The sequence below is a fragment of the Oratosquilla oratoria genome, chromosome 35, assembly GCF_046742065.1.
Source record: "Oratosquilla oratoria isolate Oo_2021 chromosome 35, ASM4674206v1, whole genome shotgun sequence".
Lineage (NCBI taxonomy): Eukaryota > Metazoa > Arthropoda > Malacostraca > Stomatopoda > Squillidae > Oratosquilla > Oratosquilla oratoria.
In genome coordinates this window covers 29,062,166-29,123,113 of record NC_134811.1, presented here as the reverse complement: position 1 = coordinate 29,123,113, position 60,948 = coordinate 29,062,166, and the positions used below count along the sequence as shown (strand labels likewise).

Below are 60,948 nucleotides of genomic sequence, written 5' to 3'. Positions count from 1 at the left end.
AGTTTTGGACCATCAATGGCTTAGTGGGTTAAGGCGACTGACAATGGAGCCTCTTGGCATCAGAGAAGTAGGTTCGAATCCTCTGCGCGACGGTCATAAAAATTATATGATATTAGAATAAGAATATGTTAGGTAAGGTTAGGTTATCTGAAGTTAGGTTAGATTAGCTGAGGTCAGGTTACGTTAGGTAAGGTTAGGTTATGTTAGATGAAGTTTGGTTAGGTAAGGTTAATTTAGCTGAGGTTAGGGTAGTTGAGGTTATGTTAAGTTCGCTGATGTTATGTTAGGGTAGATTAGGTTAGTTTAGGGTAGGTTAGGTTCCGTTAGGTTAGTTTAGCTGAAGTTAGGTTAGAGTAGTTGAAGCGAGGTTGTAGCAAGGTCACACCTTAAAGAATTCGTTTTCTATAATATACGCGCACCATTATTTCCTATATTAATTATTGTCACCCGTTGGAACTAGTAGTTATGGAAACATATCTTGATTAACATTTTTACGTCTCTCATATCAATGTGTAAATATATATAAATATTTGTAGTAATATTCTGTATAGTAGGACTTGTAGTTTGTGAACCGATTTATACAGTGCTAAATATGAAAAATGCCCTTCTTGTATTTCGCTGCCAAGACATCAGCCTGATTCAGCTACAGTCGGATTGTTTTTCATTAAAAAAAGTCCCAAGAGAATTGGAGTATCTTTAATCTTTCTCTCGCGGACGACCTCCGTCACCGTTATGTGGTAACATATCACTACAAATGGTGAACCCGGAGTTGGAGATCGGACATCCCAGCCATCTACACTGCGCAGGACGACGCCCCTAGGGGAGAGGCCAACCGTCGCAGCAGCCCAGGACGACGCCCCAAGTACTGTAGAGAGGCCAGCCGTCACAGCAGCCCAGGACGACACCCCTTGCAGAGAGGCCAGCCGTCGCAGCAGCCCAGGACGGCGCCCCTAGCAGCGAGGCCAGCTGTCACTGTCGCCGCCACCAGGTCTTCCCGTCGCTGGCTCTACCCCCGCCGCCACCATATGTAGTGGTACGTTACCACCACATTAGTGAAGGAGCTGAATCTTGGGACTTAATTATTGCAAATACAATGCGACTGTAGCTAAATCAGGCTGCTGTCTTGGCAGCGAAATACAAGATATATTTCCATAACTACTAGTTCCAACGGGTGACAATAATTAATACAGGAAATAATGGTGCGCTTATATTATAGAAAACGAATTCTTTAAGGCGTGACCTTGCTACAAGGTTAGGGTAGGTCAGCAAAGGTTACAATAGATTAGGTTAGTCTAGGTTAACCGAGGTTAGGTTAGGCTAGCTTAGGTTAGGTTTGTTGGAGTTAGGTTAGTTTAGATTAGCTGAAGTTAGGTTAAAATTGAGTTAAGTTAGGTTACATTAGGTAAGCTGTGGTTAGATTAGATTACGCTGGGTTATGTTATGTTAGGATAGGTCAGGTTACGCTAAGTTAGCTAAGGTTAGGATTGGTTAAGTGAGGTTTGGTTAAGTTAGCTGAGGCTATGTTACATTAGGCTAGATTAGGCTAATTGGGGTTAGGTTATTTTAGCTGAGGTTATGATAGATTAACTGAGGTTATGTTGGGTTAATTTTGATTAGGTTAACTGAGATTAGATTAAGTTATGTTAGGTTAGATTTGTCAGCTGAGGTTAGGTCAGGTTAGCTGTGCTTAGGTTAGGCTAGGTTATATTATGTTACGTGAGGTTAGGTTAGGTTAAATTAGCTGAGGTTAGGTTAGTTTGGGTTCGATTAAATTGGTTTATGTTAGGTTAGGTTATGTGAGGTTAGGTCAAGTTGGGTTAAGTTAGGTTAGTTGAGGTTAGGGTAGGATAGTACTGGGTAGGTTAGGTTGGATTAGCTAAGGTCAGGTTAGGTGAGGTTAGGTTAGGTTAGATTAGGTTAGCTAAGCTGAGGTTAGGTTAGATTAGGTTAGCTAAGCTGAGGTTAGGTTAGATTAGGTTAGCTAAGCTGAGGTTAGGTTAGATTAGGTTAGCTAAGCTGAGGTTAGGTTAGATTAGGATAGCTGATGTTAGGTTAATTTAGGTTAGTTGAGGTTATGTCAGGTTAGGTTAAGTTGGGTTACGATATGTCGGCTGAGGTTAGGTCAGTTGAGATTGGGTTAGGGTAGAGGAGGTTAGGTTAGTTTAGCTTTGATTAGGTTAGCTGAGGTTGGGTTGCTGTAGGAGGAGGTTAGGTTAGAGTAGAGTAGGTTAAGTTAGCCGAGGTTATGTTAGTTTAGCTTTGGTTACGTTAGGTTGTTAGATTACATTATATTAGTCTAGGGTATATCAAGTTAGCCAAGGTTAGGTTAGCTAAGGTTAGGGTACATTAGTTTAGGTTAGGTTGGATGCAAAGAGGGACACTACCAGCATGATATTCCCAAATATCACTCAACAAATACTTGAGGAATTGGACAAGAGAGAACCACCAGAAACAACAGTACTGGAGCTGCAGCGTCTACGTCGTGGGACCACCCCCCAACCCCAAGAGTTGGGGGCCAAACGGCAGCAACCACCCCTGGCCACCGGCTCTACGCAGGTGGCACCGATCCCCAAGAGGAGCTACGCCTACCTTGGGGAGTACCACAATCCTTTTTCCCAACATGCAATATTACGTTTTTTTCTGCACCGAGGGGTGATTTTCCGGCGATCACCCCTCTTCTTCTACTTTTAGCTGGAGATGTAGAGAGCAATCCTGGGCCCACCACAAAATACACATGCCCAACATGCTCTAAACCCATTACTTCGAGCAGACAGACAAAGGGCTCAGTTCAGTGCAATATGTGCAAAAACTGGGCCCACCTCACTTGTACAACACTTGCTGACACAAACCAATACACAAACACTTGGGCATGTTCTTCCTGCCCTCCAGTAACCCCACTCCCACCTCCCCAACCACAGCCAGCACCCTCACCCACTCCCAATTTCCCTCTGCCCTTACCCCCGATTAGTACTCCCCTTCCTTTGTCCCCGATCTCTCCTTTCCCCCCCTCTGACCCAGATCCTACACCTTCCCCAGTACCACCCCAACCTCAACCCCAAACGGCAACATACAACACATACAAAACACACAACATCAACATATTACAACACAACATTAACGGTATTAACACGAAAAAACATGAACTTGAACACTTTCTTAAACAACACAACATACACATTGCGATTTTACAAGAAACAAAACTAAGACACTCACACAAAACACCATCATTTCATAATTACACCACCATCAGACAAGACCGGACTGACGGCTATGGCGGTGGACTCATCACCCTGATCCACCACTCCATCTGTTTTGTGGACACAAGTGCCACAACCAAAATTCTCCTCCCTACCACAGATAACACAACAGAAATCCAATCCATTCGAATCCGCACAGGCAACAAATCAACACTGACAATAGTTAACATGTACATCCCCCCCCCAATCATCCCCCACAGTTCCAGACACCTTCAGGCCTCATTTTAGCCAACTAGCCTCAATCCCCAACCTGATTATGGATGGAGACTTCAACGCCAAGTCGTCTGCCTGGTATGTCGATAACCCTGACACAGACAGAGGGCTTGATATACAGACTCAGTTTGACTCATTGACTATCATGAACAACACACATAATCATACACATATCCCACACCAAGCCCTCTACACTCCCTCCTCTCCTGATATCACCTTTTGCTCCCCCTGCCTAACCCCAACAACATCATGGAGAGTGGTCGGAACCCTTGGCTCTGACCACCTTCCAATCATCATCACTACCAAAACAAGATGCACCCCAGTTGGCCACAGACACACTTACACCAATTACAAGAGAGCTAACTGGGAAGCTTTTATTGAAGAGACAGAACAACATTTTGAAACACTTAACAGTACACCAATCACAAACATAAACAATGCTGTGCACACTTTTAATACAATCATACAAAATGCAGACATCCCTAGAGGCAACAGAAAATCACAACCCCAACTTCACACCAGAAATCCAAAGCCTCATCAGACAACGTGACACACTTAAACACGGTACCCCCACACCTATCCCTCAAAACATAGCAGACCAAATACAAACACTAAACACTGTGATTGCCAATAAAATACACCAACAAAAAACACAAAATTGGCAAAACTTTATCAATACACTTGATCACAAAAACACCAGCAAATTGTACAAAACACTCAACAGGATTACACTATCCAACAGTAACACTACACGCTCTCACGCAGCAATAATCACAACAACAGATAATCTACCCTCAAACAGACAACAAGCAAACGCACTCATACGTCATTTTGCACAGACAAGCCATCTTACTTCTCACCCTGACGACCGACCCACCATTCGACGTAAGAAAGACTTTCCCACAGACTCAGACCATATACCCTTCATAGACAGTCAGACAAAACTCATAATACATAGTCTCAAGCACTCATCTGCCTGTGGCCCGGATAACATAAGCAACATCCACCTAAAACACATTGGACCACAAGGTATACACGCACTCACAAACATTGCAAACTACAGCTATTCACACAACACTATACTCGACATCTGGAAGCATGGTAAAATAATCACCATTCCAAAACCGAACAAAGACCCAACAATCCCAACATCGCACCGCCTAATACTTAAACTTGTCACACCACATATTCCCCTTGCTGACTCACAACACGGTTTTAGGCCACTACACTCCACAAACACTCTTCTGACAAACCTCACACAAAGAATTTTAGATGGCATCAATTCAGATAGGCCCCACCAAAGAACACTTCTTATAACATTAGACATTAGTAAAGCTTTTGATGCTATCCCCCGCCACAACCTAACAAATAAAATATATAACACAGACATGCACAATAACACCAAAAGATGGCTGGCCAATTATCTGGCAGGTAGGAATGCTTACGTGTCATATAATGGCCAATCATCGCACATCAGAAACATTAAGAACGGAGTACCACAGGGATCAGTTCTATCCCCCACACTATTTAATCTATACATGCATGACTTACCCACGCCAGACACCTCAAAAATACAAATCTCTTCCTACGCAGACGACATAACAATCACATGCACACATCGTAACACAGACAAAGCTGCAGAAATAATCCAGCCATACCTTGACACACTCAACACATGGTTCATCACAAACAGACTCAAAATAGCTCCAACCAAATCTACAGCAACACTTCTCACAAACTGGACAAAAGAACACAAATACATACCTCTTCTCTACATCAACAACACTCTAATACCACACACAAACACACCGAAAATTCTTGGTGTAACATACGATACATCCATGTCTTTCAAACAACACATCACAAACATAAAAAAACAAATGCACACCCAGACTTAACGCACTTAAGTCAATCACTGGAACAACATTTGGACAAAACAAAGAAACTAATATAACAATATACAAACAATGCATACGCTCAGTGTTGAATTATGCGAGTCCTGCATGGGCTCCTAATCTCAGTGAGACACACCACAACAGCCTTCAAATCATACAAAACAAAGCCCTAAAAACAATTACAGGCTGCACAAATACAACACCTACAGACCATTTACACCATGAAACAAAAGTCCTCAAAGTCAAGGACCACCTCGACATGAGAGGCGCACAAACACTTGCCGCAGCCACCACAAACACATTACACCCGCTACACTACATAGCAGAACACCCACACACACCAAGAAACATTAAAACAACACCCAAAGACCTTTATCACGCACAGATACTCTCTTCTCTTCCTCCACAACCACCAAATACCAGCCTCCGGAAACATATTCATAATCATATCACTCACCGCTCCATTAACACACTGAAAGACAACACACTGCTGCATGCCAGACCCCCTGATATCCACCCTTCTGAATCCTCTCTCCCACGAAAGGACAGAGTCCACTTGGCCAGACTGCGATGCGGTCACCACCCAGCACTTCTAAGCTACCAGAAGAGGCTGGATGACCGCATTGTGAACAGCTGCCCAGGATGTAACACTTCACCCCATACCATACAACACATAATGGAAGACTGCCTTATACACAATCATGCACGCAAACAACACAACATACGCTCTATAAAGGATTTGTGGGAAAACCCAGTTTTGGCTATGGCATTCCTTGGGGAGACGGGAATGCTCGGACAGACAGTCTAGGGAACGACAACAACAACAACAGTAATAAACATAAACAAGGCAATTAAAACAGCCTCTAGACATAAAAATAATAATAATAATTCACTCACTCCAATGTCCCGGGTCTCTCTTGGTGGTGTAGTAAAAGCTTGACGCATAAGGGGACGACAGAGGGAGGGTCGCCGCGTAAGTGAAGCGGTCCTGCTGTGAACGTACTGTGTCTCGCTGCATTGCTTCTGACCCAAAGCAGTGGGCAGGAGACGGGGATGACCCTTCATCAACGAGGACCGAAGATGAGAACAATGGGTGGTGGATGGGAGTGGGTGCATGCCTCTGACTTGGCTACCTCACCTGTAAGGGGGAAACAAGCCCTTGGCATACAGATATTAAAAGCTAAAATATCCAGATTATTTGAGGGTATAACACAGTCTGGACCAAGAAAAATCCAACCCAAACAGAAGTTTTTTGTAGTCCTTAACTGTTAACCTAACCTAACATAAAGGTACAGAAAGTATATTATGTTACTCGTTTCACAGTTCTATATTTCTAGGCTTTAATTCCCTGAATGTTAACATTATCATAAATGACTACTTGGACAAAAAAAAAAAAAAAAAAAAACAACACTTCACATAAACATAAAATAAAGAACACAAGTTGTATTATTCTCCATTTTCTCTTTTATATTCTCCATTTTCTCTCTTTTTTATATTATTCCTTTTTTCCTTTGAAATTGAATGCTGGCAAAGAAGAAATCTGGATTATCCCAAAATCCAAATGATCAGCACCTGGATTTTAGTGCTTTTACTGTACTGCCGTAGCGCTGAACGGTGATCTGAATGCAAGTGTGGTTCTTGCTTCCCTTGGGAGGGATTTTTCTGTGGAACTTGTGTCTATGACGGTTTGATTAAAATTAAATTAATTTATTAAGGTTATCAGACTATAAAAAATGGAACACAGCTCCCACAACATTCAAAGACTTAATACAAATATAAAGACAAAGCCTTAATATACAAAAAAAAAAAAAAAAAAAAAAAAAAAAAAACACCTCTTAATCAATAGAATATATGCAACAGCAGTGTTGTCCAAACTGGGGTCCGCGTACCTCTGGGTGTGCGCAACATTGATTATAAGGTTACGCGAACAAACAAGGAACACACAACAGAAATATCCCATACTCTATGACGACAGCAAAGATAGGGCATCGGAGGGATGGGTACGCGAATAAACAAGGAACACGCACTCACACGCATAATTAACATATTATTTGCATTATCTTCAATAAAACAGAGTTTGTTCAGTCATGGTGGGAGGGGGTAGGGTACGTAACAGTAGGAAAAGGTAATAAAGGGTACAATAGGCGAAAATATTTGGACAACACTATGATACAGGTATATACAGTGTTATACGATAAAATAACCTCAAAGCAGTATTAAGTATTAAAAAAATATAAATCAGAAAAGATGTGCCATTTAACGTCAGAAAGGAAACCAATCACTAAAATAAAATTAAAAGAAAAATTACATACATATACCAAGGCTTTTTTCCCCTTACAAGGGAGGTAGCCAAAAAGGAAAAGGCATAAAATCATTCCCACCCATTCCATCCCCGAATACACTCCACACCCCTCCACCCTCCCTCTTATCTTAGCACCTTCTGGATGACGGGTCATCCCTGCACCTTGTCCACTGCCCTGGGTCAGAAGCAGTGTCGCAAGCACAGTACATCCACAGCAAGGCCGCTTCATTAAATCGGCGACCCCCCCCCTCTCCGTCACCCCCTGCATAAAAGGAGAAGACGGGGAGAAATCCCTTCGGGCTGCGTCAAATTTTGCTCACACATACTACCTCACCCCCCATCCCCCGCCCATTCAACCTCATGCATCACATCATCCATATACAACCATTCTCCATAAATATTTTATATATTTGCCTAACATATGTAATACCAGCTTCAAAATAGAGAGATTTTGCATGCCATTTACAATTGTATTCTGCATAAACTGAACATACGTATAATGGGGTAGCCACCACAGTATTTAATTGGGTGCCCAGAAAATTTAATTGGAGGGGCAGGGAAGGGAAGTCGGTGTATTGTAGTTAAGGCGTTATCATACTAGGCTATTAATCCTCCGACTGTCGGAGCAGATTTACGAACCGAAGGTTTCAGGAATGAATCCAATATGCTGGAGGAAAAAAATGGTCCTCCAGTAAATCAAATGACATTTTACGTAAATTGTTGAGAAAACAAAATACTTTGCTACAGTGATTTTACGGTGGTACCGCCGATTAATCGGAGGTTGGAGCTAAAATAGCTCAGTGTGATAACTCCTTCAACCAATTTTATTATACTCGTGAACAATCTCACCCCGCTGATGTGAGAGGGACTATCGTTTGCGTGAGAGAAGTCCGAGATAATGAAAGAAATGTGTGTTGCCAATGAGAGAATTTTTGGTTCTCCAAGTGGCGCGGCTCGGAAGATGTAAAAGGAAAGGAGGGGGTGTTGGAGGTTTTATAGTTCAGGTAGACAAAAAAGACGATATATTTTTTTCTAAACGTAATACAAAAGGAGATTTAATAAAAGGAAATTCTGTCAGGAAGTCAATTTTGATTGGTGATGGGAATGGAGAAAATTGTGTATGCCTACTTGTCGATGTATTTTACATTCTCTTTGATATGTTAATTCATTTGTGATTTTCATTTGTTTATTGCGCATGTTCGATTCCTGTACTGATAGAAATATCTACTTTGAATCGCTAGCACAACTCCTTAATAATGATTGCATCACTTAGGAAATTCATTAACAAGAAAAAATATAATTTTCTTCTGTATTTTACTGCTTATGCTTATTGCCTTTGATGGGCATCTGCCAAATCCCGACAACATACATAACTATATTTTTTTCTAGCAAATGCCTTGCGATTTTATTCAACCGGGGGTGGATTCCGTAATATTCGAAATGTAGACAAAACCTCATTTGAATCGAAACTTAATATTTTTCAACTGCATGAAACTCCGTAGCAGCCACCACGCTATTTCAACATCTGGGACAACCCTGTGGCAGTGAAGGTGAATGTCCCCACGAAGCTAGACGACAGTAGATACAGGTTGGCAGAAATAGAATGAATTGGTGGCACGATCTGTATAGTTACATTACCAAACAATTTCGTGGCCAAATTAGATAAAACAACAAAATGACAAATATATTTAGACTCTGTGTACGAATATATATATATATATATTTATTGTCTTAACGACTAAACAATACATTAAACAATAATAATTACGAGAAACTGTTTTGTAAGACCATTTATACGCGTGGTCCATGAGTAGTAGAGTAGCCTACCTAATGCGCGTTGTTAGGGTGCGTTGCTAGGGACGCTATTTTTCACGTTCCCCACCCTCGTTCTTTGTACAGTTGAACATTTAAGCTCTACACGGATTTCACAGGAAAATAGAGCGTGCCTACTTTTTCGGATCTACGGACTAAAAGCGAAATGTTAATACGTTACTAAATACTCTGTTTTGCGGAAGTGCGCGGTATGTGCAGCCAAAAACCATAAAGCGACATTACGTCATCGTCATGTCGATTGATTCCATCACCTGATACACAGAATAGTTGCTTTAGTGAACTGGTATATAATATCACAAAATAAATATAATCTCAGGCTGATTTGTAAGTCTAAAAGTGTACGATTGTATGTAATTGTGGAACAATTGCCTAGCTGAAGACGTTAAAGAATAGTTATTGTTTTCCTTTCCTTCCAAGTTTCCGCCTCCACTTCCTCCACACGTTTTTGTATTATCTTTCATCTTCCTTTTCCTGGTTTCATTTCCATCTAAAAAAAAAAAAAAAAAAAAAAAAAAAAAAAAAAAACCGATCACAAAAGGCAAAGGTGTCGATCGTCTGTGTCGCAGGTAAGGGCCTCCTAGTGCGAGTTCCTCGACCTCCTGATGGAGTGGGAGAAGCCCCTTGTGAGGTTCCTCCCCGAGGACTGGGATCGCAACAACGCCACCCTCCGGAAGACGAGCGAGGACCAGCGCTACGCCTCCCATGACCTACGTCAGGAGACCACCTACGTCAGGAACCAGGTAGGCAGGCGATTGCTTGACCATCAACACGAACGCTCGCGCGCACACACACATGCAGGTACCCCATTCTGTTGGGCAAGCGTTGTGTGTGTAAGGTCACAGTAGTAATCATAGAACGGGCCATATTTAAGTCCTGAGTTCTCATCTGGGAGGGTAATAATTGTCGGTCACGAGCCCAACACGTGATCCAAGACCATGGTGAATCATATACACACATACACTAGAGCAAGGGTTCTCAGCCTTACTTGGACCATTCACCCCTTTCACCATTTGTCTGAATGTCATTCCCCCCGCCTTTCCAAGATTGCCTGTTTCAAAAAGTGCATTCTAAATAATATGCAAGTATTACTAAAAACCCTTTTATTTTTTCCAAATTAGTATATATTTTTCCCATATTAGTATAATTCCAGCCCAGATAGGCCAAAACCTATAATTGCTTTCCTCACCGCGTAAACTGAATGTGGTCACAAATCACCCCCAGAAAACCCAAAATTTCCCCCTGGGGGTGAATTTCACCCCTAATGAGAACCCCTGCACTAGAGATACTATCTCCCCATCTTTTCTCTCTACCCACCTCCTCCATCTCCCACCTCTCTCCCAACTTCTTTCGTCTCAGCTGGAATTTCTCATTTTTCAACGCCAAATGATTAATTTCAGCTTCAGGAAAGCCCTCTGAAGTCAACATTAAACCCTTATGTTTATTCAGGCTGCCGTCATAAGATTTTATTCAGCTAAAGGCTGGACCTCTTATTGATCTAGTTACAATATGTAGACGCTGCGTAGCTTTTCCTGACTAGTACATACACTAATTTATATTTAAATGCATTTTTTTACTACTCAAGTACAATCTCACAAATGTGGGAAGTTTTATATATATTTATAGGAACATAATTTAGTTGACGGTTATGTCTATCTGAAGCGATTCTTAGATCTAAAAGAATTTTGTTTCTAATCGAACGCAGACGACCAACAAGACCGCCTGGGACCTGAGCAACAACACGACTCGGCTCGAGGACAGAGTCAAGGAGAACAACACACTCAAGGAGGACCTTGAGCGGTCCCTTCGACAGGTGAGTCTTGCCCTCCCCCACTCCCACTTCCTCCCTCCGAGAGTCGTTCTACGAGAGGCTCTCTCTACCTTTTCATTTATCTATTTTGTGCCCATTTTCTCTGATGGCGATTTTTCCCATTTTCTTTCATGCACATTTTGTATGCATTGGCGTGGGAACCGTGGGTAGGGGCGCCAGAGGTGGGCAAAAGCCCATCCAATAACATTGTTGGGAGGGAAGCTGGTTCTTACTTACAGACAGGATAGGTAAGAGGGAGGAGAGGGGGGAGGGTGAGGGTGTGTATGTGTAAAAGAGTAAAGGAGGAAATGGAAGGAAGTTAGAGTTATAATAGATGTGGGGCAGACCCACTTGCTACTTTGGTCCATCCAATGTTAAAAAAATAATAATAATAAAATAGAAGAAATAAAAAATAAAAGAGAAAACAAATAGATAAACAAAATAAATAAAAAATAAAATAAAAAATAAAACAAATTAATAAATACAATAAATATATATTTATATAATAAAAAAAAAGAGAAATAGATAAGATAAAAATAAACCAAATTACAATACCACAATGAATAGAAACTTCTTGTTGTGACATAGACTACAGCATTATGTTCAGTACGCAAATAAATTAATTTGAAAGTTCTTCCACACAATCTTTTTCCGTTCCCTGTCACCGATTGCTCTAGTTCAAAGGGCTATCCACAAAAATAACAAAAGATAAATAAACAAACAAATGAACGATAAATTAGATAAACGAATGAATAATTAGAATAATAGATCGAAATATACCGTACCGCACTTGACCAATCAGACGATAGTTCCTACCTCCCGCAGTTGGGGACAAAAGAACACGCTCCAGTGTCCACGACCTGACGCTCTTCCTGAAATAAGTGAAGTTTCTGAATATTTTTCTCAGGCCACTGCACATAGTCCCCTTCCCCAAATAGATTGAACTCGCTTCAATATATATATATATATATATATATATATATATATATATATATATATATATATATATATATGCATATGCCTCGTTCTCTGGACATAATTTCTGGTTCTGTGCATTCGTATACAATTTCACTCGCGACGCAAATGTCCTTGAAGATCATGTTCAGCTAACGTGGCAAAACCCACAGAATGACATGACTAAAGCGATAACAAAGACACCTAAACAGTATGCATTACAATCATGCTGCAAGTAGTCGATAAGCACATAATTGTATGAATACAACCTTTTATATACCTCTATAATACGAGTATATATGTATATAACACATATATACATATACGTATGTATTTTTTGAGTGAGGGTTACCCGTAGGGGGTGTTGCTAGTTTTTTTAATTATGGGCAATGAAGGGGTGAACTTGTGTTGGAATCACTGTTTGCCAATGTTCCTCTTGTTTGTTTGGACAGGTGCGTGAAGAGGTGGCCCGCCTGGAGGAGGCCAAGCGTGTGGCAGAACAGGAGCTGGAGGCGCACCAGATGCCCCTCAAGACCGCCCTCGAGTCCCTCATGCTCCGCGAACGACGAAGGGAGATCGACCTCGTCAAGGACGAGGTGGAGGTATGGGTGCGACTGTTTTGACGTGGTCCTCGAGGTAAAAAACAGTTTGGACGTGATTCACGGGCCGGACCAAAAACTCGTTAGAAAATCTGACGTTTCGGCCAGGAAGTGGAGTCCTTTGGTGTTGTGTGTTTGACAACTTTGACAAGATTTTTTTTTTGTCTATCATTATAATTTTCAAAGATCATACTGTAATCATCCTGTAATGCAGTACTATATTCCTAGTATCACTATACCTTGAAAAATCTAACAAGATCAGTCACATTAAATAGAGTCAGTCTCACCAGTATTTTTTTCCACATCCTGGTTCCTCCTTCACTGGTACAGTTAGTGCGACTATATTAAAACGGTATCGCTAGTAAAACCTCCACGATCCGCTTCCCCAGACTAGAAGTTTAGTAGTATAGTTAGTGTGACTACATCCTTCAACTTTATATTCACTGCCAGCGCCTCAGCCTACCGCTGTGGCGCGGTAGGCATCAAACCCGCCTTATGATTCTAAATGCTGATGATGACTGCCACTTGCCTTGGCTACACAAGAACGCAGAACAGAGATGGTAACTTCGATCGAAGCTAGGCGTCTCCTGGCGTGAGTTCCCAGGTCTGCATGTGTCTGGCTTAACGAGTTTACTATAGATTCTGAGTCAACTGTAACGCTAACACTCCACTCACTCGCACTCTAGGAACACCTCCATAAGGAGATCGAGGTCCTCCAGCGCTCCAGGGCCGACCTCGAGAAGAAGGTCCTCGAGGCTGTGTCGCACTTGAGGGTCCTTCATGAGGCGCGACAGAAACTCGAGGATGACATCAGAGACAAGGTAAAGTAGTGATGATAACGTGGGTTACTAAGGTTAAGATGAAACTTGAGGGTCAGGGAAAGATAGGTGCACTTGGAATGTGGGGGTCCACCTCGACTCGAGTAGGAGTGACCTCTAGAAGGCGAGTTTGAAGCCGAGAGCAAGACAAAACAAAGCGTAAGTAGACTACCCCTCACAGAACAAATGTATAATTGGACAACCCCCCAAAAAAATACATTTGAATGAAGTAATTGGACATACAACTAAACAAACCCAAACAAATAACTCAACTGATCCATTAATATGGGAATGAATAAAAAAAAATGACTTTGGTACCATTTCTTTCTTCTTAACAACCCCGACGGCGACGCTGAAGGAAGCAGCCCTAGGAATAGATCGTCGTCAGGCAGTGCTGACCATCCATGACGCCGCCGTCTCCTTCAAACCCGACGCGACCCGGATCCCCACGGGCACCGTCCTCCCGGCGGCGTGGATGAAGAACTCGCAGGACACCATGGCAGCAGCCGAGAACGCCGTCAGGGCCTCTGAGGGCCTCAGGGACGCCACCTGCGTCGCCATCCAAGTGAGTAGGACCAGGTTCGACCCTCGCGGGCTCTTAGGTTAGACCGCTGGTTCTCATCTTCTGGTCCATGGACCCCTGGAGGGCCGGGGAGCTGCTCAAGTAGCTTCACAAACAGAAATCAAGTAGGAGTTGGGGAATGCAGAACGATTAAATTAGTGTTGAAAAGTAGTCTTTCCGTAAAGCTAAAATCGACTAAAACATATGAATCTGTTTTCCCTAAAAAAGAGCGTAGACTCAGAGGTGACTTGATACAGGTCTTTAAAAGATTCTAAAGGCAATTGACATCAAAAGTGACAAAATTTTCACACTGAATGAGAATCAGACAAGAAACAATGGTCTCAAACTGTCTGGAAATAGACTTAATTTGGAAGTGGGTAGAAACAACTTCGCCAACCGTGTAGTTAATGAATGGAATAAATTTCCTGTAGAGGCAGTGCAATGTAATGCAGTTCGAAGCTTTAAGAATCATCTAGATAAACACCTAAGCAAGATGCTGTGATGACTATCATTTATTTGATATTATCTATTTGTTATACTTTGTTTATTATTATTTGCTTAATTCTCATTTATTATTAGTTATATGTCAATTTATAATTATTTACTATTTACCTGTTTGTTTATTATTTAACTATTTCTATGCATTTATGCATTTTATTTTTGATATTATTAGATTGATTTATTCATTTATCATTATTTTTTCACATCCGACCTAGATGTGGACTAAAAGGTCTCCTGTCGGCATGCTCCGCCTTTGTAGTCCTTCATAAGGCATGGGAATACGTGACGGAAGACAAGTTGAGAACCTCTAGAGCAAGGTCTAAATATACAGGTCAGACCGTTTGAATTCTTCTGCACAGCTTCTGACGTCATTAGGCTGGGTCCATTTTCTCTTTGTGAAACACTGAAGAAAACTGTGAAACGCCAAGGAAGACAGGAACTATAATATTTTATATATTATATATATATATTATATATCATATATATTATATATTCATATATATAGACAGGAACTATAATATTTTATATATATTTATATATATATTTTATATAATATTTGTCAGAATATAACTAATTGCGTGGAGCGGTGCGAGCGAAGGGAACGTCTTTCCCAAACGACGCACCAGCTTCAACTGACAGCTATAGGACCCGCCAACCCCACTTTGAACAGCCAGGTGACGTTCACGGGCCCGCTGCGCCAACTCCCTCGAAATTCGGTCGGAAATGGTTAGACCTTATATTCTTAGATCTTGCTCTAGAGTAGACCGAGGGAACGGGACTGCTCTATGACAACACACGAGCACATTGCACCTCCCTCACTAGACAACACCAAGAAACACAAACCTCTATTATGTACAGGGAATCGAATAAAAAGGAAGTTGAGTATGGCAGAATCAGCTAATATCCACGTAAACAAAACATCTATACATATTCATCTACAACCCGAAATTTCGCTCCCGCCCATGAAAAGAGATTCACAACAACCCAATGGCAGATCGCCGGCAATCCGTGGGATGGCATCGTCCATTAGTGCCCCATTCCAGTAGATAGATATCCAGCGTGGTATGAATCCCAACAGAGATGTCAATTGATCAATTCTTCCATTTCGAGTCCACTACTGAACAAAGGCCTCTCCCAAACCATTCCACGATTCGCACGATTGTGGCAACCTTTGCCTTGTTACTCTTGTAAAGCGGCCCATACACGATCAATTATATTGCGCAATTTCATTGTCAATACTCTGAATTGACAATTAAATTGACCGTGTATGGGCGATATATCGCCCATACACGGTCAATTTAATTGTCAATTCAGAGTATTGACAATGAAATTGCGCAATATAATTGATCGTGTATGAGCCGCTTTAGTCTCTCCAACTGCATGTATCAATTTTCATCCAAGTTTCTGTCTCGATACCAAACAGTATCTCACGAAAATGACATCTTAATCGTGTTGAAAAAGGTTTGTGCTTCAAAAAGAAAATTGGGAAACTTGTAGGAGCAGACCAAGAGGAAGACCTCCAACAAGGTGGATTGATGGCGGGAAGGAGAAAGAGAAATAGTGATGATTCAGAAAATTGGGTGTAACTTGCTAGACAGAAGAAGATGGAGAGGCTTGATGTTGGTGGATATAGATCTGCAAGAGGTCAAAGATCCACCAGAGTAATTATATATAAATTCCGTGAATATTAGCCAGAAATATTGAGGGAACTTCATACAAGTTAAACAATGCTCTCACTTCTGCATATTCTGTACACTTCAGCAAGCACACACGCGCACATATGTATGTATTTGCAGTCTACTTCCTATCACGGTCGTAATCTATTACAACCCACCATAAAGATACTGATTTTGTTGCGCTGAGAAAACACCAGGAAGTGAGTGGCTGGGACTGACACACGCTCATGCAAATAAAAGCAACAATTTAGACTTTACAAGGAGTCGTGTGTTCGCACCTGCGCGTTTCCAACGTTGCCATACCTCCTGCATAGCAACAGGGTGCCACTTCACAGCCACAATATATACGAATATGAATTATATATATATATATATATATATATATATATATATATATATATATATCTGTGTGTGTGTGTGTGTGTGTGTGTATTTACCTAGTTGTACCTAGTTGTATTTTACGGGAAGGGGAGCTATGCTCGTGAGGTCCCGTCTTCATATCTCATTTTATCTAAACTATTTTTAAATTCATGTATTGTTTTTGCACACACCACTTTCTCATCTAACTTGTTCCAACTGTCTATTGCTCTGTGAGGAAAGCTGTTCTTTTTCAAATCTCTTCTATAGTTGTCTTTTTTTATTTTCTTTCCGTGTCCTCTTGTATTTCTGTCATCCCATTTTATCAGATTCTCTCTATCAGTAATTTCTATGCCTTTCATGATTCTGTAAATAGCTATCAAATCTCCTCTCTCTCTTCTTTGCTCTAGTGTCTGTAGTTTAAGTTTTTGTAGTCTCTCTTCATATGATAGTTTTGAGAGTGTTGGTGCCAGTTTAGTAATTGCTCTTTGTATTCTTTCAAGTTTTTTTATACATTTTTTTGTACTTGGTGACCATATCGTTGCTGCATATTCCAATCTTGGTCTTATCAGGGTGATTAGGATTTTCCTCACCATTTCTTCATCCAGGTATGTAAATGCCACTTTGATTGTTCTTATTAAATTATAAGTTTCTCCAAAAATCTTATTTATATGTTTCTCAGGTGACATATTATTCATAACAATGACTCCCAGGTCCCTCTCATTTTCTACTCTTTTTATTCCTTCTTCTCCCAAATTATATGATCCTGTTATTCTGTTTTTGCTTTTTCCAAATTCCATTATACTACACTTTTTTGTATTGAACTCCATCTCCCACTTCCTACTCCATTCTTGTACTTTATTTAGATCTCTCTGTAGTGATTCACAATCCTCTTCAGTTTTCACTCTTTTCAGTAATTTTGCATCATCTGCAAAGAAGCTCATATAGCTTTCAATTCCTTCATCCATATCATTAATATATATAGCAAACATTATTGGGGCCAGAACTGTTCCCTGCGGGACACCGCTTATTACTTCATTCCATTTTGAGTGCTGAGCTCTTATCACTACTCTCATTTTTCTTTCTTGCAAAAAGTCTTCCATCCAATTTAGCAATTTACCTTGTATTCCTCCTTCATATTCTAATTTCTTAAGCAACTTCTTATGTGGTACTTTGTCAAAAGCTTTTTTTAGGTCTAGAAATGCACAATCAGCCCATCCATCTCTTTCTTGTATTATATCTATTAGTCTTGAATAGAAACATATTAAATTGGTGACGCATGATCGTCCTTGTCTGAATCCAAATTGCCTTGGATTTAGCATGTTGTTTTTTTTCTAAATATTTTACCCATCTACTTTTGATAATTCTTTCACATATTTTTGCTATTGTACTTGTTAGAGAGACTGGTCTATAGTTGGTAGGTTCTTCTTTATTTCCTCCTTTATATATAGGTACTATATTTGCTTTTTTCCAATCTTCTGGAACTTTTCCTTCTTTTAAGGAACTGCTTATTATGCTATGTATTTTGTCTGCCAGTTCATTCCTACATTCTTTCAGAATCCAGTTTGCTATTTCATCTGGCCCATGCGATTTTCTGACATCAAAATTACCCAAGTGTGTCAATATTTCATTCTTCGTTACTTCTATTTCTTCCATAGGGGGGACTTTTTCCTTCCACTCAATCTCTTCAGGTTGTATATTTTCCCTTGTAAACACTGATTTAAAATGTTTGTTCATAATTTCTGCCATTTCCATTTCCTCAGTGTATTCAACTCCTCCTTGTCTTAATTTCTCCAAGTCTTGTTTGTTTTTCAGTTTATTGTTTACAAATCTGTAGAATAGTTTTGGTTGATCTTTACACTTTTCTATACCATCTTTTTCATATTTTCTTTTTTCCTCTCTGCACTTTTGTACATATTCATTTCTATAACCAGTATATATTTTCCATTTTTCAGGTCTTCTGTCTTTTTTCCATCCGGTCCAGGCTTTGTCTCTTTTGTCTTTTAACTCCCTACAACTTTTGTTGTACCAGCATTTTACATATTCTTTTTCTTGTTTTTGTCTTGGGACATACTTTTCCACTCCTTCTTTGTAAATTTTTGTCAAAATATTCCATTTCTCTTCCACTGATGTTTCTTCTTTGTATATTTCTTCCCAGTTTTCTTGTTGGAAGAATTCTCTTATTTTATCAAAGTTTGTTTTTTCATACATCATTCTTCCTTTTCTATATTGTTCATTTCTTTTCATATATTTTTCTTCATTAAGTTCCAGTTCAATCAATATGTGGTCACTTTTACCTATTGGTGTTTTATATTCAATCTTGTCCACTATTCTAGGTTCAGATGTAATTATTAAGTCTAGCCTCGATGGTTCTTCTTCATTTCTATACCTAGTGTTCTCTTGTATCCATTGTGTCATTGAATGGTCAGTAATCATCTCAAGTAGAGCATTTCCCCATGAGTCATCACCACTCTTTACTGTCATTTCTTCCCAGCAGATTTCTTTGCAATTAAAGTCGCCCATCATAACTATTCTTCCTCCGTCTTCCATTATTTTAGTTAATGCTATCTTTGTGTCCTCTAACATACTTTTATGTTCACTCTCCTCCCATGAGGCTGTTTTCGGAGGCACATAATTGATCACAAATTTTCTGCTCTTCTTATCTCGGTCTTCCACTTCTATCATAATCATCTCTACTGTATTCTTTCCATATATGACACCTTTCACGTTTATATCCTTCTTTGTCAGGAACATAACTCCACCCCCTTGTTTTTTCTCTCTGTTTCTAATCCAATAATTGTATGTATCATGTCCTACACTGTTGGGTGGTAGTGGGCCTTTTAATTTTGTTTCTACAATTCCCATTATGTCCGGTTCTTTTTCTTTCAAATAATCATTCAGTTCATTCAATCCTGTTATCAATCCATCTATATTTGTGTAAGACACTCTTAGTTTTCTGCCACTTCCATTGTGTTCTCTGTTTCCCTTATGTTTTTCTTTAGTATGTCGAACTGCTTTATTTTCATGTTCACTACTCTCCAATAGAATCTCTCTTTCTCTGACTCCGTTCTTTCCTCGTTTTTTGCCTTAGCTTCAATTCTTTTCTGCTTTTCTGCCTCTCTTTCCTCCTTATTCATTTCTCTTTTTATCCATACCTTTTTATATTGATCATTTGTTGCTAGTTTCCCTGTCTTGGATAGAATTTTCTCTGCCGTTGTTTGTGACCTGAATTTAATCTTAATTGGTCTGGTCTTATCTGTACTATATTTTCCGAGTCTGAATTTTTCCTCAATTTCCTTTATAATTTCTGGTTCATCTTCCTGGACTAATTTTAATAAACTGCTTACCCTTTCATTTTCCTCCTTGATTCTTGCGGTTCTATCTGGGTTATGTTTCTCTTCCATTCCTAATATAATTATACATTTCTTTTTGTCAGCTAATTCTCTTACTATATTCTCCTTCTGTCTCATCACTTTAATAACTGAGTCTTCATTATGTTCTTTCAATTGCTGTTTGACTATGTCAGTGAATGAAACCTTATTCCCTTCTTGAGTTATTCTCCAATTTTTAGCTTCTGTAGCTATTTTCTCACTGTTTTCATTACTATTCTTCTTCAATTTCTCATTCTCCTCCTTTACATTTCCTAACTGTCTTTTTAGGTCCTCTACTTCTTCAGTTAAGTTTCTGTTAGCCTTCTCTAGTTGTTCCAATCTTTCAATTCTCTGGAAGATGGAGTCTACCTTACCTAACTTACGTTCCAAGTCCTCGATCACCTTATCAACTCTCTCCTCTAGTCTTATCAGTCGGGGGGGGGGTTGTGTCCCCCCCACCCTCTTTAAATCCCTGGAACATATTCTCGTCACTTTCTACTGTATTTCTCCTCTCTATACTTCTAATCTTTACATTTTTATTTGCCATTTCGTCATCCGGTGGTCGTTTCATGTTGACCTTACGCCCGTCTGCCTGGGCCAAGTCCTCCACATCCTCATTTCCTTCCATTTCCCCAGCAATCCCTCACCTTCTCCTCTTTTCCTACTTACCTACTGCCTCACGAGCAATTTCCCCCCCCCCCCCTGCAAATACAAAAAGGCACTTCTCTTTGCGTTGGTATCCACAATCTGCACTTTTCTTCAGAGCGTTCGTCAAGCCGTCCGTTCGTTGAAAGTGTGTGTGTGTGTGTGTGTGTGTGTGTGTGTGTGTGTGTGTGTGTGTGTGTAGGTAATACACACTATGGATTCCAAGAAACTTTAAAAACTTTAACAATTCGATCAGCCAGTAGCCCACTGCAGAACGAAGCCCTCCCTCACGAGCCGCACGACTGAGCCAGCCTCTGCCACGTTACTCCTGCAAATTCCTCTATATCGTCTCTCCTCCTATGTGGTCGTTCTCTTCCACGACCGTCATATCGTGGCTTCCAGTCAGTAACACGCTTGCTGCATCTGCCATTTTCCCATCTTCCTAAGTTCCCTGCCCAAGTTCCACTTCCTTATTAACTTCACAATGCCTTCGACTCCATTCTGCTCTTTTCCTTGTCTTTCAATGTTATACTCGACATAAATCTCTCCATTGCTCTCCGTGCCTTTGTCATTTTCAAAGATCCATAGTTCATGGTTGAGATCATACAGTGATTGTAAAAATTCATAAGTATGTTTCTATATTTACCAAACACTTCCCAACCAGTTTTCTGGTTTTTACGTATATATAGTGATCTTTAGCACTTGGTGTAAATATTTCTACCCTTCAGTTTCATCAACATTTTCACCATCGATCATAAGTGCTTTACTTTTTACTTTCAAATTGAACATTTATTTGATTTTACTCTTGCTCATCCTCAAACCTATTATGAAACTCTTTGTTGGGATTACTCGGCATATCTTGGAAGTCCTCTATTGTGTGTGTAAAAAAAAAAAAAAAAACTAGCGAAACGGATCAACTTCCCGCAAAGCTCTCGCATGCCACACAATTCGAAACTTTTATGAACCGGGTTCGATGCCTTACGGCTGTCCCCCTCTCCGTCTTTCAGACGGCCCTGCGGAACCAGCGGACGCAGCAGGCGGCTACGAACTACGCCCTTCGCCGACGCCTCCACCAGGAGACGCGGGCCCGTGACGAGCTGCAGTGGCAGAAGGACAAGCTGCTCGGGGAGATACGGGAGGCGGAGGAAGAGGTAGGTGAGGTGGAGGAGGAGGTAGGTGAGTGTAAGGTGGAGAAGGAGGTAGGTGAGTGTGAGGCGGAGGAGGCAGGTAGGTGAATGTGAGGTGGAGGAGGTGGGTGAGTGTGAGGTGGAGGATGAGGATGAGGTTGGTGAGTGTAAGGCGGAGGAGGAGGTGGGTGAGTGCGAGGTGGAGAAGTAGGTAGGAGGTAGGCGAGTGTGAGGTGTAGGTGTGAGGTGGATGTAGGCGAGATGGAGGAGGTAGGCGAGTGTGAAGTGCAGGAGGAGGAGGAGGAGGTGGATCGGTGTGAAGAGGAGGTTTGTGGGTGATGCACCTCTAAACACCATTCATCTTATTATTATTCACATTATAATTATTAATAATATTATTAGCATTATTATTATAACAATTATAAATATTTTCATTGTGTTTATTATTACTATTGTCACTATTATCCTCATCATTATAATTAGTAATTGCTGTTATCTTTTTGCTGCCTTGTATCTACTCATTCATTTTATTTGTTTTCCTCCTACATTCTCCTCCCTTTATCCTACTGCTCCTCCTCCTCCTTCACTCTTTGTCTTCGATAACATCTTCCTCACCATCATCCGCGAAAAGTAAATCGAATATTTAGGGATTCGCGATTCTAGAGTGCATGGATGGGCTTTGACTAGAGTTAAAAAGAACTTGAGATTGTTTTCTTTTATGTTTGAAAGTATGGCAAAAGTTTAAGTTCAGTTTATAAATAGGTAGATAGATGAATAGATAAATGGTCAAACGAATAATTGAATAATCAAATGAATAAACAAAAGGATAAATAAAGATAAATATCTACACAAATTAATGAATAAACACAATCAAAAATTAATATATACAATAAACAAATGAAATTAATAGATATACAAATATATACATAAAATGCAATGTCCGCAGCGGACCACTCCGAAGAAAATATAACTAAGAACCTTACCTTTCGAAGCAAATAGTCAATTTTCCTTTTCTTCCAGTTCAGACAATGTAAAGTCGTCGCAGATGAGTGCGATTGATATACGGGGCGATAATGGCATTTCTACCAAACCGTTCAGGTCGATAGGTTATCGCACAGGGACCGTTGTATTTTTAATCAAGTACGAAATATTCTGGAAGTTGACTTTCGTGCCGACTCGAACGCCTCGTACGCGCAGCCATTGTTTCCTGATTTTTCTGTTAGCTGTAGTATCCGGAAAGAAATGATTAATTCAGTGATTTTGTTCATTCTCTTATTAATTCATTTATTCATTCATTCATTTATTTATTGTTAAGGTAGGGGTTAAAAAGTTTCCCTCATTCTTTTTTATTTGATCGTTTTTTGTGCTATTGGAGAAGTGGTTTCTTCACATAAATGAAGTAAATTCTAGATACAACTTTGACACACGTCTAGTTTCCAAACTACCTTATTACAATATATCTAACCGAAAACTAGAAATCACAATGTAGAGGATCTTAAGAAAGTTATGAGAAATTAGTTGTATATTGTTTGCAGTTGATTAATAAAATAAATTAATAAAATAAAACAAATAATAATAATCTTTTCCCTCGAGGGGGAAATGTCACAGAGGTGAATAAAATCGGCAAATAACATCCAGGGTAAAGATACAGCGTCATCAGATACGTCAGAGGCCAGTCGGTGCAGTGGGGACATGCGGAGGGTACTCTATCTGTGAGATTGCGGAGGAAGATAGCGAAGAGTGGAGAAGGAGAACACATGCAGTCGGGTCTCACCCCCCCTCTCCCTCCCCCCGGCACTCACCCCCTCCCTACTCCTCGGTTATAACCTTGAAATGACCTGAGCACTTCGGGCTGAGGTCGAGCATCGAGGACAGTGTCGACCAACAAGTGACCAAAAGAAAGTTTAGAAATTGAGGAAGGCGAGGAACCTACACCACGAGGCGCCGAGTAGCTGCGGCCGAAGCCGTCATCTTTGCCCTGCTATGCGCTTTGGGGGACAGGTAATACACAGCCACAGCTGGGAATCTGAGAGGAGTGCGGGATTTGAATCCATAACAAAATGAATACGAGACCAGCACACTGACATTTTAGAGAAAGATATGAACTATCCTGGATTAACTGTATATAGCTTTAAAGAACATACACCTAGGCAGTCAGCCAATCAATCAGTCAGTCAGTCTATCCCTATGGGAAGAAATCCAGACATTTCCTAGGTTAATTATGTTGCTACGAATAGACACTAAAGCTAACCAAGCTGCCAGTCCTTCAGTCTGTCCCTTTAATTAAAAAAAATCCAGACATTTTCTGGATTAACCATAACTTTAAAAAACACCACGGATAACCAATCAGTCAGTCATTATAAAGGATTACAAAGTAATGGTTATAAACTGGACAAATTTAGATTTAAAAAGGAAATAGGCAATAATTGGTTTACTAATAGTGTGGTCGACTAACGGAATCAACTTGGTAACCATGTAGTAAGCGCTGAAACTATCAGTTGTTTTAAGAAACGATTAGACAACTTTATGGATGGGAATGACAGGTGGTGATGGATACGGAGCTGCCTAGTGTAGGCCTTATGGTCTCTTGCAGTCTCCTTCATTCTTATGTTATGTTCTTTAGGAGCATGCCAACAGGAGACCTTTGGGTCCATAACGAGGTTGGATGCGAAAAAATGATTAATGAACAAATAAAAACAAAATAAATGAATAATGATAATATAAATCATAGTTTATAATAAAATTATAATATTGGTAGGTAAATAACACTAAATTAATACAATAATTGACAGGCAGTACAGCATATTGCTTAGGTGTTTATCTAAATGATCTTAAAACTTCGAACTGTACTGTATTGCACACCACTACCACCACCACCTCATCTGATGGTCACTAGCACGATTCACGTGTAACATTCACCCACAAAACAACGTTTACACACACATCTTTCATACACACAACTCATGATAAATAAATCATGCATTAAAAGTACATTGAGGGAAGTTGCTTCACTTTCTTTTCACCAAAAGTGCCCCCCCCCCCAAAAAAAAAAAGTGCCGCCCCTGGGTATTGCCCCCTCCCTTGTCGGAGCCCTGCGATGCACTGCCTCTGCAGGAAGTTTATTCCATTCATCCACTACACGTTTGGCGGAGTTGTTTCTACCCACTTCCAAATTAAATCTACTTCCTGACAGTTTGAGACCATTATATGTACTTACGGCTAACTATTCCTATCTACCCTCCACACACAAACACACACGTACACGCACGCAGACATTCACTTTTCTGTATGTATATTTGTCTCTTTCACGATGACTGACAGTCTCGACGCGCCATTGTCGTATTCCCCCCCCCCCCACACACACACCCAGACATTGTGGGTAACCTCACCAATGACCCGTCACATATTTGTTTATTTTACATTATTGTGTGTGAGCACACCCTTGACCTCACATCCACGAGACTACTATAATTTAATAAAATCACCCGACGACAGATAAAACAAGATAAAATACCAACCAATAGGCAAGGAAACAATCACGATAAGCTAAGCCTAAGACCCAAAATGAATAAAGTCGCCTGACGACATTCGAATAAAAATTAAATGTACCATCCGGTACGGAAGGGGCCAACTTTTTCAAGCGTGTCACCTTGCCGATGAGCTTAGTCGAGTTGTTACATGTTTAATTTAATCCAGCATCAGTGAACGAGATTAAGAAAACACCCAGACCCACACACACACACACACACACGACAGGTAACAATCATACACAAAGGAACAACCACTCAGGCACGCTCAAGCCTTTGTGTGTTTGTGTGCTATTCCTGGTCCAGTGTATTATTCATACACACGCACTACACAAGCGTGCTCCGCCACGCTGCATACATATGCATACGTATGCGCATTCACATACGAAAGCCGTCCCCTCACACACACGGCTTATATTTGTAGTGGTTAAGGTCTGGGACTGCCAAGCTCAGTCCCGAGTTCGCGCCTCGCTCGTTGAGGGGTACCGCAAGGATCAGTGCTGGCACCGGTGTAGTTTCTTCGGCCGTCCACGACACGACGTCGTGCTCTCAAATAACCATGGGTGTCTATGGACGCTTTCACACGTCACTAACACGACCGCGTGTGAAAGCGTCCATAGACACTCATGGTTATTTGAGAGCACGACATCGTGTCTTGGACAGCACACGGCGAAAAGTCGATACGTGTGGAACGAGAATTAGGGCCCCCTTTAATACCACAACCCCTGACTTGGATAGGTCGGTGGTCCCACATTGGGCTAAGCACTTTCATTAGATAATATAACGAAAATTGAGTGGTGGATTAGACTACGTGGAAAGTTTAAAATAATAATAATACATATATACACCAACGGCTTTTTCCCCTTACAAAGGAGGTAGCCAAAAAAACAAAGGCATAAAATCCACTCCCACCCATTCCATCCCCCATATACTCCACTCCCTCTTATCTTGGCTCCTGGATGACTGATCATCCCTGCATCTCGCCTACTGCCCTGGGTCAGATGCAATGTAGCAAGACACAGCACATCCACAGCAATGCCGCTTCATTTAATCGGTGACTCCCCCACCCCCTCCTCTGTCTCCTCATGCAGATAAAAGAGAGAATGAGGAGAAATCCCTTTGGACTGCGTCAAAATATCTTTCACACACACTCCCATGCATCACAGCATCATCCAATACACAAACATTCTCCACTCACCCCTATCTTCTCCTTTCCTTCTTCAACAGACATTCCCCTCTTTCCCAATGGCCCTTTTACCCCATCCATCCATCTCGTCCTTGGTCGCCCCCTCATCTTCACTCCTTCCATCTCCGTCTTCCACACCACTTTTATTAATCTTTCTTCATTCTTTCCATGTGTCAAACCATCCCAATACTCTCATCAACCATATCTTCCAATTCCCTTTCTACCCCCGCTCTCCTCCTCACCTTCTCATTTCTCACTCTATCCAGCCTAGCAACCCCTACCATGCTTCCCAGGCATTTCATCTCGCATTTAAACTCTTCCTCTCTTATGCTCTATGTTTCTGCCCCGTACAGTGCTGTCGGCACAATCACTCCATACAATCTCCTCTCAGCATCCATTTCTAAATGTCTATTTTTCATTACACTTTTTAACCCCCCCAAGGCATTTACATGCTTCTCTCAATCTCCATTCTACCTCTACCTCCACTCCTCCCAATGATTGATGATGATAATGATGAGATGATAACATGGTTATACGAGTAGCACGGGCTAAAATACAACTCTATCGGTAATTCCAAAACAACCTAGAACGGGTCTAGCGCAATAAACAAATATACAAAAAATAAACAAATATAAAAAATAAATAAATAAATAAATGAACGTCTTGAGCCCAACGGCAACAAAAGAAAATGATAATCTCATGCACAATAGGCCAACATCAACGCTGCCCCTCCGCCCTCCTGTCCGCTCGCTTGGTCAGTGGCGCCGGGGGTCGCTCAGAATATCAAGGACTGTCCGTAGTCTACACACACCGGAGTATGCACACCGCGCGCGCGCACACACACACACACGAGATCCCATGAACATTTCTCCAATCCAACCCATTACAGTTGGGTAAATATAAAGTAAACATACACATACACAGTTGCAAGATGATTGAAGGGAATATTCAATCATTTATATGTCCAGCGTGCACATGCACGCAATTAGTACAGGATGGAACGTCCGACGTCTTCTAAGAACTCCCAAGGGTGGTCCTATTGTGTTTGGCCTCACAGCGGTCATTTTGGGCCAAGCGCGCCCGAGGTCACGCGGACAACTTGGTCCGAGCGGCTGGACACCTGTTCGAACATTGCCAAATTGCAAAATCAGCATACGACAAATATATATTTTTATTTATTCCCTTTTATGAATAAATCTATGCATAACTACCGAGTGTCCACACTCAGTTCATGCACTGTATATTGTAGAAATGAGTAAGGCTCAGATAGTAAAGGATAAATTGTATACAGCTAACTATTGTGGCAACAGCCACCATGTGCATGTAAATATTACCATTGGCAACCGCCAGTTTTCCTTGGTGAATGATCCGAAAATGTAGTTCAATACAGACGAGGAAAATAAAAACACCAACTCGTTTGTCTCAACACCTCCAAACTCACTGTAGACCACAACAACAAATCTACAACACACACCAAGTATAACAGAGGCAGATGGAACAGCACGTGTGTAGCTCTTCCTGCATATCACAATGAAGTACACACACAAACACAAAAGCAAGGGCAGAACGTCCAAACTCTTAAAGGAATGTAGACTATCACCAGAAAAAATTCAAATCGGGGAAGTCGTATCCAAACCTAAAAATTAACGCAGACATGTTACTAACACTTCTGTCGTCACAAACCTAAACGATGTGTGTTTATATTTAATAAACGAATAAACTAATAAATAAATAATATAAAATCAACAAGATACCGGGCAACAGACTGTTCAGCTGGACATAAATTCCTTTTTATACATTTCTGTTTTTTCTATATTTTTTTCTACAACTTTTTTTGAGTTCCTTTTCCTTGATTTGGGAATCATTACTATTCCTTTTCTGGCTGCCCGCTATCTGCCCCATTTGGCCCAAGTCAGACATATTCCACCACTCCGACTCGAACGCACGCCACCAGGCCTGTTGCTTCTTCATCTGTTACTCTCCTTTTGTTTGCGTCCGCAACATACCAATCCATTTGGCCATGCCTTCCATTCACTTCATACTTAGAGCACATTTTCTACTCATTAAATATTTTCCCTAATGGCAGGCTATTCTATTCAGCTTGGAGAGACCTCTGGCCCAAAAGAAGTTAAGTCTTTTATGTATAAGAGAAATCTAAAATAGCTCACACTAGTTTAGATCTCTGGGCTCTGGTTGGCATCCCTTCACTCCCGAAGATTTTCTTTTGATCCCTCATTTCCAGTTCTCACTTTTATTTCTATCAGCATATTCAGGTAAGTGCTCAGTCGTTTATTTGAATTAATTATTCATGTTCGCAAGTAACAACTGGTGCCAGCACCGATCACTGTTGAAACTCCTCTCGCTTATTCTTCGGCTCCCGAGAGTTTGTGCAAATGAACGTGTTTGTGTATAATAATTATAATAAAACCAGGTCTAAGGAACCCTGAATATTTGACCGCAATGTACGAATTTTGCGTTAGAATATGAAATATTTCCCCCCTTATCCTTTCTGCAATTGGGACTTTAAATACATTTTTTAAACCTGTTTAATCATTTCGCAAGCCAATAGATATAATAGGTAGTAAGGAATGGTGGAAATGGGCAGTGGTGATGGGGGGTGGAAAGGGGGGGCGGCACTTAGGAATGTAAGGGCTCTGAGTATGCATATATTTTTGTATTTATATATTATGTATTTACCTAATTGCAGTAAACTGGAAAGGAGAAAAACGCTCCGATTTTTTATACTTAGCCTCAAGTTCGGTCCCAACTTGGTTTACATCTTTAATTTTCAATTATCACGTTTAGATTTGAATCCATGTATTGGTTCAGCTTGGGCTATATCACCTTGTAGGTCATTTGTGTGTGTATGTGTTTCTGTGTATATGTAGGTGTGTGTGTGTGTGTGTTCTTACGTAATTGTAGTATGCACGATACGAGTTACATTCGTCTATTCGCTTCCAATGAAGAAAAAAATTCAGTCTGAAACGTGAGAAACCCCACCCGTCTGTGTCTTCTATATTAATGGTTTCCAAACTATCTTACACGACGCCCCTTTTGCTCCCAGCACACCATTTTTTTGTATCTATATGAAATTATATGATTATATATTGTATAGAAAACGGGTGGGGTGACTGACAGAATTATACTTTGCACGTATGTAACAACAGATATTTGTTCTTGGAATTATTCAATTCTCATTAAATAATTTTTTAGCAGATGAATTCACGTACCTTCACCTTGTGTCCTCCTCTTGCCTCCCAAGGGGAGGGGGGGGGGCGGACGTCCCTTTCTTTAGGAACAACTGCCAATGAAACACTTTCCATCCCAACATAGTGAACAGAACCACTATCGAGGTCATTCACCACCGCGCCCTCAACTTTCAAAGGATTACAAAGGCGGAGCATGCCGACAGGAGACCTTTTGATCCACATCTTTCGCAGGTGAAGTCCCTCGAGGAGCAGCTCAGGGACTCGACCCTGCCCCTGAAGTTGGCCCAGACCCGACTCGAGAACAGGACGGCCCGTGTACGGAACGAGCTTGTCCGGGACGCTCCCCAGGAGGGCCTGACGGAGGAAGTAGCTCACCTGATCACCACACGAGACCGACTGCGGGACAACTTAGAAGCGGTCATGTACGTGTCATACTTCGGTTTCCTTTAAGCTAAATAAAATCACCTGACGGCGACCAGAAAAAATACACGTCTAGTGTGGATTAACATAATTTAAGAATGAAGGAGACTGCAAGAGATAAGGCACTCGGCAGTTCCATGTCCGTTATCACCCATCATCCATAATTTTATATAATTTTTAAAAGTAAATTATTTCAGCGCTCACTATATGGTTACTAAGTCTATTCCATTAATTAACCACTATTAGTAAACCAGTTCTTATCTATTTCCTTTTTAAACCTAATTTTGTCCATTCAAAACCCATTATTACGATTTCTGTAATGTCTTAGTGTGATGACTTTGTTTGCATCACCTTTGTTACCCTTGACCCACATGGATATTCAACCTGTGGTGATGTTCCCGTTGCCTGAATAAAATCACCTGGCGACCAGTAAGAGGGTCAACAGATCATCACAACAGACATGAACGGCATCGGTGTGGAGGGCGGTAGCCATTTTACGAATATTTACACGACTTTTATCAACTTACAGAATTTATTTTTTCATACGAAATTACATCTACATTTACATACTTTTAATAATCTTAGGAAGGGTATAGGATATTCAAATATCAGTCAAGAATACTCGTGTCTGAATATCAGTTACTACAGATCAGGGCCGTATTATTCATGAGACTAATTTGGCTGAAGTCAGTGGGACTTTCACTGACTAGTTCTTTTTTTCCAAACAAGAATATAAGAACTGTGAATAGAACTCTTTTGAAAATCTTTAAAAAAAAAAATGGATACAGGGCCCTGTGATGCAGTACCAGGACCAGGCTGTCAGCTGTACCACGTATCAGAAAGCCTGCCTGGCCCAGTCTTAGGATTAATACGGCTCTACTTGAGATTCCTTACACTAAATTAGATACAACCTCATATTAGTAATAATTATCATATCTAGCACAAAAAACAAGATGACATCAACTTACTTCATCGTTGCTACACACACGTCTTAACTCACAAAACCTCACCCTGTTATGATTCCGCTTTCCAGGACAGCTCTTCATTCCCTTCAGCGCCACCTACGGGTGGTGGACGAAGATCTCGGACGGAAGAACCTGTCTGTCAGCCTCGAGAAGAAAGTCCAAGACGTGAGGGAGGCCCTCGGGAAACGTAGGCCTCCCCAGAGCTTGACAGAAGCCAACATGACCGTCACTGGGACGTTGCGGTCCCACCCGGTTCAAATTCTTTGAGGTCTCTCGACGACTGATGGCACCAAACCTCGATGAACCATATTTTATTCTTTTATATGAACCAACGCTACTGTTGCATGATAACGACTTCCACTTAATCTGTATTTTTTTGTATTTTTGTAGTGCATTTCCACAAGAATAGAATTAAAAAGAAAAATAATTCTATGAAATAAAAAATTGAAACTGAAAGCACAACATTTAAAAGACCAGTTTACCGGTCCACATTTTCCCTTGTTTATGTCCAGGGATAGTCTGGTTTAGTCTTTAGTTTGTTTGCCTTCAAAGTAGTGCCCGATTAGTAGTCTGAGATCGGGAAAGCACGTGACAAGGATGGATGATTCAAAATTGTAGAATAAAGTCAACCTTGACATTGCGTAAAGGGTCATTTACAAGGTCAAACGGTTTGTCGAACCCGGTTTGTCAAACAAGTATTTGAAGTGATGTTTAACCGTGTGAATGGAGTATTTGGTTGTTAATCACGTTTTTCAAACGGGTTTGACAACCAAAGACCCCATTCACACGGTTAAACATCACTTCAAACACTTGTTTGACAAACCCTTACGTTTTCCAAATACTTCGAGAAGGATGGTGGCTTGGCGGATGAGGATGTAGTGGAGCATGGCGATGACTTCCCTACTCAGTGTACGGAAGTTACGAAACTTCCGCAGCAGAGGGAGACTTGTCAAAAGCTGCAATGCATCAGTCTGGCTTCTAAGCCACTTGAATGAGAGGGCAACATACTGGAGTGGGGTTGGGTCCAGTCGCTCTCCGACCGTCATACCTAGATTGAATTATTTTAGTTTTAGTTTAAGCTCATCTACGAGTAAGTTGCACTAAAGTGCTGATTCATTTTTGTTTATTTATCTATTTTTGTTCTGTAGTATACCTTCATTTTGTTCTCATTATATGTGAAGTTCCCAGTTTACACTTTCTTAAGTTCCCTCGGTACATTTCGTATTTCGGCTGGGAACAAACATCGTCACAGTTGTCTATTCTCTCGATCTTATTCTCTCTGCATACTACCATCTTGGGAGGATCAGTCATTATATGGTATTTTTTCTTATCATTTCACTGATGTAGTGAAAAACCCGTTATGTTTGCCAACAGTCAATATATTTCACCCTCGATTGTGTGACGGAATGTCTTTTTTCGGCGATAACAAGCGACACTATCCATGCGCCAATCAGAGGTTAAGAGAGATCTATAGTCAGCAAAAAGGAGTGATTGTAAAAGCTAAAGGAAATAATAATTTATTTTTGTGCGGAGTTCAACCTCCAACGAAAAAAAAAAAAACATCGTGTGAGAATTCATAAGCCGATGCAGTCTGTACAACACTGTAACGGAATGCCTAGGTGTAGGGGTTTGAGAGTTATACTGAACTGTATGCTAACAGTTTCTTGGGCTATTCTTTGGGTTGGATTTGCAATGGAGTGCATGTGGCTTTCTGTTGTTCTGGTGCATACTCGCAATTCTTAAAGCTATGATGATAAATGGTTGGATGAAGTATGTAAAGTAACACGTTCTTTGTATTATTTGTATACCTGTACAATTCCACTGTTGCAACACCCTGAAGATGGCCGTGCGCCGTTGAAATACTTTGATTAAATACTTTGAACTGTCTTCTGGAATTTTGTTTAACGACCTCACGCCATGGCAAAAATTGTGAATCGAGATAAAAGAAATATATACAAGTTTTACTTGACTTACATAATGATGGGGCGAGGTATTGGCGATGGATGGGGTACAGATAGATGGGGAGATTTGGGGGATGAAAAACTGGTGATTTGACTAGAAAATGCCTATTTCAGTAAGATCTGGAGGCACTGGTAGGTCTAACGGACCAAGATGTAAGTGATTGTATGTGTTTTGGAATAAAATGATTTTCGTTTGTTCTGTATGGGGAGTAAGATTAGTTGGTGTACATCGACCTCATGGTACGATGCAGTGCGCAATGACGGGCCCCTGGGGGTGGTGGCTGAAGACCCCCCCCCTACCCCCAATTTTTTCATTATCTCGTTGCAGGCGTCGATAAATCTGCCTCGTGTACACCGATACGTGGCAGGATTTTTTCCCACCATTAAAACACTTCAGTGAGAATAATTGAAGTGTATTTAACACATAAGAGGGTAAATCTTAAATATGTAAGATTAAGTATTACTTTTACCCTATATTTTGAATGAAACTAAAGTGAGAACATATACTTCAATTTAAATGTAATATCATTGCATTCGTGCTACAGAGTAATATTTCTAAAGTCGTCTGTATTTATAAAATTCAGGTTAGCCCCCCAAAAGTATTATCTACATTTACGAAATTCAAGTTAGCAACCCCCACCTCCCGATTTTTCATCCTGGATCTGCCACTGGCAGTGCGCCTCAGTGGATACAAAAAAAAATGTTTAAGGTGTTTGTTTTTTATATAGGGTTACTTTGGTGATACCCATGTGATGGAGAGGACACAGGCAACATTTCCACTAGTTTTTCCAAATCATGGATTACAAATTTTGCAGATATGAGCAAAAATATTGTAAACTCAGACCTACAACTTGTACAGCAAACATTTTCACAAAAACATACTCATGAGAGTATTTTTATCAAAATGTAGTGGCTGGGTTTAGGCATGCACATACATGACAAAAAAAATACAATAAAATAAAAATAAAAATTAAGAAGTGATGTGGATTGAGGTATTTTCTTATATGGAATCTCAGCATCCTGTGTAGAGATAGGATGGATATCTCATGTAATTATTCTTTTTGACAGTGGTCTTTGGTTACCTTTTCTTCAGCAAGTTCCTCGAAGTGCTCTGACTGTACTATAGCTGAGGCACAACTCCCACCCATAGATGATGCCCAAGGTTTGTTTTAGACTATTGCATGCTCTACCTATGCTCCTCAGAGATGTATATACATATACCTAGGGTTCCCCCCCCTTTACAAGAGATGTAGCCAAAGTTAGAAGACATAATTCTACCCCATTCACGCCACTCCTTCTCATCTTGGCTCCTTCTGGATGACTGGTCATCCCTGCATCTCGCCAATCCCCCTGGGTCAGAAGCAGTGCAGCAAGACAGCATATCCACAGCAAGGCCACTACTTTTAATTGGCAACCCCCCTCATGCAGTAACATTTAAGACTGGGAAAAATCCCTTTGGGCTGCATCAAAATATCATTCACACATTACCACTCTTCCATGCATCACCCATACAAAAGCCTCCCACCTTCCCTTACAAGAGAGGTAGCCAAAGTCAAAAAGGCACAATTCTTTTTTTCTTAGCTCCCCCTGGATGATAGGTCATCCCTGCATCTCGCCCATTGCCCTGGGTTAGAAGCAATACAGCAAAATTCATTCAACTGATCCCCCCTCATGCAGAGAGAAGACAGGGAAACCCCTACACAAACACCATATCATATCCATTTACCATCTTGCCAGGTCTTAAACATTGGCTAATGTATGGGTAACTGCTCATGCTTGTTCAATCAAATCTTGTGCTTAGTTTGACCATTGTTGCACTTGTGCTCTAGCCATTAGATTTTATTCAGCTGAGAACCCACTCCTTGTAAAGAACTACATCCCAATTTCTGTATTATGTCACTGCCAAGTTAGAATTTTTCATCCAGTCTGGGGAGGTTTGTATCAGGTGAGCAAATAACTTTTAACCCCTTACATACCAGGTGACTCTTAATCTGGCTGATGCCAGGTTATTGTTCATTCCTGTCAACCCTACCCTCTTCTGTACCAACTGGTATTTTCCTTTCATTCTGGCTGCCACTAGGCTATTCTTTTAATGCTCATAGCACCCCCTGCCCTGCAAAGGGATTAATGTACAACTTATGAAGGAGTTAACATTCAAAATAAAAAATATTTAACAAAATCTTTATTTTCTATTGTACATTTATTTACACTTTTCTGGCATACACAACGATATTTTCCTTTCGTGCAGAAGAGTTTTAGGTGATAACACTGCTGAAAGGATGAAACAGATGAAAAACATTTGACAGTGCTGCTATATGGGATACCAACAGTGTCAAAACCTTATCATACTGGAATAATCCCTTAATGTCAGCACACATTCAACTTCAAATTCATACAACTAAGTCACTTGTAACTCCAGCTACCAACAATTGTGCCCCATTTTGTATAAAATCCTTTGGACATATAAAAAAATACGAACTACCACCATTATTCCTTGCCAAATTTAGCTAGGAAATCTGAATCGCGATATATAAAGTAGTCCTGGTCTTCCAAAGTAATCTTTGTGCCTCCATACTCAGGCAGAAGTACTTCATCACCCACTTCTACAGAGGGAGGAATCACATCTCCATCCTGGAAGAACAAGAAACGTCATATCAAGCCAATGGATCTAAAACAATGAACACAAGCTACACAATTTGTAAACTATGAAAATTTCCAGCAACTCCTATACCTTGATCAGTACTCAAGCTATGAAGTAAAAATGATCATCATACACTCACCTCATTCCTAGCACCTGGCCCAACTGCCACCACTTGTCCCGTCAAAACCTTCGCCTGCGATTTTTCTGGAATGAGGATTCCACCGGTAGTCTTTGTGATAGCTTCTGCCTTCTGGATCACAACCCGATCGAAGAGTGGGATTAGCCTTCTCAGTGCACCAGCCTGCAACAAGAAAAAAAATCTAATGTAAACAGGTACATGTCAAGACCAATTCACAAGTTAAATGTACTGATAAACAACTTACCTCCATATCTACCACCATTTTTCATGGAGACGTATCTATTTGGATTCAATCCTTGAGACAAATCATTGATACACGATCCCAACATGTACTTCACTACGGAAAAGCATGCACACAAAGATGTCCAACATAGCCAATTTTGTTGGTCTCTTAAATACCAACTATCTTTCTGGACTTGAACCTTGAATCAGGCCAAGTTCAAGTTGTCTAAAAGTAGTACAGTGAGTCCTCCTTATACGGTAATTCTTTATCCGATAAATTCAGTTATGGTATTTGGTAATTACTACCCTCTACTCTATTTAAAGTAAAAAAAAAATCACAGATACGGTATCTGCTCGTGTTTTGGAGGTAAAATTAGATATTTTGAAGAGGAAAAGCAGGGAGAAGGTATGTTTTCCATAAGTCGAAACTTAGGTTCGGTATACAGTAATTTCAATTTGCAGTAAGGTTTTCAGGAACACACATGTACTGTAAAACGAGGACTCACTGTAGTAGTTTGACATCCATTTACAACTCTCCATTCACTCCTGTCTTTAGCACCTCTTTTTTGCTCCACACACACCAACAATGTATACATATATACATTCACATGAGGTAGAGGATGACCGAAGAGTGGTGGCATTGGAGGGGGAGTCAGCTGCAGTTGCTCCAGTAGCAGTCTCCCAGACATCGCAACAGTACCACATGACTGGCTCTTCATGTCATAGAAGAGTTTCCTTTGGGGGGTGGGGGATGCTCCAATCTAGGGTGCTCATCACCAACGGCCCTCCCCATCAACAGGTCCATTTCAAAGATGAGCTGCTTGAACTCTTAAGTCATCCTAATCACCGCCGCAAGATTTCAGAGGGTGAGTGTTTGCTGCTGTGGGTCAGCCCCAAGATCCTCTGCAACCTCCTCCACTGTGGTGACCAACAGCTGCAGCACTATTCCCTTCCTTCAACATATCCAACAATTTAATCTTATCTACCAAATTCTCTTCTTCTTCACACTATTCCACTCTCCATCACTACTATGGTGACTTTAATGCATTATGTCGTAACTCAGGTGGCAGAAGAATATACAGACAGGCAAGTGTAAACGAGTACTGTGTCTGTCCAGGTGCAGCAGATACTCGCATGAAACTAGGAGCCTGGTGCAAGACAGTGTGCTGTTGTGTTATGGTGCCAATAGCAAGTAGTTATTAGCAGGGAAATTAGTATCCATAAATTTGGGTGTGCAACAATAGACACATATCTACACTGACACACAAGTATACTATATATAAACATGTGATAAACACTTGTATATACATCATACAGTACACACTGTATAAGAATGGAAGAGACTGCAAAAGATCACAAGACCTACACTAGGCAGTTCCATGTCTGTTACCACCTATCATCCTCATCCATAAAGTTAATCTTACAACAACTGTTTCAATGCTCACTATATGGTTACCAAGTCTCCATTTGTTAACCACTATCAGTAAACAAAAAATTGCTAATTTCCATTTTAAACCTAAATTTGTTCAATTTAAACCCATTACTTTAAATCCTACCCTTCTGTTTTAGTTTGCAAACCTATCTTCATAATGTAAATTTCCAAGCCTTTGTATATTTTTTGTTTCTCCTCTGTATATATCTTATATTACGTACACACAAAAACAATCCTGGCCAATGACAAACCAATTAAGGCAAAGACTGAGTGGAAGCAAAGAAACAAGACTCCATACACAGCTCCCTGTATAAAACTAAGTATATACACACTAGTAATCCTCCTTTCCCTTGTGCAGTTATGTTAATATAAGCACACACACGGTGGACTAATGATATAAAATAATCATCTTTCAGCCACCAATCTTCAAATTTAAACATCCTCACCTCCTGGAGGAAGGCCCTAACAGGCCAACAGTCGACACTGTGCCAAAGACCTGCCATCCACAATTTTTTTTTTTACGCAAGAAGAGCTGGCAGCCAGTGAATGCATCCCCTACTATTACATGCAAATGTTACAAAATGTCATACTATCAATGTTGATACATCAAGTTTGAAGATACATATTTCTCCTCCCAAAATAAACAACTGCAAGGTGTGCATTTTTTTTTTTTTTGTGAAAACCTGAGGCAATAATAACTGTACTATCCCACCTTTTTTGCACAAGAGTGCAAAGCCCTACGTGGGGTAGTGGGAAAGTAGGGAAAGAGGAGAAGGGGAGGGATTACTGAGGGAAAAGGAAGGAAATGAGGAAGAAGACTTGGCCCAGGCAGACAGACGTAATGTAAACATGAAACGGCCCCCCGACCAGCTGAGTGACGACGAAATGTCTAATAAAAATGTAAAGATCAGAAACATAGATAAAAGCAGTTCAATGGAAGGTGAGGAGGATAATTTCCAAGGATTTAATGAAAGGGGGGCGGATACCAACCTCCCCCGACTGAAAAAACTGGAGGAAAACTTGAACAAATGTCTGACAACTGGGAAGTTAGGTTTGGCAAGATGACTAAAATTGCTGAGAGGTTTGAAAAATTTGAAAAACTAGAGAAGGCGAACAAAAACTTAACTGATGAAATAGAAGACCTAAAAAGACAGTTAAGAGAAGTAAAGGTGGAGAATGAGGAATTGAAGAGGAATAGTAAAGAAAACAGAGAAACCATAACTAAAGAAGCTAAAAATTGGAAGACAACCCAAGAAGAAAACAAAGTTTCATTCACTGACATAATCAAACAGCAATTGAAAGAACATACTGAAGACTCAGTTATTAAAGTGATGAGACAAAAGGAGAATATAGTAAGAGATTTAGCAGACAAGAAGAAATGTATAATTATATTAGGAATGGAAGAGAAACACAACCCAGATAGAACCACAAGAATCAAAGAAGAAAACGAAAAAGTAAGTCAATTACTAGAATCAGTACAGGAAGATGAACCAGAAATTATGAAGCAAATCGAAGAGAAATTTAGACTTGGAAAGTATAGCACAGACAAGACCAGACCAATTAAGATTAAATTCAAGTCACAAACGACGGCAGAGAATATCTTATCCAAAACAGGGAAACTAGCAATAAGTGAACAATATAAAAAGGTATGGATAAAAAGGGAAATGAATAAAGAGGAAAGAGAGGAAGAAAAACAGAAAAGACTTAAAGCTAAGGAAAAAACGAGAACAGAACGGAGTCAGAAAAAGAGAGATTCTATTGGAGAGTAGTGAATATGAAACTAAAGAAAGTCGACATACAAGAGAAAAACAAAAAGGGAAACAGAACACAATGGAAGTGGCAGAAAACTAAGAGTGTCTTATACAAATATAGATGGATTAATAACAGGATTGAATGAGCTGAATGATTATTTGAAGGAAAAAGAACCAGACATAATGGGAATTGTAGAAACAAAATTAAAAGGTCCACTACCACCCAACAGTGTAGGACATGATGCATATAATTATTGGATTAGAAACAGAGAGAAAAAGCAAGGGGGTGGAGTTATGTTCCTGACTAAGAAGGATATAAACGTGAAGTGTGTTACATATGGAAAGAATACAGTAGAGATGATAATGATGGAAGTAGAAGACAGAGATAAGAAGAGCAGAAAGTTTGTGATAAATTATGTGCCCCCGAAAACAGCCTCATGGGAAGAGAGTGAACATAAAAGTATGTTAGAGAACACAAAGATAGCATTAAACAAGATAATGGAAGATGGAGGAAAAATAGTTATGATGGGCGACTTTAATTGCAAAGAAATCTGCTGGGAAGAAATGACAGTAAAGGGTGGAGACGGCTCATGGGGAAACGCTCTACTTGAGATGATTACTGACCATACAATGACACAATGGATACAGGAGAACACTAGGTATAGAAATGAAGAAGAGCCATCGAGACTAGACCTGATAATTACATCTGAACCTAGAATAGTGGACAAGATTGAATATAAAACACCAATAAGTAAAAGTGACCACATATTGATTGAACTGGAACTTAATGAAGAAAAATATATGAAAAGAAATGAACAATATAGAAAAGGAAGAATGATGTATGAAAAAACAAACTTTGATAAAATAAGAGAATTTTTCAAAAGGAAAACTGGGAAGAAATATACAAAGAAGAAACAACAGTAGAAGAGAAATGGAATATTTTGACAAAAATTTACAAAAAAGGAGTGGAAAAGTATGTCCCAAGACAAAAACAAGAAAAAGAATATGTAAAATGCTGGTACAACAAAAGTTGTAGGGAGTTAAAAGACAAAAGAGACAAAGCCTGGACCAAATGGAAAAATACAGAAGACCTGAAAAATGGAAAATATATACCTGTTATAGAAATGAATATGTACAAACGTGCAGAGAGGAAAAGAGAAAATATGAAAAAGATGTCATAGAAAAGTGTAAAGATCAACCAAAACTATTCTACAGATTTGTAAACAATAAACTGAAAAACAAACAAGACTTGGAGAAATTAAGACAAGGGGGAGTTGAATACACTGAGGAAATGGAAATGGCGGAAATTATGAACAAACATTTTAAATCAGTGTTTACAAGGGAGAACATACAACCTGAAGAGAATGAATGGAAAGAGAAAGTCCCCCCTATGGAAGAAATAGAAGTATCAAAGAATGAAATATTGACACACTTGGGTAATTTTGATGTCAGAAAATCGCATGGACCAGATGAAATAGCAAACTGGATTTTGAAAGAATGCAGGAATGAACTGGCAGACAAAATACATAGCATACTAAACAGTTCCTTGAAAGAAGGAAAAGTTCCAGAAGATTGGAAAAAAGCAAATATAGTACCTATATATAAAGGAGGAAATAAAGAAGAACCTACCAACTATAGACCAGTCTCTCTAACAAGTACAATAGCAAAAATTTGTGAAAGAATTGTCAAAAGTAGATGGGTAAAATATTAAAAAAAAAAAAGTTAAATCCAAGGCAATTTGGATTCAGACAAGGACGACCATGCGTCACCAATTTAATATGTTTCTATTCAAGGCTAATAGATATAATACAAGAAAGAGATGGATGGGCGGACTGTGCATTTCTAGACCTAAAGAAAGCTTTTGACAAAGTACCACATAAGTTGCTTAAGAAATTAGAAACTGAAGGAGGAATACAGGGCAAACTGCTAAATTGGATGGAAGACTTTTTGCAAGAAAGAAAAATGAGAGTAGTGATAAGAGACCAGCACTCAAAATGGGATGAAGTAATAAGCGGTGTTCCGCAGGGAACAGTTCTGGCCCCAATAATGTTTGCTATATATATTAATGATATGGATGAAGGAATTGAAAGCTATATGAGCTTCTTTGCAGATGATGCAAAACTACTGAAAAGAGTGAAAACAGAAGATTGTGAATCACTACAGAGAGATCTAAATAAAGTGCAGGAATGGAGTAGGAAGTGGGAGATGGAGTTCAATACAAAAAAGTGTAGTATAATGGAGTTTGGAAAAAGCAAAAACAGAATAACAGGAGCATATAAATTGGGAGAAGAAGGAATAAAAAAAGTAGAAAATGAGAAGGACCTGGGAGTCATTGTTATGAATAATATGTCACCTGAGAAACATATAAATAAGATTTTTGGAGAAACTTATAATTTAATAAGAACAATCAAAGTTGCATTTACATACCTGGATGAAGAAATGGTGAAGAAAATCCTAATCACCCTGATAAGACCAAGATTGGAATATGCAGCAACGATATGGTCACCAAGTATAAAAAAACTATAAAAAAAAAACTTGAAAGAATACAAAGAGCAATTACAAAATTGGCACCAACACTCTCAAAACTATCATATGAAGAGAGACTAGAAAAACTTGAACTACAGACACTAGAGCAAAGAAGAGAGAGAGGAGATTTGATAGCTATTTACAGAATCATGAAAGGCATGGAAATTACTGATAGAGAGAATCTGATAAAATGGGATGACAGAAATACAAGAGGACACGGAAAGAAAGAAAAAAAAAAAAGACAGCTATAGAAGAGATTTGAAAAAGAACAGCTTTCCTCACAGAGTAATAGACAGTTGGAACAAGTTAGATGAGAAAGTGGTGTGTGCAAAGACAATCCATGAATTTAAAAATAGTTTAGATAAAATGAGATATGAAGACGGGACCCCACGAGCATAGCTCCCCTTCCCATAAAATACAACTAGGTAAATACACACACACACACACATTCACCAAGTGTGTAGACTTGGCCAAAACAGTCATCTTTGCCCTACACACTTCTTGGGCTGGTGGAGCTGATAGATATGCATGATTTAAACCCACATCTAGTTGGTATACCCACACACTTCCAACTGCCCCGCTAATGCACTACACAAGCATAGGGTTAGGTTATAAAATGCCACTTCTAACTTTAGAGAGACCACAGTGCCTTTGACTGGTGACTGATCTGGCATACAAGAATGCTGCTTGACCAAAGGTGTTTCACTGAAGTACCCTGAGTATTGAATATATATAACACATGCAGTCAATGCCCTATGTGGGGTTAAGAAATTTCAATTGTACAGAAGCATAGGTATTGAAAATTGAACAGAGAGGAAAGAGAAATGGAGGGAGGGGGAGAGAGGGGCGAGGGAGGAAAGGAGAGGGCAAATCAAAATAATTATCATCAGGTAATCTGCTGTGATAAAACTATAGCAATCTGGAGTTGTGAATTTGAACACAAACAACAGGACAACTTGTATCCAATTTCGGCAAAAATTAAAAAATACACACCTACATGACAGTATGTTAATAAATTAAATATTGATTATATAAATTATGATACATCAATATAATACACCTTTTTCTAGGTGGAAGTGTGTCAATGTAATATACTCTTTTTTTGGTGGAAATAAACAGAAAAAGCTGCTAAAAGATATACACAAACGAATGGAGCTGCACTGATTGCCTAAGATGCCATCTTTATTTTAATAGATGTGGAGGTTGAAGAAATTACAGTATAAATTAATCTCTTTTATTCTAACCTAACCTGCATCAAGTATTCCAGTACCCATAATTCTAGAGGTAATCAGGGTCATTGTCATTGTCTTCAATCTCCGAACCCATCAAAATAAAGACAAGTCTCAAGGAGTTGCAACGGCTCCTTTCATTTGTGCATCACTCTTAGCAACATTCTGTTATTGATTTCCACCAAGAAAAACATTACGTTGATGTATTATGATTTACAAAATTATTATTTAATCTTCTAATGCCACATTGTGTAGGTATGCACTTCTAAAACAACACCCCAATTTCTCTTATATATTCATACAAATTTCTTAGTATATGGTGACACCCTAAACAGACATTTCCCCATGGTGAATGACCTTTGAAAGTGGGTACATTGCTTCTGTGAAGAACTTTTTAAGGACAAATTAATACAAAATATTAAGTTCCATAAATTGGAAACCCAGAGGAGCCAGCAACATTCTCCAGATCCCCTCATAAATCTTTCTAAAGGAAGTTGACGAAATAGAGTTAGATGGGCGTTATGTGGACTGTTTAAAAAAGGGTTGTACAGTTATGGTGGACTTGTTGGCGAGGTTGTTTAATGTTGTGCTTTACAAGGGAAAAGGGGACAAGTGAGTGTAGTAGTTTAAGAGGGATCAGTTTGTTGAGTGTAGTTTGTAAGGGTTAAGGGAGGGTTTTGAGAGGATTAAGATAGGAACAGAGGGAGTAATTGGTGAGGAAAAGTGTGGGTTTAGTAAAGATAGGGGTTGTGAGGATCAGATTCTTGTGGTAGGGCAGATATGTGAGAAAGCTTTAGGAAAATGTAAGTACATTTTTATTAGGCCTTTATGGATTTGGAAAATGCTTATGACAGGGTAGGCAGGAAGGCATTGTGGGAGGTTCTGAAGATATATGGTATAGGAAGGAAGCTGTTAAAAGCAGTCAAGAGTACAAGTGTAGTAAAGCCTGTGCTAGAATAGAAATGGGGAGACAAGAATGGTTTGAGGTAATAGTGGGACTGTGAGAATAAACACCGTGTGAGATCGAAACCTTTATTGGTACGATGTTTCGCTTGTTACAGCGAAACGTCGTACCAATAAAGGTTTCGATCTCACACTGTGTTTATTCTCACATGGTAGGGGTTACTGGGCTGGATAGTGTGAGAAATGAGGTGAGGAAGAGTGCGGGGGTGGAAAATGGAGTTAGGAGATAGGGTGGATGAGAGTATTGGGATGGTTTGGACACATGGAAAGGGTGAACAAGAAAATATTAGTGAAAGATATATGGAATGCAGTGGTGGATGGACCGAACATGAGGGGGGCAACCAAGGATGAGATGGATGGATGGGTAAAAGGGGTGTTGGGATAGAGGGGGATGTCTGTTGAGGAAGGAAGGGAGAAGATAGGGGTAAATGGAGAATGGTTATGTATGAATGATGCTGTGATATACTTAAGGTTGTGGGTAGGGGATGGGGGAGGGTGTTAGGGACTACGTATGAATGTTTTGACTGCCCGAAGGGATTTTTCAGTCTTCTTTTTTTCTGAATGGGGGGGGATGGAGTGAGGGGGATCGCCGATTTAAAAAAGTGGCCTTGCTTCTGACCTGTCATCCAGGTGGAGACAACAAAAGGAGGGAGGGATGGTGCATGGAGTGGAGTATGCGGGAAGAAATGGGTGGGAGTGGATTTAGGCTTTTGACTTTGGGTACCTCCCTTGTAAAAAAGGTAAAGCCCTTGATATATGTAGAAATAAATGAGCTGCCTATATTGTTTACGAGTGTTCTATTATCACAAATCATACATTCACATGCACAAATATGTATATATTTACTCAGAGTGAAAGAGGGGAAAATTGAAGTTGTCTGATGTGAATATGAAAAAAAAAAAAGGTGTGAATATAGTACCTCAGGTGGTGACCATAATGGATCCAGTAAAATCTTGGACCTGGTTTGAAGACCACAATGGAAATAAGCTTCTGTGCTTTTTTTTTTTTCCTCGGTAATTGTAATTGTTATTTCAAACTGTGTTCTTTTCATTATCTACATTTTATGTATGTGATTCATTGCCAATTAACTTATTATTAAAGTTTGGCAAACCCTTAGGACTGCATCTCCTCTAGATATACGAGGATGAGGTTGAATTTCAACTTCTGACCAGTATAGTCTTGAAGATAGGATTCAAACCAGTAACTTAAACCTTGCTAACCACAAACGGAAACGGGTTTTTCTTTTCTTTTTCAGGGCAACCACACTTGGCCTCTCATGGGCAGCATAAAGTGTGGGCACTGAACAGGGGAACCGAGAGTTAGGGACAGGATTTGGACAAGGACTGCCATTCCTAATTCTTAATCCCTTAATGACTTACTCCCATACTCCGTCAATAATGACGGAATAACTTCAAACATTCTCTGTTCACTGCAGCCGCACCAGTACGGAATACCGGCGTTCACTACATTGGACTAGGACGGTAGTATCTACAAACTGGCTGACACACACTACTATAAACATTAATACAATACTAACATGACTTCTAAACAAATAGTTGTTATTATGGTTATGCAAAACAACTTATTACATGAAGTTGATGAACAGCATTTTCACCCGGCGGCAAATTCCTCCGTTTAAGGTTGAACACTAACTTACGTTTGGCACTACACTTGCCTTTGTCAACATAATAAATTTGGATTATGACAAGTACTACTACTCACCATTTCAAAATCCTTGCAGTCTTCACGGATTATAAAGTCGTCCACACCTCAAACGCCTTTGCGTCGTCTGCAATCGACGTTTCTCGACTCACATGTACACAGGATCAAACCAGTCCCTTAGCGCATGCGCGTGGAGCGTCTTGCGTGAATGAGGCTTAAAATTTCTTTATAAAAACTATATCAATTTAATTTATACAATAAAAATAATCCGGTCAAACTGAAACTAGTTTGAATGAATGATGTCGAATATTTTTTTTTCATAATTGTTACATAAACTTATTTATTGTACATTGCACCAAAATGTTCCCCCACATGGTAGGTTCTAGAATATAGGCCACGTAGTGAGCATGACAATCCAGGAATCGATTCAAACTTTGATGATATAGACTACTTTTAATATATGATTGTTTAAAAAGTTCATATTCATCGATAATGTGTGTTTATTAGATATGTAGGTCTTTATCATATATAATTTGACCTAAAAAATACAGTTGACACACGAGTTACGTCAGCTGCTCGTTAAGCTTCTTACAGGGCGCTATAACTTCTCGATGCAAAGCTCTGTTTCGTCTGCTTCTCTCTCAAGCTCTGTGCGGACAGCCACCGTTGTCCTCCGTAATTAGTGTCTGAAAGTGGGCTACAGCTTGAAAGTAAGTATATTGATTAAATTTTAAAAGTTATACGAATCGTGGCACTGAAGCACATGAATATATAGTTTTTTTCGAGTATGGAACTGAAAATTACTTGTGTTGTCTTCATATACTGATTTAGCATTGTGTCGTCTGTACCGGTGAGAACCCGAGTCGACACATGGTGTAAGGCATGAATGGACAATACTTGGAAAACAATTACATATTCATACTTTAACTTCTGGATTGATAATAGTTACCATGAATATCGTGAGCAATAACATGTCCTTATTATTTTCTTCAAAGAGATCGTAATATTGTTACGAATGAATATTACATATTAGTAAGCATTCTTATTCAGTGTTTTTGCATTTCAAGCATGCACAGAGTCGCAAGCCTACTCCGTCACTCTAGTGGCAGCAGTGCTGTTAAGCACATGCTAGCAAGGCACTATGCCAAAGATGTCAAATTCGGCACTGAGGTGCGTGCAATGATGTTGAAGGGTGTGGATATTCTCACTGATGCAGTGGCAGTCACAATGGGCCCTAAGGTATGAACATTTTCATTTTCTGTTCATTCTGGATATAAACTAGGATTCTCTTCATTACTAACATTAATGATTGTTCCTAGTCTGAGATGAATTGGCAATATATCCAGCTTCATCCTAAGTCAGGATAAAGTAGTTTGGCTTTTATTTTTCAGGGTCGTAATGTGATAATTGAACAGTCATGGGGTAGTCCAAAGATTACTAAAGATGGAGTGACAGTAGCCAAGGCTGTGGAGCTTAAAGACAAGTTCCAGAACATAGGCGCAAAGCTAGTGCAGGATGTTGCAAACAACACCAATGAGGAAGCTGGTGATGGCACTACTACTGCAACCATTCTGGCACGCACCATTGCCAAGGAAGGGTTTGACCGGATCAGCAGAGGTGCCAATCCAGTTGAAATTAGGTAGGTTGATAGGTGTTTGTAGCATGAAAGGAAATTGAATTGTATTTGGAGAGGGTGGGTTGTTGACTTGGGTGTGGTTATAGGAATTCTTTACTTCATTTGGCAGACATGTACATGTGCCTGAAGCCACAAGTCTGTCTTCAGTGAGTTTGTGTTTGATCATGTGATCCAAGATCATGGTCATGAACGCGCACACTTACGTTTGTATATGTAGATATAGATATAATTACTGCACTTGTGGGAAAAAATGAAATTGCCAAAGACATACTGTTAAGAAATTGTGAATAGTTTTGAAGACTTCGTGAACTTATGATGATACTTATGATGATCACTAAAACTTAGTGATATTTCCACATCTGATAATAGAGATTGATGGTATTGTGTGCACATGTTCTGTGTTGTTAACATGGTTGTTACTGGCAGGCGAGGTGTAATGTTAGCCGTGGATGTAGTTGTGGAACACCTGAAAAATCTCTCAAAGCCTGTGACCACACCAGAAGAAATAGCTCAAGTTGCCACTATCTCGGCCAATGGTGATGCTGATGTTGGTGCACTGATATCTTCAGCTATGGAGAAGGTAAATTTGTTTGTTTTACTTTTTTTTTTTATATATAGTTTGATTTATTTGATAAATTTCTTTATGCATTTGGTTCTTTTAGTTGTGGTCGATTTATTTTACTTGAATTTATTTTCCACAATTGGCTCTTTAGTTTGTGATGATCACATTTGGCCCGAGTTTATACTGATGAAAAGATCCAATGCTGAAGTATGAGGATTGGAAATTCATCTTTGTATTTAGTGTGAGGAGTATAACAAGTTCATATTTACAGGTTGGGCGTGAGGGCGTCATCACCGTGAAGGATGGAAAGACTTTAAAGGATGAGCTTGATGTGAGTTGGATAACCTTCCCATTATATATGCTCGGAATCTTGTAGCCAGCAGAACTTCTGATCAATTTATCGTCCTGTTGTCCTAGGTCTTTTGCATAAGACCTGTGGCCTCCAGGAACTTGTTTCCCCTATTGAAGGATAAATCTGTCATGACAAGACCTTTTGCCATGTTTTAATTAGTACATTTGTTATGGGTATCTCCAGTCAATTTTGTTCAGGTGAAACTCTTCTTGTGTTAAAAGGGTTATGTAAAAAAGTTTACAAAATACTGTAATATGTAGTGGGGTCCAGTTTTGAAATTTGCAATTTTATTGTGTTTGCCTCCTGACTTGTCATTTGTCATGCCATTTCCTTCCTTCTGCATTATCCTTGAAGTGCATATAGCTAGTTCCCTTCTTCTTTACCTTGATGTATTTGCTATTTACCCATGAATACTTGTATGATGAGGTATTTGCTCTCTACCCATGAATACTTGTATGATGAGACTTGGATTCCCCTTCACTATCATTAGTGATTTATCCAAATCTGATGGCAAGTGTTCTGTAGATATTTTGAATTTTAGAGTATGGCTATGGCTTACAAATGTGAAATTTGTGTTGACAGGTTATTGAGGGAATGAAGTTTGACCGAGGCTACATCTCTCCATACTTCATCAACACAACTAAGGGTGCCAAGGTGGAATTCCAGGATGCCCTTGTTCTTTTGTCAGAAAAGAAGATCTCTTCCATTCAATCCATTATCCCTGCATTGGAGCTGGCAAATGCTAACAGGTACAGTGAATGTTTGGATATGGTAAATCAATGGTTTCTAAGCCTTTAATTATGTAGGGAGTGGGGTTTGTACAAGATATTTATTGGGGTGGTCATCATGGGTTATGAGTTTATAATGCCATTACATTATTAGATATTAACCCCTTGAGTACCGGATGTGTGTTTTGTGACACCTGCGTGTCACGGCTGAGTGCACCCGCCAGGAACTGAGCATGCTCCCTGTGACTCGCACGTGTCACAGCTATAAGCTGTGTGTATTGAGGGCTCTTAAGGCCTCGGTTTCTGGGTTATTTCTGCCCACGTGGTGGCAAGTGTCTTGTGTTTACAAACATAAGGCTCCAGCCATTCTTGGGACGGTTTGAAACTTTTGTTTATGTAAGGTTGATGGGTCGGTAACGAAGGGGTTAATAATTTTCAATTTGTGTATGTAAAGTAGATGGCAGAGTTGAGTACACACCCACATAATGCTTACTAAAAAGCCTTATCTCCCATGAAGGGGCTTGCAAAGTCAAAGGATTCACCCACTTTACACCCATCTGAAAACCCATTTGTTGTCCCTTCCATCTTGGCACCCTGGGGATGAAGATATGTTCCTTGTCAACACTGCTCAGCTATAATCAGTGTGATGCATCAACTGGCTCACTTTCCTCTACTGCCATTCTCAATGCCCTACTCTGCATAGTCTCAAACCCCAATGTCCTAGCCCATTTCAGTTGTTTAACTGGTTAACACATGCATCTTTTTTCTCGCAAACTTGTTACTTCCACAAAACGCACACATGCATGTGTTTGCCTAATTGTAGTGTACAAGATAAGAGGTTTGAGAATCACTTTATTAAAGGAACGTACATAATTTTGTCTGAGAAGTATGATGGGGGTTACTAGGCTAGATAGAGTGAGAAATGAAGAGGTGAGGAGAAGAACGGGGGTGGAAAGGGAGTTGGGAGATAGGGTTGATGAAAGAGTATTAGGATGGTTTTGGACACATGGAAAGAATGAGTGAAGAAAGACTAGTAAAAGAGGTATGGAAGGCAGATGTGGAGGAGTGAACATGAGGGGACGTCCTAGGATGAGGTGGATGGATGGGGTGAAGGGGGCTTTGGGGAAGAGGGGAATGTCTGTTGAGGAAGGATGGGAGAGGACAGAAGACAGGGATGAATGGATGATGTGATGCATGAGGTGGAATGGGGGGTGAGGTAGTATGTGTGAGCAAAATTTGACGCAGCCTGAAGGGATTTCTCCCTGTCTTCTCCATTTATGCATGGGGGGACGGAGAGGGGGGGTCGCCGATTTAATGAAGCGGCCTTGCTGTGGATGTGCTGCGTCTTGCGACACTGCTTCTGACCCAGGACAGTGGACAAGGTGCAGGGATGACCCGTCATCCAGGAGGTGCTAAGATAAGAGGGAGGGTGGAGGGGTGTGGAGTGTATTCAGGGATGGAATGGGTGGGAATGTTTTTATGCCTTTTCCTTTTTGGCTACCTCCCTTGTAAGGGGGAAAAAGCCTTGGTATATGTATGTATGTGTGTACATAATTTTGTACCACTTAACAATCCTAGTGCTTAATTAGTTCATATTGTAGGGAGATGCAATGTACATTTCCCATTATAATGTTTGGAAAAATTTTCCAATCAGAAATTTAACATCTTGTAATTTTTCAATATAATTTTCATTAGAAAACCCCTGTTGATCATTGCTGAGGACATCGATGGTGAAGCTTTGAGTACTTTGGTTGTCAATCGGCTTAAGATCGGTCTACAAGTTGCAGCTGTTAAGGCCCCTGGCTTTGGGGATAACCGAAAGAACACGCTCCATGATATTGCCATTTCAACTGGTGCTATAGTATTTAATGATGAAGCAGCTATGATCAAAATTGAAGATGTGCAGGTATAGTAAATCTGTTTTATCACATTTAATCTTGACTGATTATGGATTTCTTATATTTTCTTGAACACATTCTTCTGCTTTTATAATTTATAAAGTGAATGGTTTTGGTGGTCTTGTAGAGCTGAGTAGTAAGTGTAACCTTGTTTGTTCCAGGTACATGACCTTGGAGAAGTGGGCGAAGTTCAAATTACCAAAGATGACACACTATTGCTGAAGGGCAAGGGTAAAACTAGAGATGTTGAGCGTCGTTGTGAACAAATCAAGGACCAGATTGGTGAAAGTAGTTCTGAATATGAGAAGGAAAAAATGCAAGAACGTCTTGCTCGACTTTCTTCAGGTGTTGCAGTCCTCAAGGTATGATAATCTGATTTTTTTTTAGTGATATACCCTTCATCTCTTGGGTTGGATACATTGATACATCTCGTTTTTATGGAGAGGAAGACCTTTTTTTTTTTTTTTTTTTCTGGGGCTAAACCAGCTCTTGTTATTGAGGCCCAAAAGCGCATATGCAGTCTTGTTACATCACCTCGGATGTGAGCGTGGTGGGAGGCATGCTAAAATGGGAGGGGCAGTGGATGTTTTTTGTTTTTGCCATCACTTCTAGGGGCAACGGGTATATTTGTGATATATAGTTTGTAAACCATGTTAGCACTATATTTGGTTTTACCTTGCAGGTTGGGGGTTCATCAGAAGTTGAAGTGAATGAGAAGAAGGACAGAGTAAATGATGCCCTCTGTGCCACAAGAGCTGCTGTTGAAGAGGGCATTGTTCCTGGGGGCGGTATTGCACTCCTTCGTTGTTTACCAGTTCTAGATGACCTCGTTCCAGTCAATGATGATCAGAAAATGGGCATTGAAATTGTGAAGAAAGCTATCCAGACCCCATGCCATACAATTGCTCAAAATGCTGGCTTGGATGCAGCCCAAGTGGTTGCTAAGGCCCTGGCCCTGGAAGGTGACATGGGTTATGATGCTGCCAATGGAAGATATGTCAACATGGTTGAATCTGGCATCATTGACCCAACAAAGGTAAAGAACTTTAAAAAGTAGCCAGTATGGCTGCTAAAGGAAATTTTAGACAACTTAAGGAGATGGGAAATATGTACAGTTAAAAGAAGTTTTCCAGCAGAACTGGAAATAATGCTGTCCAATTTTTGCTTTCAGGTGGTTCGAACAGCGCTTACAGATGCCTCTGGTGTTGCATCATTGTTAACCACAGCGGAAGCAGTGATCACGGAGATCCCGAAGGAGGAGCCAATGGGTGGAGCGGGAGGAATGGGTGGTATGGGAGGTATGGGTGGAATGGGTGGTATGGGAGGCATGGGTGGAATGATGTAAAGTGCCACACATTTCTGCCCATAATTGTTGACGAAATTTTTTTGTGGTAGAGCTCTCGTACATACACAATCAGTTTGATCACCTTTATTTTTTATGTATTGTTGATTATCATTTACCTTTTGTTTTCATAGTAATTGGCTCATTCTTAAATGACAGCTGAACCAATGCCATTTCAATGCATAGATTGTTGACGAGTTGCTGAACGTGTCAGCCGTGAACGTCAGCAGCACAAAAGAGAGGATGTTCAAGAATGGCTCTTGGACGACCATTCCAGTGCAAAACTTGTGTGCATGGTGTCATGCTCTCCACCATATAACAGCTGCGAAGCCATAATTCTGAGGCATCAAGGTTGTTGCCCCCCTCCCGCATCATACATCATCTTCATCTTTTCAGACTCGCTTGATACGAATGAATGAATGTCTGTTATATGGCAACTGTATAAAGTGTAGATATTAAACTAATGTTGTACAAGAGTTACAAAGCTCTTGGAGGGAACAATGTTTGTATTTCCCTAAATAAATGTTTTGTTACATAATGTTGCTTTGTTTTGCCTGGTACACTATTCACTTAGGAGGAAGTAAATTGTAGATTGAGAGAAGCACGTAAATGCCTTGGGGGATTAAAGTACTATGAGAGAGGTATTTGGGGGTGGATACAAAGAATAGATTGTATGAAGTGGTGATTGTGGCAATGGCATTGTATGTGGCAGAGACTTGGAATTTAAGATGCAGATATGAAAACCTTGAATGTGTTTGATGTCTTGAGAAGTATGGTAGGGGGTACTAGATTGAGTAGAGAGAAATGGGTGGGAGTGGAAAAAAATAGCGGGTAATGGAAGGTTATTGGGATTGTTTGGACATGTGGAGGGAGTGAACTTGAAGTAAATGGAGGGGTTGTTGAGCAAGGTGTTTATTGAGCGAAGATGAGTGGAGAGTGTATAAATTATTCTCTTATGCAAGGAGGGGGTAGAGGGTGCATGTGAATATTTTCATGCAGCCCAAAGAGATTTCTCTCTATTTCTGCATGAGGGGGGGGGTTGCTCATTAAGTGAAGTGGCCTTGCTGTGGATATACCGTCTTGCTCGCTGGCTGAGCGGGTTAAGGCGTCGTTACTTGCGGTGAAGGACGAGGGGATGGCGGTTCGAATCCTGCCACCAGCGAAGTTGAACCAAGGGCATGGTTCATTAAATTCCACGCTACAAAGCCCTCTGTGAGGGGTACCGTCCTAGCCTTCCGATAGGGGGGAGTTTGTGACGTTAAACCATATCATCATCAGCTACATTGCTTCTGATGACAGTGGGTGGGATACAGGGATGGCCCATCATCCATGAGGAGGGAAGAATGGGTGGGAATAGGTACATGCCTTTGACTTGGCTACTTCCCTTATAAGGGATAAAAGCACATTGTATATAGATCTCTTGCCCCCACATCTCTAACATCTCAAGCCAAATGAGGAGCAGCAGCTAATTGGATCTTACCACTTGCTCTCCATAACCCTCTTTCAAGCTTTTATGGCCAAACAACTATGTCTCACTTACCCTCTATCTTACTGCTTCAGAAGGTGTTGCTCTAGGAATGTTGAGCTTGCACTTCATAAAAAAGGATCTGTTAGTGTGGGAATAAAGGGAAATAAGGTCTTGCGATGGGGAAAAATGTTAAGAATATAATTTCCTATACGGAATTATTATTTAGGGTTACAAGGTTGAATGGAGTGAGAGATGAGGAGAGCAGGGTTGGCAAAGAAATAGTAGATAGGGCAGATGAAAGAATAATGGGATAGTTTGGACACATGGAAAGAATGAGTGAAGAAAGATTAGTAAAAGGTGTAGAAGTCTGAGGAGAACGGTGAACTTAAGGGAATGACTGAAGATGAGGTGAAAGGGGCTTTGAGCAAGAGGGAGAATGTTTGTTGAGCAATGAAGGGAGAAGGCAGGAGATAAGAGTGAGTGGGAAATGGCTTGTGTATAGATGATCCTGTATTACAAGGATGGAGGGGAAGTTGTTGTTGTCATTCCCTTGACTGGCCAATCAGTCCCACCACCTTGAACACCATGGCTAGAATGGGATTTTCCCAGAAATCCCTTACAGAGTGTATATTGTATTGTTGGCATGCATGATTGTGTACAATGCAGTCTTCCATAAAGTGTTGTTTACTATGGACTGAAGTGTTGTTTCCTGGACAGATCTGTGATACAGTGATCCAGTTTCTTCTGGTAGCTTAGAAGGGCTGGATGGTGGCCATACTGCAGTCTGGCCAGGTGGACTCTGTCCTTTCAGGGGGGAGAGAATTCAGGGGGTCTGGCATGCAGCAATGATTTGTCTTTCAATAAGTTGATGGAACAGAGTGATATGATTATGGATATGGTTCTGGAGGATGTTTTCTGGTGGTTGTGGAGGAATAGAAGAGAGTATTTGTCTGTGATATAGGTATTTGGGTGTTATTTTGATGTTTCTTGATGTGTGTGGGTTTTCTGGTATGTAGTGTAGTGGGCATGCTGTGTTTGTGGAGGCTGCAACAAGTCTTTGTGTGCCTTGAATGTCAAGGTGACCCTTAACTTAAATGACTTATGTTTCATGGTATAAATGGTATGTAAGTGTTGTATTTGTGCAACCTGTAATTATCTTTTGGGCTTTGTTTTGTATGGCCTGTAGGGTGTTGTGGTGTGTCGTAGTGAGATTAGGGGCCTATGCAGGGCTCTCATAATTCATCATTGAGCATATGCATTGTTTGTATACTGTAAATAGTTTCTTTGTTTTGTCCAAATGTTGTTCCTACAATTGATTTAAGTGCATTAAGTCTAGGTGTGCATTTTTTCCTTATGCTTGTGATGTTTTGTTTGAAAGACATGGGTGTATCATATGTTATGTCAAGAAACTTGGGTGTATGTATGTGTGATATGAGTGTTATTGATAAAGATGTGTGGTATGTATCTGTGTTCTGCCATCCAATTGGTGAGAAGTGTGCCTGTAGATTTGGTTGGTGCTATTCTGAGTCTTTTTGTAGTGAACCAGGTGTTGAGAGTGTCTGCATTATGGTGTGTGCATGTAATTGTCATGTTGTCTACATAAGAAGAGATTTGTATTTCTGAGGTGTTGGGTTTGGGTATATCATGCATGTATAGATTAAAGAGTGTGGGGAATAGAACCGAGCCCTGTGGTACTCCATTCTTAAAGTTTCTGGTGTGCGATGTTTGGCTATTGTATGACATAGGCATTTCTACCTGCCAGGTAATTGGCCAGCCATCTTTTGGTATTATTGTGCATGTCTTTTGTATATTTTCTCAGTGAGATTGTGATGGGGGATGGCATCAATATCTATAGTTTTAATGTTGGTTAGTGCATATATACTATATGGTCCAGGGTGGATGTTACTTATGTTGTCAGAGCCACAGGCAGATGAGTGGTTGAGGTTATGGATTATATGCTGCATTGTGGGACTAACTCCTGGTCCCAAGAGTTGGGGGCCAAACAGCCACAAGAATCCCCTCCCACCTACTCTTACACAGGTGGCACTAATCCCGGGGGGTGGGGAGTGGGGGTAGGAAGTGGTTGTGTGAATGATAGTTTGACATAGCCCCATCTTCTCTATTTTCTGCACGAGGGGTTGCCAATTAAGTGAAGTGACCTTGCTGTGGATATACTGTGTCTTACTGCATTGCTTCTGACCCAAGGCAGTGGGCAGGAAGGAGACAGTAATGACCCTTCATCTACAAGGAGCTAAAATGAGAGGGTGGTGGATGGGAGTGGGTACATGTATTTTGAGTTGGCTACCTCCCTTATAAGGGGTGAAAAGCACTTGGTATACAGATGTAGAAAGATTGATAGTTTGAATGAAGGCATAGAAATATAATATGAGGCAAGTTTAGTCAGGAAATTGTGCTAAGAGGAAAGGGAAATGGGTGGGTGCATGTCTTGGCTGGCTATCTGTATACCGTAATCATATCAAAGGCTTCTTTCCCTCATGAGGGGGAAGAAGCCTCTTGTTATATGGTACATATGCATTCCTGAAAACCCTTTCCACAAATTGAAATTACCGTATACCGAACCCATTATAACATGTAATAATAGGATATGGCAGACGTACCTTCTCCCTGCTCTTTCCTCTTCAAAGCACAAGCACCATATCTGAATTTTTCTTACCGTAAATAGAATCCAGGGTAGTAATTACCAAATACCGTAACTGTGAATTTACCGGATAAAGAATTACCGTATGAGGAGGACTCACTGTACAGTATTTAGATGGGACCCTATGAGTATATCTCTTCTCTGATGGCCAGTGTGGATTTGTCTTCACAGGATTAGGTCATGAGGCTCCCTATGGATCGTATTTGGACACTGCCCAGGCCAAAGGTATTGCCAGCAGAGGCAGAAATTGGAAATGCAATCCAAACAGCTTCAATGCTGGCTGAGTCCCATTAACACACCCTTGGACTTGGTTACTTTATACATACCTTTCGGTGTCAAGCTTGGGTCAAATCAGTTGATCTAATGATTTCGGTAAAAATGCAAGGGTCTTCTTGGGATGTTAAATGGCCACCATCTTGCCCACAGGTTGAGGTCCACAAGACCTGCAGATTTCACTTGAACACAGCTCAGGCCGAAGACCTGCAGAGGTAGAAACCTTAAGTACAAAACTCCACCCTTAGCTGCAAATTGGGCTGGATTCCACCCTGCCACCCCCACAGGCCCAAGTACCTTTCACCTACCTCATGAGTCCTGGGTATGACTCCCTCTGGGACAAGTTAACATTATATCAGCCGATCTCACAATTAGGTAGAAATTTATGGGATTTTTTTTTGGGGGGTAATTTTGGTGATGCAGATGTGGAGGGAGTGAACATGAGGGGACGTCCTAGGATGAGATGGATGGATGGGGGGAAGAGGGGAATGTCTGTTGAGGAAGGACGGGAGAGGACAGAAGACAGGGGTGAATGGAGAATGGTTGTATATGGAAGATGTTGTGATGCATGAGGTGGAATGGATGGGGGGTGAGGTAGTGTGTGTGAGCAAAATTTTGACGCAGCCCAAAGGGATTTCTCCCCATCCTCTCCTTTATATGGGGGGACGGAGAGGGGGGTCGCCGATTTAATGAAGCGGCCTTGCTGTGGATGTGCTGTGTTTTGCGACACTGCTTCTGACCCAGGGCAGTGGACATTGTGCAGGGATGACCCGTCATCTAGGAGGTGCTAAGATGGGAGGGAGGGTGGAGGGGTGTGGAGTGTTTTCGGGGATGGAATGGGTGGGAATGATTTTATGCCTTTTCCTTTTTGGCTACCTCCCTAGTAAGGGGGAAAAAGCCTTGGTATATGTATGTATGTAATTTTGGTGATGCGTTCCAACTATGCTCCATATTGCCCACTGCTCAGGCCAGGTGTGGTCTCATGGGGTGAAAATCTGAAGTACAAAAAATCCAACCACAGCCTCAAATTTGGATGGGATTTATGAATATACCCTTGGGCCCATCTATCTCAAACCTTCTTCATGGTATCTTTGGTATGATGCTTCCTCTGGGGTTTAAGTCAAATCAGCTGACCTCTTGATTTAAGTCAAAATTGGGATTCTTTTTGGGTCACTTTGGCTACTTTGCCCACAGGTCAAAGGATATAGTCCTGTGGATCCTGATTGTACACCACTTAGGGCAAAGGTGTGGCCAACAGAGGCAGATACCTGATATACAAAAATCAATCCAGTGCCTCAACTTTGGGATCAGCCACCTCACATTGCCCTGGACACAACTCTCACTTTGGGTCAAATCTTGCTCCAGAAGATACTTGAGGTGGTCCTGTAAGATGGAAATCAGAATCATCTCCCAGCTGACCATCTATAAAACTCACTAACCCCCTCACATCCACCTGGAACAGCGTAGTCTGGATCAGGCCCAAAATTTGTCAATTTCAATTGACTTTCTTCCACCTTTTGGAGAGCTGAGAACTAGCAACTTTTCCTTTCTTACTATTTTTAGTTAGCAACACACAAGCAGAGCTACAATTGTACAATTTCTTCTCAGGGAGATCTACGTTAAGACCTGAGGACTATGAACAGCCATCAATGGGCTGCAGGTTTCCAGTAAGAGAGACACGAGGTAACAATTATCATTAACTTTTCTCCCAAGCTGTGACAAATAAAAAACAAATATTCTCAATGGTAATTGGCACTTTTACATACAGGTCTTTGATTTTCTTACACATTATTCTTGCTTCCCACAAATTGATCCTTTGGGAATGGATGGTCTGACGTAGTTGGACTAATCTGCCCAATCCTTGGAGAGTCTTATGATGAAACATCAGGACAATAGACCTCATATCTGTATTTTTTTGCCACTAAACCGAACTTGTCCAAATGAACAGTAATGGTTATTCAGACAGCTCATGGTAGCCTTATCATCTCTGTAATAAGGTCTTTTTCCTCCTTACAGGGGAGGTAGCCAAGTCAAATGGCAAGTACCCAATCCCATCCACCACCATTTCTTCCCTTCCATATTAGTTCCTCATGAATGATGGGTCATCCCTGTATCCTGCCCTGGGTCGGAAGCAATGTGGCAAGACACAGCACATACAGAGCAAGGCCGCTTCATTTCATCGGTGACCCCCACCTCTCTGTCCCCTCAGGCAGAAAAAGAAAAGATGGGGAGAAATCCCTTTCAGCTGCATCAAAATATCATTCATATATGACCATTCCCTACCCCACCATCCTGTCTCTTCCTTGCATCACAGTATCATCTATACACAGCCATTCTCCACTCACCCCTATCTCCTGCTTTCTCCCTTCCTTGCTCAAGACATTCCCCTCTTGCTCAACACCTTTTTTCACTCCATCGATCCATCTCATCCCTGGTTATTCCCTCAAGTTCACTCCATCCACACTTTTCACTGATCTTTCTTCATTCTTTCCATGTGTCCAAACCATTCCAATAGTCTTTCAACAGCCCTATTTGCAATCTCATTCTTACTCTATCCAACCTTGTAACCCCTACAATACTTCAGACATTTTATCACAAACACATTTAAAATTTTCATCTGCCTCTCTTGAATTCTATGTTTCTGCTCCATACAGTGCTGTCGGCACAATCACCACTTCATATAATCTCCTCTTTGCATTCATTCCTAAATGCCTAATTCTCATGACACTAGCTAATTCCCCAAGGCATTTACTTCTCTCAATCCACAGTCTATTTACACCTCCACTACCATTCCTACCACATGTGACCTCAAATATCTAAAACTATCCACTTCTCCATCCTCTCCTTGAAGACTTGCTTTCAACTTGCTGCCATCCTTTCCCCTTATACATCAAATCACCTTATTTTTACCCACATTTACCTTCAATTTTCTCCTATTGCATACCTACACAAACTCCTTTAATCCCTCTGACTCTGCCACACAGTGTTGTCAGCAAACAACAACTGGCTCACCTCCCACTTTTCTCCATTTTCTTTAACCATTTCCAGTCCCCTGCCTTGCCCATTACTCTTGCATTTACCTCCTATCCATGTACACATTGAACAGCCGTGGCGACATGATACATTCCTGTCACAGTCCCATCTTTAACATAACCACTTCAGTACAAGTCAAATTCTTGCACGCAGCATTGTCTGCCATATGTATGATGCATCACACTACTCACATTATAAAGTCACTGCTATATTACTTGTTCTCTTTTACTCTGGAAAAAAAAAAAATTATCAAACCCGTTCACAGAATCTGGGGCTAACTTGTGTACAGCTACAAAAACAATACATAGTCAAGACACCGATGCCAGCATCCTCATATACCCACTTGTGCCTCGTGACTCCTATGTAAACTTCATTGTACTGAAGTGGTTAAACCACTTGCTCTCTCCATTTCCAATTCTAACACAGGCTCTGCTACTCTCATAACTCTTAACAGCCCTTAACCTCTTCTATCTGATGATGCCTATGTAGGTGTCATGAGGTGCTAGTTGGTATACAAGGATGCTGGCTTTGGTGTCGATTAAATTTATTTTGTAGTTGTAGCGGAGTGAATCCTGAATTCTGCGAACTGGTTTGACCACATTTTCTGCATTTATTATTACCGAGTGAAAGAGAACAAGTGATACAGCAGTGACTTTATATTTCATAACACAAGTAGTATGATGTTTTGTACATTAGGAATTTAATGCTGTGTACAAGAATTTGACTCCTATTGAAGAGGTTAACAGCTTTCCCTCAATTCCATATACCTGCAAAACCTCCCACAGTACCTTTCTGTCTACCCTGTCATAAGCCTTTTCCAAATCCATAAAGGCCTTATCAGCGGGGAAGAAAGATGTACTAAAACTCATCATCGCTAAAAAATAAGTTTATTTACACTATGAGCTACATTTTTTGTGCCTATGTTTCTACACTCAATCATCAAGTATCACAAATAGTACTCGGTCACTGTGTCTTGTTCATTCAATGGTTTCTAGGACCTATTTGTAATATTTACATAACATACATATGGAATGCACAGCTACAACCATGTTCCTTAACAGACCATACTAGGTTGGAATACAAAAAACACAACAGTCCACATAACTGTTGTTGTACAAAATGTAGCTTTAATGTTGCTGTGGTTATGGTCATTGTAGGTCTTATATCTATAGGTAATTTCACTCAGATGTACTGCAAGTATGATAGTACACCTAAATTGAGAACTTGACGCAATGAATGTTGCAGAT

At 40.4% G+C, this 60,948-nt stretch overlaps 4 protein-coding genes across 7 annotated transcripts in view; 2 read left to right on the top strand and 2 right to left on the bottom strand.

Annotated features, from left to right (window-relative positions):
• Window positions 1–9,740: 9,740 nt before the first annotated feature.
• Window positions 9,741–34,328, top strand: LOC143018623 (tektin-2-like). Its single transcript, XM_076174152.1, has 8 exons — window positions 9,741–10,240; window positions 11,203–11,310; window positions 12,714–12,863; window positions 13,547–13,681; window positions 14,037–14,243; window positions 21,798–21,941; window positions 30,071–30,261; window positions 31,293–34,328. Exons 1-8 carry the CDS (start codon window positions 10,103–10,105, stop codon window positions 31,489–31,491), a joined length of 1,272 nt encoding a protein of 423 aa, XP_076030267.1. The 5' UTR covers window positions 9,741–10,102; the 3' UTR covers window positions 31,492–34,328.
• A 1,024-nt stretch (window positions 34,329–35,352) lies between these two features.
• Window positions 35,353–45,970, bottom strand: LOC143018625 (10 kDa heat shock protein, mitochondrial-like). Its single transcript, XM_076174158.1, has 3 exons — window positions 45,811–45,970; window positions 35,966–36,127; window positions 35,353–35,816 (listed from the first exon to the last, which is right to left on the bottom strand). Exons 1-3 carry the CDS (start codon window positions 45,811–45,813, stop codon window positions 35,673–35,675), a joined length of 309 nt encoding a protein of 102 aa, XP_076030273.1. The 5' UTR covers window positions 45,814–45,970; the 3' UTR covers window positions 35,353–35,672.
• Window positions 45,971–46,304: 334 nt separating this feature from the next.
• Hsp60A (Heat shock protein 60A) lies at window positions 46,305–52,806 on the top strand. The gene is made up of 10 exons (XM_076174151.1): window positions 46,305–46,460; window positions 46,818–46,989; window positions 47,142–47,389; window positions 47,813–47,966; window positions 48,220–48,279; window positions 48,883–49,049; window positions 50,724–50,934; window positions 51,088–51,288; window positions 51,609–51,962; window positions 52,098–52,806. The coding sequence occupies exons 2-10, from the start codon at window positions 46,819–46,821 to the stop codon at window positions 52,269–52,271; spliced, it is 1,740 nt and encodes a 579-aa protein (XP_076030266.1). The 5' UTR covers window positions 46,305–46,460; window position 46,818; the 3' UTR covers window positions 52,272–52,806.
• Window positions 52,807–60,574: 7,768 nt separating this feature from the next.
• Window positions 60,575–60,948, bottom strand: part of Pmi (Transmembrane protein Pmi) — a 20,869-nt gene continuing 20,495 nt past the window's right edge. For all 4 annotated transcript variants that reach the window (XM_076174155.1, XM_076174157.1, XM_076174153.1 and 1 more), the window contains one exon: window positions 60,575–60,948. This exon is cut by the window's right edge and continues 772 nt beyond it. The gene's annotated coding sequence lies outside the window, so the exon portion shown is untranslated.

Excerpts from the sequence above, each read along its gene's own strand:
- LOC143018623 (XM_076174152.1), top strand. The coding sequence starts at position 10,103 with ATGGAGTGGGAGAAGCCCCTTGTGAGGTTCCTCCCCGAGGACTGGGAT. Across the intron at positions 14,244-21,797 it reads CCACCTGCGTCGCCATCCAA|ACGGCCCTGCGGAACCAGCG; the intron begins GTGAGTAGGACC and ends TCCGTCTTTCAG. Across the intron at positions 21,942-30,070 it reads TACGGGAGGCGGAGGAAGAG|GTGAAGTCCCTCGAGGAGCA; the intron begins GTAGGTGAGGTG and ends CATCTTTCGCAG.
- LOC143018625 (XM_076174158.1), bottom strand. Across the intron at positions 35,817-35,965 it reads GGCCAGGTGCTAGGAATGAG|GATGGAGATGTGATTCCTCC; the intron begins GTGAGTGTATGA and ends TTGTTCTTCCAG.
- Hsp60A (XM_076174151.1), top strand. The coding sequence starts at position 46,819 with ATGCACAGAGTCGCAAGCCTACTCCGTCACTCTAGTGGCAGCAGTGCT. Across the intron at positions 50,935-51,087 it reads TCAAAATTGAAGATGTGCAG|GTACATGACCTTGGAGAAGT; the intron begins GTATAGTAAATC and ends TGTTTGTTCCAG. Across the intron at positions 51,963-52,097 it reads GCATCATTGACCCAACAAAG|GTGGTTCGAACAGCGCTTAC; the intron begins GTAAAGAACTTT and ends TTTTGCTTTCAG.